Genomic DNA, 72,089 nt, shown 5'->3' with positions numbered 1-72,089 from the left:
GTAATCATGTCTCTGTATAAATGCACCTGCTCTGTGATAGTCTCAGGGTTCTGTTTGAAGCACAGAGAGCATCATGAAGACCAAGGAACACAACAAGCATGTCCATGATACTGTTGTGATGTAGAGTTGAGCGACTTTTACTTTTTTTGGATTGTGTCGGGTTTCGCGAAACCCGACTTTGTCAAAAGTCGGGTCAGGTGAAATCAGCCGATTATTGCGAAAAGTCGGGGGCCAACTGAAACACGAAACCCAATGCAAGTCAATGGGGAATCAAAGTCGGCAGTGAGTGGAGGGCAGGAAAACACCTACAGTGCCCATTTTAATGCCAAAAACATCAATTCTTATTACTTAAGCTTGTCAATCTTAATTTACTTTATAATAATAGTTAGGCATTGAACTCTGGGGGTCATTTCACTAAAGTTGTGGGGGAGTAGGGCTGGCTAAAGATTTTCATGGGCCCAGGAAACGCGGAATACGTCACGGCGGTGGAGCTGGGAGAGGTAAGTATTTCAACTTTGCAAGTGCTGTGATCCTGAGCAAGCAGGGGGGGGGCCTGCCCTGCCAGATTCTATGGTATAGAAAAAGTTGGCAAACCTCACAGAGTTGGAGATCCTAAATAAAATTATTAAACAGAGAAACATATTGGATGTTTATTTTAGATACCCGCGTCCCACATGGCCTAAACACCAGGCCCATAGAACTTGGATTGGTGAAACTAATTATATGCAAACAACAAACCAATGAAATGTTAACAGATCACTATTTATTTATTGGCAACATGCCAGAACTTCAGATCAAGACTAAGACTTCATGTCAAAATGCGTCGATCCACAGTGCCTTGCGAAAGTATTCGGCCCCCTGGAACTTTTCAACCTTTTACCACATATCATGCTTCAAAAATAAAGATACCAAATGAAAAGCATTGGTGAAGAATCAACAACAAGTGGAACACAATTGTGAACTTGATTGAAATTTATTGATTATTTTAAATTTTTGCGAAAATTCAAAAACTGAAAAGTGGGGCGTGCAATATTATTCGGCTCCTTTAACTTAATACTTTGTTGGGCCACCTTTTGCTTTGATTACAGCTGCAAGTCGCTTCGGGTATGTCTCTATCGGTTTTGTACATCGAGAGCTTGAAATTCTTGCCCATTCTTCCTTGGCAAACAGCTCAAGCTCAGTGAGGTTTGATGGAGATCGTTTGTGAACAGCAGTTTTCAGCTCTTTCCAACGATTCTTGATTGGATTGAGGTCTGGACTTTGATTTGGCCATTCTAACACCTGGATATGTTTATTTGTGAACTATTCCATTGTAGATTTTGCTTTATGTTTGGGATCATTGTCTTGTTGGAAGACAAATCTCTGTCCCAGTCTCAGGTCTTTTGCAGACTCCAACAGATTTTCTTCAATAATGGTCCTGTATTTGGCTCCATCCATCTTCCCATCAATTTTAACATTCTTCCCTGTCCCTGCCGAAGAAAAGCAGGCCCAAGCTATGATGCTGCCACCACCATGTTTGACAGTGAGGATGGTGTGTTCAGGGTGATGAGCTGTGTTGCCTTTACGCCAAACATATCATTTGGCATTGTTGACAAAAAGTTCGATTTTGGTTTCATCTGACCAGACCACCTTCTTCCACGTTTGGTGTGTCTCCCAGGTGGCTTGTTGCAAACTTTAAATGACACTTTTTATGGATAACTTTGAGAAATGGCTTTCTTCTTGCCACTCTTCCATAAAGGCCAGATTTGTGCAGTGTATCACTGATTGTTGTCCTATGGACAGACTGTCCCACGTCAGCTGTAGATCTCTACAGTTCATCCAGAGTGATCAGGGGCCTCTTGGCTGCATCTCTGATCAGTCTTCTCCTTGTTTGAGATGAAAGTTTAGAGGGATAGCCGGGTCTTGGTAGATTTTCAGTGGTATGATGCTCCTTCCATTTCAATATGATCGCTTGTGCAGTGCTCCTTGGGATGTTTAAAGTTTTTTAATTCATTTTTGTATCCAAATCCTGCTTTAAACGTCTCCACAATAGGGTTGAGCGAAACGGATCGGACAAATTCAAAAATTGCCGACTTTCAACAAAGTCGGGTTTCATGAAACCCGACCCGATCCTAGTTTGGGATCGGCCATGAGGTCGGCGATCAGCGTGCAAAAGTCACGTTTCATATGATGCTTTCAGCGCCATTTTTCAGCCAATGAAGGAGGACGCAGAGTGTAGGCAGCGTGATGACATAGGTCTCGGTCCCCACCATCTTAGAGAAGGGCATGACAGTGATTGGCTTGCTTTCTGCGGCGTCACAGGGGCTATAAAGGGGCGTGCACGCCGACCACCATCTTACTTCTGCCGATCTTAGCATAGGGAGAGGTTGCTGCAGCTTCATCAGAAGAAGGGATATAGTTAGGGAGGGAAGATTAACCCCCAAACTGCTTGTGCTGTAGCGATTTCCACTATCCAACACCACCTTTTTTTTGCAGGGACAGTGGAGGCTATATTTTTGTGCATCAGCTCTGTAGCTTATTAGGCTGCCTTATAAGGCTCCCTGATAGCTTCATTGCTGTTTGCACGCTGCTGTGCACACCAACTGCTTTTTTTAAAAGCAAAAATCCTGTTGCTCCTTTCTGCACAGTTATCTTGTTTATTTGTCCACACTTTTTTGTGCAGCAGTCCTTTTTATTGCTGCCATGCTTGTCCTGAGATCATTGTAGGGAGATTAAAATTGTGCTACAGTCCTTGTATTTTTTCATATATCTTCCAGCCACTTTCTGCCACTTACATTGTGTTGTTTTATACACTGGGCCTGAGTTTTGGTTCAGTCTCCAAAAATAAAAAGTGAGATTCAAATTCTCACAAAGTGGATATACTTCAGTCCAGAAAGGCCGTACTGGGGGGGCCCACGGCACTTAAGGGGAGGCTGCCATGACAGGGTTACGTGGGACCTGGGGAGCTGGAGCAGTTTAGCTGGGGTACAGAGGTAAGGGTTAATTGGAATATGGGAGGTGGCTTAATGGCATTTTTTGAATGTAGGGGGTGGAATTGTGGGACTGCGGGGAGGGGGCACATAAAAGGGGGCACGCTCCTCACGCAGGCATCCATTTTAGGTGCCTGCGTGACGAGTGAGGAATCTCCGTTACACTAACCGGCATGGATGTGGAAGCGATCCTCCAGCGTCTCCGGACGGCAGCCAGCTCTCAGGGGACCGACTGGCTGAATACTTCGGTGAACAGCCTCCTCCAGGGTACATCCGAAGCACCTTCCCAGGCACAGCAGGACGGGCGCCGGCCGCGGAGGTCCAGGCCTCCAGTGCGCCTAAGCCCCGAAGTGATCCCCAGGGCCCGGCGCCGAAATAGGAGCCCCTCCGGGGACCCTCCGGTAAGCAGCGCTGGCCCCTCCACCTCGCAGCGCAGCGCCGGGAGGAATCCTCCAGAGCGGCGGGGCCTACACCGGGGGGCGGATCCTTCCTCCCCTCCTTCTGTATCCAGGTGGCGAGGGACGACAGGAGCAGGAGCCGGAACTGCGGCCGCCAGCATGCCCGCTGGCGCCGCTCAGCGAGGGAGGCAGCGACAGCCAAGGAGACGGGGGTCAGGTGCGTTGGCCCCTCAGCGCCGGGGACAAGGCGAGCGGCAGTCGGATGGCTCTGTCAGCAGCGTGCGGCTCTCAGCAGCGCACAGCTCCGGAGTTTTCAGCGCAGCAGCTGGTGGTGGTGGCCAGGATTTTACAGGAGCTGCGCCCTCTGCTGGTGGTGGCCGGGATTTTCCTGGAGCTGCGCCCTCTGCTGGTGGTGGCCGGGATTTTCCTGGAGCTGCACCCTCTGGTGGTGGTGGCCGGGATTTTCCGGTTTCTGGCAGGCGACATTCCGTTGCTTCGGGAGGCAGTGCTAGGGACGTATCCGTGGTAAGGAGCCAAACATCTTCCAGCGGGCGGCAGGATGCCGGCTCGGCCTATTCCCCATCCACAGCGCCAGGGCAGTCGACGGCATCACCGGGTCGCCAGTACATGGATACGGCCGCCAGGAGTTCGGCGGTCAACATCGCGGATCAGGCCGGACTGGATTCAGGACACCTTCGGCTGGGAGCTGGATCTTCGGCTGCTGGGCTCACAGCACCCAGGCAGCTAGGTGAGAACATTTTTCCTATAATTAATATGCCAGGCATAGTTTCCCCTGAAGCTAGGAATACTGATACTACTTCGGGAGTCGCTAGCAGGGGTATGGGTTTAATTCTTAGAGGTTTAGGGGAACTAACGGGTTTGTGGGGGTCCGGGTTTAGCAGGGGTTCTTTGCCATCAGCAGCTTGGTTAGGGAATACAGGATCGTTTGAGGGGTCTAGAGAGTTGACCGAGATTACGGGTATGGCCAGCAGTGCGGGTCCTGCGTCAGACTCCGGAGGTTCATCAAGGGAGATTGGCGGAGCGGCATCGGCGTTATCTGTAGGGCCTGGGTCAGGGATTGATGCGTCAGGTGAAGGAGTTTCGCATGATAAGGAAAAGGTTGACATCCCGCAACTGGACGATGCGGCTAGGGGGGAGGTTTATGTCTGTTTTGAGGGCCTGTTAGGGGCACACTTAAAACAATAAGTTAAGGAAAAAATCTGGAAGGGGGAGTATATGGAGATATTTTCTCTTTTACCCCTAGAGAGATTTAATTTGGATAGACCTAGAAGGGAAGACTCTAAGAAAGAGGACGAGGAGAAACGGAGATACAGACTGATTCCTAGATCGTTTTCAAATTGGCTACAAGCTTTCGCTATTATGGCTAGCGTAATCGGGGAGAAGGCCCCGGAAAATTGCTCGGCATTATTCTGTTATTTAGATGCCATAGGTGAGGCTTACAGAACCTACGGGGGACAGGGTTGGCTACGCTATGACGAACAGTTTCGTCAGCGGAAGGCTTTTAGGCCAAATATCAGGTGGGATCACAAGGACATAGCATTGTGGATGAGAGTTATGGTCCCGTCTCGTTTAGGTCAGACCAGCCAGCCTTTTCACGGGGGCGCCAGGAGTTCGGGACAGTCAGGACACTTGGCGGCTTTGCAGAAGGGACTGTGTTTTGCCTTCAACGATGGGGTATGCAGATTCGGGAGTAAGTGTAAATTTAGGCACGAGTGTTCATCTTGCGGGGGGGTGCATAGCGCTTCAAAATGTTTCAGAGGTAACAGGCAAAAAGTTGGAGATTCAGCTGAAAAAAGGGGTGACTCCGGTGCAGTGGGTCGTGATGGAGGCCTTTCTAAGTAGATACCTTGATAGGTCAGCTGCGGTTTTATTGCGCGACGGTTTTAAGGAAGGTTTTACAATTCCTTATGTTGAGCAGGACGTTAGTTTAAAAAGAAAAAATTCAAAATCGTCGTTACAATTCCCGGAGGTCGTGTCAGATAAGTTGAATAAGGAAGTTACTCTGGGAAGAATGGCAGGTCCGTATGTTGCCCCCCCGTTTGCGAATCTGAGGGTGTCACCTCTTGGCATGGTCCCTAAGAAAGAACCTAATAAATTTAGGTTAATCCATCACCTGTCGTTTCCGAAGGGATCTTCGGTTAATGATGGTATTGATCCCAAGTTGAGTTCGGTGTCGTACTTATCATTCGATTCAGCGATGGAGTGGATTCGAAGATGTGGAAAGGGGGCTAAGCTGGCAAAGACCGACATCGAAGCGGCCTTTCGTTTGTTGCCAGTTCATCCCGACAGTTTACATTTATTAGGTTGTTTTTGGGATGGTGGCTTCTTTGTTGATCGGCGCCTTCCCACGGGTTGCTCAATTTCTTGCGCTTACTTTGAGGCCTTCAGCACGTTCCTAGAATGGGTGGTGAAAGATGTGTCTGGGATTCGCTCATGTTCGCACTATCTAGATGACTTTTTGTTTATAGTGCCAACGGATTCCGCAGATTGCTTGATTTTGTTGCACACAATGGAGAGTGTGGCGAAAAACTTTGGGGTGCCCTTAGCGGAGGATAAATCAGTTGGCCCGGTGACAGTGTTGAGTTTCCTAGGCATTGAAATTGACACGGTAGCAATGGAGTGTAGGCTACCTGCAGATAAGCTTATCGCGTTGCGTCAGGATGTGGTTAATGCGATTGGTTTGAAGAGGATGAATTTGCGTGGTTTGCAATCACTGTTAGGGAAGCTGAACTTTGCCTGTAGGATCATGCCGATGGGTCGAGCGTTCTGCCGCCGCCTATCCCTGGCAACAGTTGGGGTAAAGTCACCTTTGCATTTCATCAGATTAAAGAAAGAACTTCGGGACGATTTGAAGGTGTGGGCGGCTTTTCTTGACGAGTACAATGGCAGATCTCTGTGGATTCAACCTGTTGCAGATGCCGCCTCCTTGGGCATTTTGGTTCATGTCGTCGAAAAGAGTGGCTTTGGTCTTTTCTTTCGTGGTAGCTGGTCAGCAGCGGCTTGGCCAGAAGAGTGGAAGGAGGAAGGGTGGACAAACAACCGGATGCTGCTGCATTTGTTCCCCAGGGTAGTTGCGTTGGCCCTGTGGGGCGATAAATTGAGGAACTTGAAGATTTCTTTTCATAGTGAGCATGTAGGAACGGTGACGGCGGTAAACTCGTTGTCAGCAGATACGCCTGCAGTAGTGAAGGTCTTGCAGCACTTGGTTTTCCTGGGTCTTAAGTTTAATTTATGGATTGTATCTGAAGTAGGCTTGTCAGCGCCTGATCCAATAGTTGTTGCTCTTTCTCAATTTCAGTGGCAGCTTTTCCGGGATTTGGCACCCCAGGCGGAGAGCGTGGGTCTGGATTGTCCGGTGGAATTGTGGAACCTGCCGCGAGGGCCGTAACGGAGTTATTTACCAAATAGCTTGCGGATTCATCTTGTTCTCATTATAATCAGGCTTGGAGCCTGTGGGAATCCTGGATGTCAAGTTTGGATCAGGATATAGAGGAGGAATATGGTTTGTTGTTGTTCCTCGGTCATCATTGGGAGGCAGGTTGGTCGGTTACATGTTTGAATACGTTTTTGGCGGGGCTAGCCTTCAACCTTAAATGCAGGGGGTGTAAGGATATAACAAAATCCTTTTTGGTTCGGCAAGTTGTTCGGGGTTGGAAGAAAGGCTGGAAGGCCTCGGACGGTCGGCGACCCGTGTCTTATGAGGTGCTTTCAGCCATTGGTCGGAAGTTGCAGGAGGTGTGTTTTTCCGAATGGGAAGTGGTTTTGCTCCAGGCAGCCTTTTCTTTGGCCTTCTTCGGGGCATTTCAGTTAGGTGAGTTGGTGCCCGTTCGTTATTAAAAAAGGTACTTTGTTAAGAGAAAATGTTGATGTTGAAAGGAACAAGGTGGTGGTGTTTGTTAAGGCTTCAAAAACGGACATGTATGGGAAAGGGTGCTGTTCAATGTTGAAGGATCCCCGGTGTGCCCGGTGGCATCCGTGAAGAAGTACATGGCAAGGGGCGGTGTGTTAGACGAGCCATTCTTGGTGCACGAAAATGGGTCTTTCTTGTCCTGTTTTCAGTTTATTTCGGTATTTAGGAAATGTTTGGAGGCAGCGGGCTTACCTGCAACACAATATAGCGGTCATTCCTCCAGGATCGGGGCAGCGACTGAAGCCGCTAGGTTGGGCCTTGGTGAGGATGTGGTTCGGAGAATTGGGAGGTGGGAATCTTCAAGATTCTGGTCGTATGTTCGCCCAAGCCTATTGTGAATTAGGGGTTGTGGTAAGTTAATTGTTTGTTGACTTTCTTTCTTTGTTGCAGGGGCTGAGCCGGTGCACGTCTGGATCATGGGGCACTCGTATGTTGTGTGGGCTGCGTTGCGTGCTGCGGTTCGCCCGGACTGTGGTCAATTGGGTCTTTCTCGAGACACAGTGACATTACGATGGATCGGTAAAAGGGGGATGGTGTGGAAGGAATGGTTACCGGAATTCCATCGTTTCGTTAGACTGGATAGAGTACCGGAGATTGTGGTGATTCACCTAGGGGGGAATGATTTGGCTAAACGGTCTTGTTGGGAGCTGATTAAGGATATTAAATTTGATATCCTGAGGTTCTGGGTCATATTTCCAAAGGTGTTGTTGGTGTGGTCTGACATCATTCCGCGTAAAAGTCGGCGAGGTGCTAGATCCCTTGAAGGGGTGAATAGGGCCCGGATCAAAATAAACAGGGCTATATCTCGGTTCATGGTGAGGAATAGTGCGTTGGCCGTGAGACATGTGGACTTGGAATCGGGTCAAGGAGCTTACTGGCGAGCCGATGGCGTGCACCTGAACGCGGTGGGAAACGATATGTGTTGTTTGGCTATCCGCAGTGGCATCGAATTAAGCCTGAAGGTGTGGAGGGACATGAATGGCTAAGGTGTCAGGCCATTCGTGTTCTTGGCGGGGGTGGAGGTCCTCGAGGTCGGTGGAAATGGTAAATGGTGGTTCAATGGGGGGGGGATCTTGAGAGGTCCTGGACTGTTATGACCCCAATGGCGAGGGTCTCAGAGGAACGTGGAAGTCTGCAGAATACAAAAATCCAGCTCATAGGGCAGTGGTAACTGGGTTGACCATATATCTACTCCTAACGCCAACACTAGAAGTAGCCGGGGATCATTCCTACGTTGATTCTAGATGACACGCGCCAGCCGGAGAATCTAGCTACCCCTAGTAGAGGAAAACAAAGACCTTTCTTGCCTCCAGAGAAGGGGACCCCAAAGCTGGATAGAAGCCCCCCACAAATAATGACGGTGAGGTAAGAGGAAATGACAAACACAGAAATGAACCAGGTTTAGCACAGAGAGGCCCGCTTACTGATAGCAGAATAAAGAAAGGTAACTTATATGGTCAACAAAAACCCTATCAAAATCCACACTGGAAATTCAAGAACCCCCGAACCGTCTAACGGTCCGGGGGGAGAACACCAGTCCCCTAGAGCTTCCAGCAAAGGTCAGGACACAGATTTAGAACAAGCTGGACAAAAATACAAAACCAAAACAAATAGCAAAAAGCAAAAGGCAGACTTAGCTGATATAACTGGAACCAGGATCAGTAGACAAGAGCACAGCAGACTAGCTCTGATAACTACGTTGCCAGGCATTGAACTGAAGGTCCAGGGTGCTTATATAGCAACACCCCTAACTAACGACCCAGGTGCGGATAAAAGGAATGACAGAAAAACCAGAGTCAAAAAACTAGTAACCACTAGAGGGAGCAAAAAGCAAATTCACAACAGTACCCCCCCCTTAGTGAGGGGTCACCGAACCCTCACCACGACCACCAGGGCGATCAGGATGAGCGGCATGAAAGGCACGAACTAAATCGGCCGCATGAACATCAGAGGCGACCACCCAGGAATTATCCTCCTGACCATAGCCCTTCCACTTAACCAGGTACTGAAGCCTCCGCCTGGAGAGGCGAGAATCCAAGATCTTCTCCACCACGTACTCCAACTCGCCCTCAACCAACACCGGAGCAGGAGGCTCAGCAGAAGGAACTACAGGCACAATGTACCGCCGCAACAAGGACCTATGAAATACATTGTGAATAGCAAACGACACAGGAAGATCCAGACGAAAAGATACAGGATTAAGGATTTCCAATATCTTGTAAGGCCCAATAAAACGAGGTTTAAATTTGGGAGAGGAGACCTTCATAGGAACAAAGCGGGAAGAAAGCCACACCAAATCCCCAACGCGTAGTCGGGGACCCACACCGCGGCGGCGGTTGGCAAAGCGCTGAGCCTTCTCCTGTGACAACTTCAAGTTGTCCACCACATGATTCCAGATCTGCTGCAACCTATCCACCACAGAATCCACCCCAGGACAGTCAGAAGGCTCCAAATGACCCGAAGAAAAGCGAGGATGGAAACCAGAGTTGCAGAAAAAAGGCGAAACCAAGGTGGCGGAACTAGCCCGATTATTAAGGGCAAACTCAGCCAACGGCAAGAATGTCACCCAATCGTCCTGATCAGCAGAGACAAAACACCTCAAATAAGCCTCCAAAGTCTGATTGGTTCGCTCCGTCTGTCCATTAGTCTGAGGATGGAAAGCAGACGAAAACGACAAATCAATGCCCATCCTACTACAAAAGGATCGCCAGAACCTGGAAACGAACTGGGATCCTCTGTCTGACACAATATTCTCAGGGATGCCGTGCAAACGAACCACGTTCTGGAAAAACACAGGAACCAGATCGGAAGAGGAAGGCAGCTTAGGCAAAGGAACCAAATGGACCATCTTGGAGAAGCGATCACATATCACCCAGATAACGGACATGCCCTGAGATAGCGGAAGATCAGAAATGAAATCCATGGAGATATGTGTCCAAGGTCTCTTCGGGACAGGCAAGGGCAAGAGCAAACCGCTGGCACGAGAACAGCAAGGCTTAGCTCGAGCACAAGTCCCACAGGACTGCACAAATGACCGCACATCCCTTGACAAGGAAGGCCACCAAAAGGACCTGGCCACCAGATCTCTGGTGCCAAAAATTCCCGGGTGACCTGCCAACACCGAGGAATGAACCTCGGAAATGACTCTGCTGGTCCACTTATCCGGGACAAACAGTCTGTCAGGTGGACAAGACTCAGGCCTATCAGCCTGAAATCTCTGCAACACACGTCGCAGATCCGGAGAAATAGCTGACAAGATAACTCCATCTTTAAGAATACCAACAGGATCAGCGACTCCAGGAGCATCAGGCACAAAGCTCCTAGAAAGAGCATCGGCCTTCACATTCTTTGAACCTGGTAAATACGAGACAACAAAATCAAAGCGGGAGAAAAACAATGACCAGCGGGCCTGTCTCGGATTAAGGCGTTTAGCAGACTCGAGATACATCAGATTTTTGTGATCAGTCAAGACCACCACACGATGCTTAGCACCCTCGAGCCAATGACGCCACTCCTCAAATGCCCACTTCATGGCCAACAACTCCCGATTACCCACATCATAATTTCGCTCGGCAGGCGAAAACTTCCTAGAGAAAAAGGCACAAGGTTTCATAACAGAGCAACCAGGGCCTCTCTGCGACAAAACGGCCCCTGCCCCAATCTCCGAAGCATCCACCTCAACCTGAAAGGGAAGTGAGACGTCAGGCTGGCACAAAACAGGCGCCGAAGTAAACCGGCGTTTCAACTCCTGGAAAGCCTCCACGGCAGCAGGAGCCCAGTTAGCTACATCGGAGCCCTTCTTGGTCATATCCGTCAAAGGTTTCACAATGCTAGAAAAATTAGCGATAAAACGACGGTAGAAATTAGCGAAGCCCAAGAACTTCTGAAGACTCTTAACTGACGAGGGCTGAGTCCAATCAAGAATAGCTCGGACCTTGACTGGGTCCATCTCCACAGCAGAAGGGGAAAAAATGAACCCCAAAAAGGGAACCTTCTGAATACCAAAGAGACACTTTGAGCCCTTGACAAACAAAGAATTTTCACGCAAAATTTTAAAGACCAACCTGACCTGCTCCACATGCGAATCCCAATTATCAGAAAAAACCAAAATATCATCCAGATAAACAATCAAAAATTTATCCAGATACTTCCGGAAAATGTCATGCATAAAGGACTGAAAAACTGAAGGCGCATTGGAGAGCCCAAAAGGCATCACCAAGTACTCAAAATGACCTTCGGGCGTATTGAATGCGGTTTTCCATTCATCACCTTGCTTAATGCGCACAAGGTTGTACGCACCACGAAGGTCTATCTTGGTGAACCACTTGGCACCCTTAATCCGGGCAAACAAGTCAGACAACAGCGGTAAAGGATACTGAAATTTGACAGTGATCTTATTCAAAAGCCGATAATCAATACAAGGTCTCAAAGATCCGTCCTTTTTTGCCACAAAAAAGAATCCCGCACCAAGAGGGGAAGAAGACGGACGAATATGTCCTTTTTCCAGAGACTCCTTGATATATGAACGCATAGCGGTATGTTCAGGTACCGACAGATTAAACAGTCTTCCCTTAGGAAATTTACTGCCTGGGATCAAATCTATAGCACAGTCACAGTCCCTATGAGGAGGCAGTGCACTGGACTCAGACTCACTGAAGACATCCTGATAATCAGACAAATACTCCGGAACTTCCGAAGGCGTAGAAGAAGCAATAGACACAGGCAGGGAATCCTCATGAATACCACGACAGCCCCAACTTGAGACTGACATAGCCTTCCAGTCCAGGACTGGATTATGGGTCTGTAACCATGGCAGCCCTAAAACAACCAAATCATGCATTTTATGTAAAACCAGGAAACGTATCATCTCGCGGTGTTCAGGAGTCATGCACATGGTAACCTGAGTCCAATACTGCGGTTTATTTGCTGCCAATGGTGTAGCATCAATACCCCTAAGAGGAATAGGATTTTCTAATGGTTCAAGAGTAAATCCACAGCGCTTAGCAAATGAGAGATCCATAAGACTCAGGGCAGCACCCGAATCTACAAACGCCATGACAGGATAAGATGACAGTGAGCAAATCAAAGTTACAGACAGAATAAATTTAGGTTGCAAATTACCAACGGTGACAGGACTAACAACCTTAGCTATACGTTTAGAGCATGCTGAGATAACATGTGTAGAATCACCACAGTAGTAGCACAAGCCATTCCGGCGTCTATGAATTTTCCGCTCATTTCTAGTCAGGATTCTATCACATTGCATTAAATCAGGTGTCTGTTCAGACAACACCATGAGGGAATTTGCGGTTTTTCTATCACATTGCACCGAATTAGGTGTCTGTTCAGACAACACCATGAGGGAATTTGCGGTTTTGCGCTCCCGCAACCGCCGGTCAATTTGAATAGCCAGTGCCATAGTATCATTCAGACCTGTGGGAATGGGAAAACCCACCATAACATTCTTAATGGCTTCAGAAAGGCCATTTCTAAAATTAGCGGCCAGTGCACACTCGTTCCAATGTGTCAGCACGGACCATTTCTGAAATTTTTGGCAATACACTTCAGCCTCGTCCTGCCCCTGAGACATAGCCAGCAAGGACTTTTCTGCCTGAATCTCAAGATTGGGTTCCTCATAAAGTAAACCGAGCGCCAGAAAAAACGCATCAAGATCAGCCAATGCCGGATCTCCTGACGCCAGCGAAAAAGCCCAATCCTGAGGGTCGCCCCGTAAGAACGAAATCACAATTTTTACTTGCTGAGCAGAATCTCCAGATGAACAGGGTCTCAGGGACAAAAACAATTTACAATTATTCACGAAATTCCTAAACTTAAACCTGTCTCCGGAAAACAGTTCAGGAATCGGTATTTTAGGTTCTGACCTAGGATTTCTGATAACATAGTCTTGTATGCCCTGCACACGAGTAGCCAGCTGGTCCACACTTGTAATCAAGGTCTGGACATTCATGTCTGCAGCAAGCATAGCCACTCTGAGGTAAAGGGGAAGGAGAAAAAAAAAAAACTCAGAATCTTCTTTCTTATAATCCCTCTTCTGCAATGCATTAAACATTTAATACTGGCCTGGCAAACTGTTATGACCCCAATGGCGAGGGTCTCAGAGGAACGTGGAAGTCTGCAGAATACAAAAATCCAGCTCATAGGGCAGTGGTAACTGGGTTGACCATATATCTACTCCTAACGCCAACACTAGAAGTAGCCGGGGATCATTCCTACGTTGATTCTAGATGACACGCGCCAGCCGGAGAATCTAGCTACCCCTAGTAGAGGAAAACAAAGACCTTTCTTGCCTCCAGAGAAGGGGACCCCAAAGCTGGATAGAAGCCCCCCACAAATAATGACGGTGAGGTAAGAGGAAATGACAAACACAGAAATGAACCAGGTTTAGCACAGAGAGGCCCGCTTACTGATAGCAGAATAAAGAAAGGTAACTTATATGGTCAACAAAAACCCTATCAAAATCCACACTGGAAATTCAAGAACCCCCGAACCGTCTAACGGTCCGGGGGGAGAACACCAGCCCCCTAGAGCTTCCAGCAAAGGTCAGGACACAGATTTAGAACAAGCTGGACAAAAATACAAAACCAAAACAAATAGCAAAAAGCAAAAGGCAGACTTAGCTGATATAACTGGAACCAGGATCAGTAGACAAGAGCACAGCAGACTAGCTCTGATAACTACGTTGCCAGGCATTGAACTGAAGGTCCAGGGTGCTTATATAGCAACACCCCTAACTAACGACCCAGGTGCGGATAAAAGGAATGACAGAAAAACCAGAGTCAAAAAACTAGTAACCACTAGAGGGAGCAAAAAGCAAATTCACAACACTGGACCCCCCATGAGAGAATTTAACAAGGCGCGGTCCGTTATCCCGCGTGAGGCAGATTTATGGGCCCCTGGCATGGGGGTGGGTTCGGTGGACCAGGATTGGTTGTTATCTATCCCTGAGCTGGTGCTTTACGGCTGGGGGTAAGACTTATCCTGGGCTGAACATTGTGGAATTTGGGATGCTGAGGTTTATAACTCTGGAGCTTCGAGGACCTCCCATCCTATTCTGGGTTGTTATAAAAGTTCTGTTATCTTTTATTTTAATAAAATGGCTGCTGTGGCCAATTAAATCCAACGTATGTCTCAGTCTGTTACTTTGCGTACGATAGAAGTTTATTCTTTAGGTTGTTACGGGGCATGATTAAGGGGATTGGGGGAATTTTTCTTTTCGAGGTCAAGGAACTCACGTATACCCTATGTCATGTTAGTTTGTCGTATATCAGCCAGCCACTTTCTGCCACTTACATTGTGTTGTTTTATGCACAGGGCCTGAGTTTTGGTTCAGTCTCCCAAAAAAAAAGGGAGATTTAAATCCTCAACAAGTTTATATACACCTTCTACCTTGTTTTACAGTACCATATAACGGTTGTTATTTTGGTTAGATTTTCCAAAAAATGAGGAAGTCTGGTGGAAGTGCCCGTGGGCGGTGGTTGCCAGCTGGTACTGACGGTGGTGGTGCACAACCAACGTCAGACACACTGTCGTAATATGAGGGGCCCTGTGCCAGTACCGCCACCCACGAGAGAGTGTTCCCCCCCAGCTCGAACAGTGCTCTACCACTTGCAATACTTACCTCTCCCTGCTCCACCATTGTGTAGTATGTGCTGTTAAATCCTTCAATGGCACTGCCAATACAAATTTGTTGAAATGATAGATGATAGTTAAAATATACAGGGGCCCTGGCCTCCATTTAGACCAGTTAATACTTTGCGCCTACTACCACTGTCTGCTACTCAGCAGAGGAGCCCATCCCTGTACCTAGCTATGCCACCTGTTTATTTATGAACAATTTTTTGGCAGACATTTAGCCCACCTTATTATTTTGGCCTACTAACTTAGTCTGCTACTCATTTCAATTTTCCTACACTGAGCAAAGCAATGTCGCCTGTTTATTTATGAACAATTTTTTGGCAGACATTTAGCCCACTTTATTATTTGGGCCTACTAACTGTGTCTGCCACTCATTACAGTTTTCCTCCAAGAACAAAGCAATGCCGCCTGTTTAGTCCTGTTACCACATTTGAACTGCATTTAGCCTACTTTATTATTTGGGCCTACTAACTGTGTCTGCCACTCATTACAGTTTTCCTCCACTGAACAAAGCAATGCCGCCTGTTTAGTCCTGTTACCACATTTAAACTGCATTTAGCCTTCTTTGTTATTTGGGCCTATATCTGTGTTTCCTCCTCATCCTGCCCATTGCCCAGCCACTGCTAGATGAGTCTGCTGGTACCTTGACCCAGACCACTACATTCCCCTTGCACTCTACACAGCCAGAATCTGACCCTGCTGAAAGTCAGGTTCCCTTCCTGCATACTATACCACCTTACACGGCGACAAAGAGGAAGGTGCAGATGAAAGTGCAGGTTCCTTCATCAGGTGGGGGGGCATATTCGTTGGCAACGTCACTGGCGCAGGGCCCCTCATAGTACACAAAAGTGTCTCTGCCAGTGGGAGGCGCCACCCGCCGTCAAACACACAGCCGTACTATGAGGGGCCCTGTGCCAGTGCCAACGAGTGGGCCCCCCCTGCTTGCTCAGGATCACAGCACTTGCAAAGTTGAAATACTTACCTCTCCCTGCTCCACCGCCTTGACGTATTCCACGTTTCCTGGGCCCATGAAAATCTTTAGCCAGCCCTACCCCCCCACAACTTTAGCCAAATGACCCCCCGTGTTCAATGCCTAACTATTATTATAAAGTAAATTAAGATTGACAAGCTTAAGTAATAAGAATTGATGTTTTTGGCATTAAAGTGGGCACTGTAGGTGTTTTCCTGTCCTCCACTCACTGCCGACTTTGATTCCCCATTGACTTGCATTGGGTTTCGTGTTTCAGTCGGCCCCCGACTTTTCGCAATAATTGGCTGATTTCACCTGACCCGACTTTTGACAAAGTCGGGTTTCGCGAAACCCGACACAATCCAAAAAAAGTAAAAGTCGCTCAACTCTACATCACAACAGTATCATGGACATGCTTGTTGTGTTCCTTGGTCTTCATAATGCTCTCTGTGCTTCAAACAGAACCCTGAGACTATCACAGAGCAGGTGCATTTATACAGAGACATGATTACACACAGGTAGATTATATTTATCATCATTAGGCATTTAGGATAACATTGGATCTTTCAGAGATCCACAATGAACTATTGGAGCGAGTTTGCTGCACTGAAAGTAAAGGGGCCGAATAATATTGCACACCCCACTTTTCAGTTTTTGAATTTCCACAAAAATGTAAAATAACCAATAAATTTCGTTAAACTTCACAATTGTGTTCCACTTGTTGATTCTTCACCAAAAATTTACATTTGGTATCTTTAAGTTTGAAGCATGATATGTGGGAAAAGGTTGAAAAGTTCCAGGGGGGCGAATACTTTTGCAAGGCACTGTATCTAGGCTCTGAGCCAGTGTGTACTTTGTGCTGGATATCAATTGTATGGCTTTTTAATATTTTTAATTAAAAGTCAATTTTTACCCTCCACAATCTGCTGGACATTCTCTACATAATTAAACAGCGGTCGGAGAATTCCACCTCTACCACCAACCTGGCCTCCTCCTTTAAATAAAACCTATATATCCCAGATCTAATGAGACTTCCTCGAAAATATGTGAACCCCGCATTGCCTGGGTTGTTCCTGATGTGAATATCTACCAGGCGATCTTTGCTAGCTATGCTATTTAAAGCGACAATATCGTAAGCCAGCCAGTCTCTGGAACTTCCTCTATCCCGGAGCCTTGATACATTTTTGAAGTCCGTTCAAAAGCCCACCTGCAAGCTAGAAAACAGAAAGGGTTTATTCCTACTAAAAAAGGTTTTTCGGTCCCACTTGGACTGTGGGTCGCAGATGTTCATGAGCCGAACTCCTGTCCTTTCATGAGCACATTCAAGATCAAACATCTCCCCATTTCCAACTAAATTACCCATCGGCATTCAACATCTGTTGTTACCAAAAGAACCGCCACCCCGCTATACAACTCAGCTGCAAGAGACAAGTAGGAGGACCCATGCGTTCACTCGCGTCTTGCCTTCCGCAAAGATGTAAGATCTGATAACCTGGTCTCTGGAAAAAATAAAGTGGAAATCAAAGGCCGTAAACCTAGCCACATCTGACTTTATGCTAGCAACATTAATGGTTGCCAGCATCAGTAGGTGAGTGCCACCATCATGGGTGATTAATCTGGGCCACGCCCACTGCCTTTAAATAGTTCTTCTGAACATTGGGCGTCGACGATTATAGCTTCTGTCTAGTGCTTGGTTATCTCGGTCTGGAGTGGTGAGCTAGGAGTTGGAGTATCGTATCTGGTGGTGTATTTCCCTTTGTCTTATTTACTCCTTCCTATATTTGTATTTACTTTGCCCTGCGCATTTGTAGTGTATTCCTGAGTGACTGCAGCGTGGCATATATTTTCCGTTATCCTTGTCTGTGCTAACTGTGGGTATTGGTGTATTATCTTTTCACTGGGTGGTGGGCGGTGGTTTCAGCCTAGGGTTGAAACAGGAGACAGGGTGAGGGTCGAGGCCTAGACATGCACACCATCAGTGTAAACTCTAGGTAGAGGGTCAGTCAGGATTTCCCTAGTCTGAGAGAAATTGCAGGGGCCCGGGTTATTAGCTCTTGCCCACCTAGTCTTCCCGTGACACCGAGCCAGTGGTTTTGAACGGCTGGGAGTAAAATTGGTGTTATTTACGTGCACGGTATGGGTTGTCAATCACCAGATTCTAGGACTCCTTCTAGCCTTTAAAATGTTATTGTTTTGTTATCAATGTATTTATTGTTATATGTTTAATAAAAAAGGCTACTGTGGCCTATATCATTCCAAAGAATTAAATCTAGTTGTGTTTTTATTGGGTATAGGGGTGATAGTTGGTGGGCTACGGAGTATGAAAAAATGAAGAGGTGGGGGTGGTTTTACTGCCAGATAAACTACACCTTCGACAATACCAGGGTCATGTATATGGCACACTCAAACCATTTCAGCAAAATCTGAACTCCAATATGGCGTTTCTTACCTTTTGAGCTTTGCACTATGCCTCAAAAGTAGCTTAGACCACATATCACGTATCACGTTTCAGTGTACTCAGGAGAAATTGCACAAGAAATTGAATGGTCTATTTTGCTCCTGTAACACTTGTGAAAATAGAGCAAAACCAACTTTCTTGCAGGAAAAATGTATCTTTTCATTTTCACAGTTCAACATTATAAAGTTGTGTGAAGCACCAGGGGTTTTAAAGTGCTTTTCACGCATCTAGATGAATTCCTTGAGGGGTCTAGTTTCCAAAATGGCCTAACATCTGGGGAGTTTCCTTTGTTTAAGCACATCAGCGGCTTTCCAAACCTGACATGGCAACCGCTAACGATTCCAGCCAATTTTGCATTCGAAAAGTGAAATGGCACTCCTTCCCTTCTGAGCCCTGTTGTGTATCCAAACAGTAGTTTTGCCCCACATATGGAGTATGAGCACACTCAAGAGGAATTGTGAATAAAAAAAATTGGGGCTAAAAAATATTTTTGTGGGAAAAATGTAATTTTTTTTTCATTTTCACAGCTTAACATTAAAAAAATTATGTGAAGCATCCGTGACTTCAAGGTGCTCACCTTACATCTAGATACATTCTTTGAAGGGTCTACACCATGTTCCAAATTATTATGCAAATGATATTTTTCTCGGATTTTCCTAAATGGTCGGTGCAAATGACAGTCAGTCTAATAAGTCATCCCCCTTTAGAGTATACATCAAATGTTATTGAAGAAACCTACCAATGATAACAGTACAATCTCCAAAATGAATAAAAACTCAAAATGCACTGTTCCAAATTATTAGGCACAGCAGAATTTCAAAACATTTGATATGTTTTAACCCCTTTCTGTCATCGGACGTACTATTCCGTCCATGTGGGTTGGGCCCTACTTCCCAAGGACGGAATAGTACGTCCAGCGCGATCGGCCGCGCTCACGGGGGGAGCGCGGCCGATCGCGGCCGGGTGTCAGCTGACTATCGCAGCTGACATCCGGCACTATGTGCCAGGAGCGGTCACGGACCACCCCCGGCAAATTAACCCCCGGCACACTGCGATCAAACATGATCACAGGGTGCCGGCGGTATAGGGAAGCATCGCGCAGGGAGGGGGCTCCCTGCTTGCTTCCCTGAGACGATCGGTACAAGGCGATGTGCTCACCTTGTACCGAGCATCTCCTCCCTGCAGTCCCTGGATCCAAAATGGCCGCGGGGCTGCATCTGGGTCCTGCAGGGAGGTAGCTACACAGCGCCTGCTCAGAGCAGGCACCAGGAAGCCTCCCTGCTGTGCTGTGTGATCGCTGATCTGACACAGTGCACAGCAAAGTGTCAGATCGGCGATCTGTCACTTTACTGTGATGTTCCCCTCGGGCAAAGCAAAAATGTAAAAAAAAAAAAAATTATATGTGTAAAAAAAAAAAAAAAATTCCTAAATAAATAATAATAAAAAAAAAATATTGTTCCAATAAATATATTCCTTTAGCTAAATAAAAATAAAAAAACAATAAAAGTACACATATTTAGTATCACCGTGTCCGTAACAACCCGACCTATAAAACTGTCCCACTAGTTAACCCCTTCAGTGAACACCGTAAAAAAAAACGAGGCAAAAAACAACGCTTTATTATCATACCGCCGAACAAAAAGTGGAATAACATGCGATCAAAAAGACGGAAATAAATAACCATGGTACCGCTGAAAACATCATCTTGTCCCGCAAAAAACGAGCCACCATACAGCATCATAAGCAAAAAAATAAAAGTTACTTTCTTTACAATAAAGCGATGCAAAATTAATTATTTTTTCTATAAAATAGTTTTTATCGTATAAAAGCGCCAAAACATAAAAAATGATATAAATGAAGTATCGCTGTAATCGTACTGACCCGAAGAATAAAACTGCTTTATCCATTTTAATAAAAAACGGAACGGTATAAGCGCCCCCCCAAAAGAAATTCATAATTAGCTGGTTTTTGGTCATTCTGCCTCACAAAAAACGGAATAAAAAGCGATCAAAATATGTCACGTGCCCGAAAATGTTACCAATAAAAACATCAACTCGTCCCGCAAAAAACAAGACCTCACATGACTCTGTGGACCAAAATATGGAAAAATAATAGCACTCAAAATGTGGTAATGCAAAAAACATTTTTTGCAATAAAAAGCATCTTTTAGTGTGTGACGGCTGCCAATCATAAAAATCCGCTAGAAAACCCACTATAAATAGTAAACCAACGCCCCCTTCATCACCCCCTTAGTTACGAAAAATTAAAAAATTAAAAAAATGTATATTTATTTCCATTTTCCCATTAGGGTTAGGGCTAGGGTTAGGGCAAGGTTTAGAGCTAGGGTTAGGGCTAGGGTTAGGGTTAGGGCTAGGGTTAGGGTTAGGGCTAGGGTTAGGGTTAGGGCTAGGGTTAGGGCTAGGGCTAGGGTTAGGGTTAGGGCTGGGGTTAGGGTTAGGGTTAGGGTTGGGAGCTAGGGTTAGGGCTACAGTTAGGGTTAGGGTTGGGGCTAAAGTTAGGGTTGGGGCTAAAGTTAGGGTTGGGGCTAAAGTTAGGGTTAGGGTTTGGATTACATTTACAGTTGGGAATAGGGTTGGGATTAGGGTTAGTGGTGTGTCAGGGTTAGGGGTGTGGTTAGGGTTACAATTAAGATTAGGGTTAGGGGTGTGTTTGGATTAGGGTTTCAGTTATAATTGGGGGTTTCCACTGTTTAGGCACATCAGGGGCTCTCCAAATGCGACATTGCGTCCGATTTCAATTGCAGCCAATTCTGCGTTGAAAAAGTAAAACAGTGCTCCTTCCCTTCTGAGCTCTCCCGTGCGCACAAACAGGGGTTTACCCCAACATATGGGGTATCGGCGTACTCAGGACACATTGGACAACAACTTTTGGGGTCCAATTTCTGCTGTTACTCTTGGGAAAATACAAAACTGGGGGCTAAAAAATCATTTTTGTGTAAAAAAGAATATTTTTTATTTTCACGGCTCTGCGTTATAAACTGCAGTGAAACACTTGTTGGTTCAAAGTTCTCACAACACATCTAGATAAGTTCTTTGGGGGGTCTAGTTTCCAATATGGGGTCACTTGTGGGGGTTTCTACGGTTTAGGTACATTAGGGGCTCTGCAAATGTAACGTGATGCCTGCAGACCATTCCATCTAAGTCTGCATTCCAAATGGCGCTCCTTCCCTTCCTAGCTCTCCCATGCGCCCAAACGGTGGTTTCCCCCCACATATGGGGTATCAACATACTCAGGACAAATTGGACAACAACTTTTGGGGTCCAATTTCTCCTGTTACCTTTGAGAAAATACAAAACTGGGGGCTAAAAAATCATTTTTGTGGGGAAAAAAAAAAGAATTTTTATTTTCACGGCTCTGCATTATAAACTTATGTGAAGCACTTGGTGGGTCAAAGTGCTCAACACACATCTAGATAAGTTCCCTAGGGGGTCTACTTTCCAAAATGGTGTCACTTGTGGGGGGTTTCAATGTTTAGGCACATCAGGGGCTCTCCAAACACAACATGGCGTCCCATCTCAATTCCAGTCAATTTTGCATTGAAAAGTCAAACGGCGCTCCTTCCCTTCCGAGCTCTCCCTTGCGCCCAAACAGTGGTTTTCCCCCACATATGGGGTATCAGGGTACTCAGGACAAATTGTACAACAACTTTTGGAGTCCAATTTCTTCTCTTCCCTTTGGGAAAATAAAAAAATTGGGGGCGAAAAGATCATTTTTGTGAAAAAATATGTTTTTTTTATTTTTACGGCTCTGCATTATAAACTTCTGTGAATCACTTAATGGGTCAAAGTGCTCACCACACATCTAGATAAGTTCCTTAGGGGGTCTACTTTCCAAAATGGTGTCACTTGTGGGGGGTTTCAATGTTTACGCACATCAGGGGCTCTCCAAACGCAACATGGCGTCCCATCTGAATTTCAGTCAATTTTGCATTGAAAAGTCAAATGGCGCTCCTTCGCTTCCGAGCTCTGCCAGTCGCCAAAACAGTGGTTTACCCCCACATATGGGGTATCAGCGTACTCAGGACAAATTATACAACAACTTTTGGGGTCCATTTTCTCCTGTTACCCTTTGTAAAATAGAACAAATTGGAGCTGAAGTAAATTTTTTGTATAAAAAAGTTAAATGTTCATTTTTATTTAAACATTCCAAAAATTCCTGTGAAACACCTGAAGGGTTAATAAACTTCTTGAATGTGGTTTTGAGCACCTTGAGGGGTGCAGTTTTTAGAATGGTGTCACACTTGGGTATTTTCCATCATATAGACCCCTCAAAATGACTTCAAATGAGATGTGGTCCCTAAAAAAAAATGGTGTTGTAAAAATGAGAAATTGCTGGTCAGATTTTAACCCTTATAACTCCCTAACCAAAAAAAATGTTGGTTCCAAAATTGTGCTGATGTAAAGTAGATATGTGGAAAATGTTACTTATTAAGTATTTTGTGTGACATATCTCTGTGATTTAATTGTATAAAAATTCAAAGTTGGAAAATTGTTAAATTTTCAAAATTTTCACCAAATTTCCATTTTTTTCACAAATAAACGCAGGTAATATCAAAGAAATGTTACCACTGTAATGAAGTACAATATGTCTCGAGAAAACAAAGTCAGAATTACCAGGATCCGTTGAAGCGTTCCAGAGTTATAACCTCATAAAGGGACAGTGGTCAGAATAGTAAAATTTGGCCGGGTCATTAACGTGCAAACAATCCTTGGGGGTAAAGGGGTTAAAGAACTGAAAATGCTCTTTAGTGGAATTTGCAGCATTAGAAGGTCACATTCACTGAAAACAAAAGCTATTTAACTCCAAAACATCCTAACAGGCCAAGTTACATGTTAACATAGGACCCCTTCTTTGATACCACCTTCACAATTCTAGTATCCATTGAACTTGCGAGTTTTTGGAGAGTTTCTGCTTGTATTTGTTTGCATGAAGTCAGAATAGCCTCCCAGAGCTGCTGTTTTGATGTGAACTGCCTCCCACCCTCATAGATCTTTTGCTTGATGATACTCCAAAGGTTCTCTATAGGGCTGAGGTCAGGTGAAGATGGTGGCCACACCATGAGCTTATCTCCTTTTATGCCCATAGCAGCCAATGACTCAGAGGTATTCTTTGCAGCATGAGATGGTGCATTGTCATGCATGAAGATGATTTTGCTCCTGAAGGCACGTTTCTGCTTTTAATACCATGGAAGAAAGTTGTCAGTCAGAAACTCTATATACTTGCAGAGGTCATTTTCACGCCTTCAGGAACCTTAAAGGGCCCTACCAGCTGTTGCCCTACGATTACGGACCAAAACATGACTCCTCCACCTCCTTGCTGACGTCGCAGCCTTGTTGGGACATGGTGGCCATCCACCAACCATCCACTACTCCATCCATCTGGACCATCCAGGGTTGCTTGACACTCATCAGTAAACAAGACTGTTTGGAAATTAGTCTTCATGTATGTCTGGGCCCACTGCAACCGTTTCTGCTTGTGAACACTGTTTAGGGGTGGCCAAATAGTAGGTTTATGCACCACAGCAATCCTTTGAAGGATTCTAGACATTGAGGTTCGAGGGACTCCAGAGGCACCAGCAGCTTCAAATAACTGTTTACTGCTTTGTAATGGTATTTTAGCTGCTGCTCTCCTAATCCAATGAATTTGTCTGGCAGAAACTTTCCTCATTATGCCTTTATCTGCATGATCTCTGTCTGTGCTCTGTTTCAGTCACAAATCTCTTCACAGTATGATGATCACTCTTAAGTTTTCGTGAAATATCTATTGTTTTCATACCTTGTCCAAGGCTTTGCACTATTTAACGCTTTTCAGGAGCAGAGAGATCCTTTTTATTTTCCATATTGCTTGAAACCTGTGGCCTGCTTAATAATGTGGAACATCATTTTTAAGTAGTTTTCCTTTAATTAGAATCACCTGGAAAACTAATTATCACATGTGTTTAAGATTGATTTCAGTGATCCATTGAGCCCTGAGACACAATACCATCCACGAGTTTATTTGAAAAACAAAAAAATTGAATCATTATGACACTTAAATCCAATTTGCATAATAATTTGGAACACAGTGTAGTTTCCAAATTTGGGTTACTTGTGGGGTATGTCTAATGGCTCTTCAAATGCGACATGGCATCTGCTACTGATTCCAGCAAATTTTGCGCTCAAAAAGTGAAATGATGGTCCTTCACTTTTGAGCACTGCTGGTGCCAAAACAGTAGTTTTATCCCACATATGGGGTATGGCCATGCTCTGAAGAAATTTAAAGGGAACCTGTCACCCCCAAAATCGACGATGAACTAAGCCCACCGGCATCAGGGGCTTATGATTATGTAATGCTGTAGATAAGCCCCCGATGTATCCTGAAAGATGAGAAAAAGAGGTTATATTATACTGACCTGGGTGGGTGGTCCGATCCGATGGGCGTCGCGGTCTCGGGCCTCCCATCTTCATAGGATGACATCCTCTTCTTGTCTTCACGCTGCGGCTTCGGTGCAGGCGTACTTTGTCTGCCTATTGAGGGCAGAGCAAAGTACTGCAGTGCGTAGGCGCCGGGAAAGGTCAGAGAGGCCTGGCGCCTGCGCACTGCAGTACTTTGCACTGCCCTCAACAGGGCAGACAAAGTACCCCTACGCCGGAGCCGCAGCATGAAGACAAGAAGAGGACGTCATCTGATGAAGATGGGAGGTGCAGGACCGTACCGCGACACCCATTGGACCGGACCGGGACCGCCCCTGGGTGAGTATAATCTAACCTCTTTTTCTCATCTTTTAGGATACATCGGGGGCTTATCTACAGCATTCCAGAACCTCAAGCCATAGTGTACCGTATTTTTCGAACTATAGGACGCACCGGACTATAAGGCGCACCCAGGTTTTAGAGGTGGAAAATAGGGAAAAAAATATTTGAAGCAAAAAAAATGTGGTAAAATATTTAATATTATAAATAACATACTATTATATGTGGTGTTATTATATATAATAGTATGTTATTATGTTGGAAGCTGCGGGACCAGTGTGGTGTCTGTGAAGTACGATATGAAGATGCTGGAGGGTGAGTATAAGGGCTCATTTCCACATGCGAGGCACACGTCCGTATCTCGCATGTGGAAACCAAGCTCTGGCGCGGGCACTTTGGAGCGGAGCTGTGCAGCTCCATGTGTTCCTATACGGCCACTAGCTCCGCTCTGGAGTGCCGGCTCCACAGCTTGGTTTCCAAATGTGAGATACGGACGTGTGCCTCGTATGTGGAAATGAGCCCTAAGAATGGGTGCACAGGGCTTATAATGAAAGCACCACTCCAGCACTGCAAAATAACACTGGAGTGCTGCTTTAAAATCCCATGGGAGAACTATAACTCCCAGCATGTCCTGCAGATCCTATGACATGCTGGGCGTTATAGTTCACCAAAGGAGTGGCAGAGTGCTTTATTGTGTTTTGTAAAGACTGACCTCTTAATTGTGGCAGCCAGCCACACTGTGGTGAGGTAAAAGCTGGAGCATCCCATGGCTGCACACACAGAGCCCTCCCTGTTGTTGTTGCCTTTCCACAGTGCAGGACATAAGAGGAAGCTGCAGATTCTAGGTGGGAGTCTGAAGGACCTGTGATGATGTCAGAAGAGTGAGGGTTCTGAGCTGCCATGTGATGCTTCAGCCCGCCCACTTCTGACATCACACAGGTCCTCCCTGTGCACCATGGACAGCTCAGCGTCCAGCACAGGCAGGTATGCAGCGATCTCCTGGCCCCTGCTGCTGCCTCCTCCTCCCCCGGACACACAGATTCTCCCTGGAATCAGTGCTGGGGAAACTGTGTGTCGCTGCTTAAGTGCAGTATTCATTTGCTGCTCCCCGCTCACCGCTCAGCTGAACGGTGGGCGGGGAGCAGCTAATAAATATTCACTGCACTTAATCAGCGGGGCCATGTGTTTTCCACAGCAGCTGATTCCGGGCAGCGGGGACATCCTGAAGTGGGATAACAGTGTGATCCCACTCACTGCTGCCCCCCTCCCCACATGCTACATCCGTACTATAAGACGCACCCACACTTTCCTCCCAAATTCGGAAATATACGGCATGTAGTTTCTAAAGGTTAAAGGTGGGGGGGTGACCCCACCCACCTGGAATTGACGATGCCACTGTCATGTAAACACAGCAAGGGGACTCCAAAAAGAGTCTCCATTTTTTCAAAAAATTGGGCCACAGACACCACTTAAGTGGCATCAATTTTGCCAGAGTTTTTTAAAATGGTTGGTGAGGTGATTTTCAAAAATCATCAAGCTTTTAGTCTCCCCAGGATGACACAGGGGTAGAAAACTCCTTGCGGATCCAGGATTTGTTCATCTTGATGAACGTTAGTCTGTCTACATTGTCACTGGACAGCCGCATGCGCTTATCTGTCAGCACACAACCAGCAGTGCTGAACACATGTTCAGAGAGAACGCTGGCTGCGGGGCACGATAAAATCTCCAAGGCGTGATTGGCGAGCTCAGGTCATTTTTCCAGATTGGAAGCCCAAAATGAACAAGGGTCCAGTTCCACAGTCATGGCATCGATGTTAACTTGGAGATCCTCCTGTACCATCCTCTCTAGGCGTTGGCTATGCGTCAGACTTCTTGTCTCCTGTGGCCTTGCTAAGAATGGTCAAAAAAATTCTTGAAACGATTGGAAAAAATTGCTGTTACCACCAGATACGATGTTACTGTTACGGTTTGAGTGATGACTCGACAGTCCCACGGTGGGCAAATTAGAACTTAGAGATTCACTACATGCACCACTGGTGTTTTGTGGAAAAGCAGATGTAAGATTCTGTAACAGTCTCTGTAACAGTAGTCGGCATTACTACTTCAGATTCTGACAATCCGAGGGTTGCAGGTAGTGCAGCAAGAAGGCACTCATGTGTCTTGCGCATCCAGGAGGACCAAGTCCTTGTCTTGGTGGCGGCGAGGTGAGAATCATGCTTCCTTCCTCTGCCCTCTCCCCCCAACCTCGCACAACAGAAATTTGATCAAGGTCTCCATCATCTGATGAGTCTTTAATGCCCAGCGCCAGTTCGTCCTCCACTTTTTCCTCGGCCCCTGCACCTTCCTCAACAGTTTGGCTGCTACCATGCGCCCCCGTAATCTCTCTCCCGCACCCTCCAATGCCATCCGCCTTGGTGCTGCCAACCGTCTGGACCTTGGAGATATTATCCCTTCCGCATATGACTCCTCCTGTTCCTCCTCCTCCTCCTCTTGTTCCACCACCTGACTCCGAATACTGTTTAAGGTGTGCTCCAGCATGTATAGTTATGCTGATAATGGCATCGTCAGCACTAAACATCTTCGTCGCTACTTCAAAACTGTGCAAAAGGGTGCATAGGTCCCTGATCTGAGACCACTCCTGCAGCGTGATATGCCCCACCTCTGGATCTCGTTGGCCCAGGCTATACGTCATAACGTATTGCACCAGGGCTCGACGGTGCTGCCACAGTCGCTGCAACATGTGCAGAGTTGAATTCCACTGTGTGGGCACATCACATTTCAGCCGGTGAACTGGCAGGCCCAATGACTTCTGTAGAGATGTAAGTCGTTGAGCTTCGGGATGCGAACGGCGGAAGTGAGCACACAGCAACCGTGCTCTCTGCAGAAACCCATCTAGTCCGGGATAGTGGGATAAAAATTGCTGGACAACCAGGTTCAAAATGTGAGCCATACAAGGCACGTGTGTGACATTGCCAAGGGCCGCACCCAGGTTTGCAGCATTGTCGCACACGGCGTTCCCTGGCTGCAGGTTCAGTGGAGACAACCATTGATGGAACTTGGTCTCCAGAGCTGGCCACAACTCCTCAGCTGTGTGACTCACATTTCCCAGACATTTCAAGGTAAACTCCACCTGATGCCGTTGAGTCCTGATGACACCATAGTAAGGAGGTGTGCAGGATTCCTTCTGCGCAGTTAGAATGTGGGTGGCATTACCAGACAGGCTTTGGGTGCAGGTGGAGGACTGAGAGGAGGTGGAGGAGGCAGAAGCAGTGGAGGAACTTAGAGATACAGAGGATCGACGCGCAACTCGTGGGGACAGCAAGACTTGGACAGCAGCCCCTTCTACTGATGTCACCATAGTTACCCAGTGCCCAATCACCGACATGTAATGCCCCAGTCCATGTCTACTCGTCCAAGTGTCTGTGGTGAAATGCACCCTGTCACGCACAAATTTTCTGAAGGAAGCGGTGATGTTGTGTGTGACATGCTGGTGTAGCGCAGGCACAGCTGTCTTTGAGAAGTAGTGTTGACTGGGCACTGCGACGGACATAAAGTCTCGAAAATCCTCTGTGTCCACCAGGCGGAAAGGCAGCATTTCTGTAGCCAACAGCTTTCAGATGGTGAAATTCAACCTCTTAGCTTTGTCATGGCTAGGAGGAAATGGCCTTTTACTTGTCCACATCTGAGGGACCGAGGGCTGGCTGCCGTGCTTAGACGGGGTTGAGTAGGGTGTCCCCGGCAAACTGCTGGTCTGTGAAGAAGGTGCAGGTGAAGATATTTTGTTGCCTTGATCAAAATGTGGTGGTCTTGATGTCAGAGAGCGCTCAATACCAGCAGGTGTTTCCACTTGCAAATGGCCTGACGGCCTGCCAATCACACTGGCTGTTGCGGATAAAGAGGTGGAAGGTCTGCGTCTAAAACCATGTGCGACTGCTGTCCCCACAGTCACAGAGGATGAAGAGGCCGCGGATGCACTTGATGGGGCAGACGGTGGTTGGCCCAGCCCACTAGGCCACATTGTAGCACAATGAGCTTCCCACTGCAACCATTTACTGGGTTAGATGCAGTAAAAATTTAGATACACAGGTGGTGTAGCTTCACAGGCGGGCTACTCCGCTGACGTGCAGACACTGCTACTATGCCCAAAATGATTTACTGAGTTAGATGCAGTAAAAATTTAGATACACAGGCGGTGTAGCTTCACAGGCGAGCTACTCCGCCGACATGCAGACACTGCTACTAAGCCCAAAACGATTTACTGGGTTAGATGCAGTAAAAATTTAGATTCACAGGCGGTGTAGCTAGCTTCACAGGCGGGCTATTCAGATGACTGCCAGACAATGCTACTAGCCCAAATGGATTGGCTGAGCTAGATTACACCAAATGCTGTGACAAACACTTGCACAGCACTGGCACAGACCTGCCTGCAAAAAGTGCTATGAACTACTGTAACCTACCCTGAAAAGGGCTGATATTACAACTAGTCCCGACTCCTGACTCCATAAACCTATCTCTCAGAAAATTCACTCACAAAAAAGACTCTTAGACTGTATAGCGCCCACAGCAGCAGTGGTGCCGTCTAAGACTAAGCTGCAGCAGTGAGGAAATGGTGGCGACGGGGAAAATGGCTGGTTCTTATAGGGCAAGGACATGTGACATACACAGCCAATGACACATGCCCTTGCTTGTGTGCATCACATGCACATTGCTGTGTGTGTGTGCACTGCTGATAGGCTGAGAGACTGCACTGCCCCACTGTAAATGCAGGAAAGAAAAAAAAAAAGGAGATTGGCATTATTTCAGCACAGATCTATCCCCCACCCCTCCCCCCGCCCACTATACACTGAAACAGTCTATTAACAATGATAAACAGTTTTAATGTGAAAATCAAGTTAGGCTTTTGGTGAACGAACAGTTATCGAACTGAAACTCGAACAGCCGAATTTTAAGCAAATTGTTCGAGTTCGTCGAACGACTCGAGCACCGCCTAAAACAGCTTGAATTTGAAATTAACGAACAGTTCGACTTGAACACCGCTCATCTCTAACTACTAGACAAACATTCGGTACGTTCTCTCTATCTCTGTCATACTGAAGCACTATGCTGCTATTATGTCACTATATGGAACGTTTCTGTATGCACAACCTGCTGCACTCTTGGTGGTTGCTTATTTTACCTCCCCCTTATTCTGAGTCTTTCCTTTTTTACATAGGTACAATCCTTGAAGGGTACTTTCTATTATATAACTAATGATTACTCACCTCCCAGTATGAGTTTAGTAACTCAAATACTTCTAGTGCCCAATGGAATATTTGTATTGAGTTGCATCCAATTTAATTTCTGTGTGCTAAAGTCACCTTATGGCCCAAAATACAAAAGAGTCAGTGTTACACTGTAGGTAACTTTTCTTTATCTTTGATATCAGTTGTAGAGCGCGTGTCTGGGACAAAGTGGAGGTGACAGATATCTATATAAGAGAGCTACTCCTGTCAATGGATTTATTTCAGGAATCAAGATGAACAAATTCCTGCTTTTCACCTGTGAGTTTCTTTCAATTTTACTCTGTCACTGAGTACAGTAAAAGTGGCTTATGTTATTCTCTTAATCTTGCCCCATTAATTTTCTGCAGGTTTCACCTTCCTACTGCATGCGCAGTTAGGTAAGTCCATGTTATTCCACAGATTTTCTTCTCTATTATCAGATTACTCTGAGTTCTAGTCTTTTTATTGCGAAATCTACTACATTTTCTGTATGGCTGATTCCCATCAAAATGAACGAGCTTTAGCAACTGAGCGATCACACACTTCAGCCATGATGGAGTAAGGTTCTAATGCTCTCATAGCAGGATCTCAGTACTAGTCTTCAGAGAGACAAATACCATACATTGGTGTACATTCATACAAATACAGATATATATGTTTGGGTATTAATGTGTTTTTTATATAGTATTTTATTGTTTTTGTTGTACTAATTTATTTAATTGATTATTGTAATGTTCTCCTTGCCAGGCTCGTCTGTCAAGTTGGTTTGTTACTTTACCAACTGGGCTCAGTACTACCCTAGTCCCGCCACATATATGCCTGATAATGTTGATCCTTGCATGTGTACTCATGTGATTTATGCTTTTGCCACAATGACCAACAACCAGATCCAGACATTTGAGTGGAATGATCCGCAACTCTATGCTTCCTTAAATTCCCTCAAGAAGTAGTGAGTACCTTTCTTCTGTAATTGCTTTCATTTCCCGAGTCCCATTTGGAGGTATATATTTATTTAGGAAACACTGATGATTACTTTGTTATATGATTATGTCATTTAATCAGTCAGGATATGGGGGTTTCCAATAAATTGGTGCCTATGAGTATATAAAGAGTTGATCAGTCCTAGGATTATCCATGACAGCTGCTCATTAGCCGTGTGTTAACGCTGGGTCACACATAACAATATCGTTAACGATATCATTGCAACATCACGCTTTTGGTGACGTAGCAACGATCCTGCTAACGATCTCGTTATGTGTGACAGCGACCAACGATCAGGCCCCTGCTTGGAGATCGTTGGTCGATAGGAATGATCAGTACCATTTTTTGGTCGCTGATCACCCGCTGTCATCGCTGGATCGGCGTGTGTGACTCCGATCCAGCGATGTGTTCACTTGTAACCAGGGTAAATATCGGGTTACTAAAGCTGGAGTTACACTAAATGACTTACCAACGATCACGACCAGTGATATGACCTGGCCGTGATCGTTGGTAAGTCGTTGTGTGGTCGCTGGGGAGCTGTCACACAGACAGCTCTCTCCAGCGACCAACGATCAGGGGAACGACTTCGGCATCGTTGAAACTGTCTTCAACGATGCCGAAGTCCCCCTGCAGCACCCGGGTAACCAGGGTAAACATCGGGTTACTAAGTGCAGGGCCGCGCTTAGTAACCTGATATTTACCCTGGTTACCATGTAAAAGTAAAGAAAAAAAAACACTACATACTCACACTCTGATGTCTGTCACGTCCCCCACCGGCGTCCACAGGGTTAAAACTGCTTTCGGCAAGAGCGCTGCTAATGCACGCGCTTCCCTGCACTGAATGTGTCAGCGCCGGCAGTAACAGCGGTGACGTGACCGCTGCGCTCTGCTTTACGGCCGGCGCTGTCACAGACATCAGAATGTGAGTATGTACTGTTTTTTTTTTTACTTTTACAATGGTAACCAGGGTAAATATCGGGTTACTAAGCACGGCGCTGCGCTTAGTAACCCGATATTTACCCTGGTTACAAGTGAACACATCGCTGGATCGGCGTCACACACGCCGATCCAGCGATGACAGCGGGTGATCAGCGACCAAAAAATGGTCCTGATCATTCCCATCGACCAACGATCTCCCAGCACGGGCCTGATCGTTGGTCGCTGTCACACATAACGAGATCGTTAACGGGATCGTTGCTACGTCACCAAAAGCGTGACGTTGCAACGATATAGTTAACGATATCGTTATGTGTGACTCAGCCTTAAGCGCAGGGCCGCGCTTAATAACCCGATATTTACCCTGGTTACCATTGTAAAAGTTAAAAAAACAGTACATACTCACATTCTGATGTCTGTCACGTCCCCCGGCATCCACAGGGTTAAAACTGCTTTCGGCAAGAGTGCTGCTAATGCACGCGCTTCCCTGCACTGACTGTGTCAGCGCCGGCCGTAAAGCAGAGCACAGTGACGTCACCGCTGTTACTGCTGGCGCTGACTCATTCAGTGCAGGGAAGCGCATGCATTAGCAGCCGAAAGCAGTTTTAACCCTGTGGATGCCGGCGGGGGACGTGACAGACATCAGAATGTGAGTATGTAGTGGTTTTTTTTTTACTTTTACAATGGTAACCAGGGTAATTATCGGGTTACTAAGCGCGGCCCTGCACTTAGTAACCCGATGTTTACCCTGGTTATCCGGGTGCTGCAGGGGGACTTCGGCATCGTTGAAGACAGTTTCAACTATGCCGAAGTCGTTCCCCTGATCGTTGGTCGCTGGAGAGAGCTGACTGTGTGACAGCTCCCCAGCGACCACACAACGACTTACCAACGATCACGGCCAGGTCGTATCGCTGGTCGTGATCGTTGGTAAGTTGTTTAGTGTAACTCCAGCTTTAGCCATATCATACAATAAGAGCCAAGAGCTCTTTAGTTATCTTTCTTGTTTTATTCAGTTCTCCTGGCTATAAAAACAGGCCAGGACCAGAAAAGACAATGTTTTATTACTCCAGAGAGTGAAAAAAGAAAACAAATCGTATTGTGTCGAAAGAATGCAAAGCATGTCTGTGTATTTGCATATGGCTATCCGGTGCTGCAAATCTGGGCCCCATACAATGGGTGTGTGTCTGGGAAAGGGGTGCATAATGGAAATGAAAATGGTCTCAGAGGAGTATGTGGGAGACTATTGGGTGCTTGCACCGTAGGGAACCAAAAGGGATAATCTGTGAAGTGTAGGAAAATGTTTTAAAAAAACATTGCACTAAAGTTGCTGCTTATACAGTGCACCAAAACAGTGTGCGTGCTGCTGCTTCTGGCCCTGCAGGCTCTATTATCTCTCACACATGGCAGACCTCAATGGACCCTTTCTCCTCATAAGCAGCACACATGTCATCTCTCAATTCAGATTCCAGTCCACAAACTGAATCCAGACTTCTAACCAGATCCCAAAATGATTTGAGTCCCCAGACCGACCCCTGCCTAGACAAATACACTGATACTTGTTGCTCCTTGCTCCCGAGTCTTCAAAACTTCCAGCCCCATTGCACTAAATATTGCAATCCATATAGGCATATACTGTATACAAAAAATGCTTACTTAAAATAATAATAAATAAAACCTTTAAGGTGTCTTGGTAAACTCCGGTAATTATGGGAGTAATTCAATCTGTCTTTAACATGTTCTTATTACTCCAATCTCCAGACTAACAAATATTATTAATTATTACCAGTCCTATAAATGAGATATTTATGGGACTCTTGCACGTATGCACCTGGGTATATATAATAGTAATGCAATTTGCCTTAGAAATGTCTCTTTAGTTCCAATGTGTAGTCTAACAAGTGTTATCAATAATGTCTATTTCACTATATATAGCCATTTGTGTAGTTGGTTTATTGATGCTATAGCTAAGGGGCGCATTGACCTGAAAGGTGTAATAGTGTCAGCTCCTTCTTTTATGGTGCTTTAATGATCCTTGTAGTTTTAGTAATATCTTTAATAAAAATCTATGGATTTTACCACATACGGATGCTGGCTCCTCTACTTTTTCTGTCAGACAGCCTCCTTCCCTTTTGACTGCAAATAAAGGGTGGCGGTGGTTGGAGGGAAGAGGCAATATGGCCAGGCCACATAAAGACAAATGGGCACAGTGGCAGGGGGAACATAAATGAGATGGCACACAGTAGGTGACAGGGTGTGGTCGGAGAAAATGTCAGGTGAGGAAAAACATCTTAGGTTTGTAGCAGTGATAGTGATTACATGACTAATAATTATTGCAGTACAGCGTCAGCAAAAAAACAGGCCAAAAACAGGTTCAGGAGCTTGAGCTGGCCTGCTCCTTATCACTGTTCCAAAGTGACTGCCTATAAGAGCATCGTCATCCACAGTGTCCTCCATCACGCTTCCCTGCACCTGCCGAGGGCAGAGCAAAGTACTGTAATGCACATGCATGGTGAAGGGCCAAAGTGCGCCGCTGCATGCAGTACTTTGCTCTGACCTCGGCAGGGCAGAGAGAAGTGCGATGGAGAACACTGTTTAGATGATGTAGGACATTTCATCCTCATGGAGCAAGAAGGAGAACATTGATTGCATGAATTGCCATATCAAAACCAGTGACGCCTATCGGACTAGACTGCCCCGTAGATGAATATAATAAAAGCAATTTTTTGTGTGTTAGGTACAGCTAACTGGGGACATACTGTATATACAGTATATATATATATATATATATATATATATATATATATATATATACAATTCTAGTATGCTGAAACAGAGAGCTTACAGGTGCTGGTCCTACGTTATATTGTGAAAAACCTGGTGATAGGTTCCCTGTAAGTAAAACAATGTTGGCTTCCCATTTTCCAAATCATTGTGAAGGGGTTGGGAAACTGTTTACTACAGGGCCCAATTCATCAAAGTTGTTTTGAAAACTGTTGTAAAATACTTTTAAAAAGTCATCAAAATGTTATGCAATATGTAGTTGCACAAAAATGTTGTGACTTTTGGTGTCTTCATGCCACTTTGAAGCAATTTAATAAAAATGGGTGGAGTTGGGGAAGAGATGGGACAGAATAGGGAGTGGCTATGTTCGCTTGTCTAATTCAGTAAAGGTGTCGACATTTCCTATGCCAGAAATGCTACTAGTCATTGACTGGAGTAGATTTTTTGGTGAGGAGCATTGTTATGATCCTAGTGGCTGAGGATCACAAAACAGACTAGCTAAGTTTATGAACATAGACACGAGCTCTAGGGAGGTGGTAACTGGACTGACCGCAAACCTGATCCTAACCAACACACTAAAGGTAGCCGGTGAACGTGCCTAAAATCCTGGACGTCCCGACGCAGCCTGAGAAACTATCTACTCCTGGAGGGAAAGTAAGACCTCACTTGCCTCAAGAGAAATCACCCCAAAGATATAGGAAGCCCCCAACAAATAATAACGGTGAGGTAAGGGGAAAACACAAACGTAGAAATGAAAACAGATACAGCAAATGAGGCCCGCTAATACTAGATAGCAGAAGACAGATAGGGAACTGTGCGGTCAGTAAAAAACCCTATGCAAAATATCCACGCTGAGAATACAAGAACCACCACACCAACTAACGGTGTGAGGGGAGAAACTCAGCCCCCTAGAGCTACCAGCAAGCAAGGAAATCACATATTAGCAAGCTGGACAAGAAACAAAAAAAACAAGAAACATATGACCACTAATGGTCAAAAAATTAACCAAGCAAAACTTAGCTTCTCTTGAAGAGACTGATAACGAAGGACTGCAGGAGAGCTCCAAAATAGCACTGAAGACATTGACAGCAGGCAACAACTGAGAGTCCAGGTGAACTAAATAGGAAACCAGCTAACAGATAACGAGACAGCTGATCAAGCCTCAGACCTGCAGAATGACACAAAGAGCCACCAGAGGGAGCTCAAAGACAGCACTCACACAGTTCCAGTTGTGACCACAAGAGGGAGCCCAAAAACAGAGTTCACAACAGTACCCCCCCCCCTTGAGGAGGGGTCACCAAACCCTCATCAAAACCCCCAGGGCGATCAGGATGAGCCACATGGAAGGCATGAACCAAATCGGCCGCATGAACATCAGAGGCGACAACCCAGGAATTATCCTCCTGACCATAGCCCTTCCACTTAACCAAATACTGAAGCCTCCGTCTAGAAATACGAGAATCCAAGATCTTCTCCACCACGTACTCCAATTCGCCCTCAACCAGCACCGGGGCAGGGGGTTCAACAGAAGGAACCACAGGCACCACATACCTCCGCAACAAAGACCTATGGAACACGTTATGAATGGCAAACGACGCTGGGAGGTCCAAACGAAATGACACCGGGTTAAGGATTTCCAAAATCTTATAAGGACCGATGAAGCGAGGCTTGAATTTAGGAGAGGAAACCTTCATAGGAACATACCGAGAAGACAGCCATACCAAATCCCCAACAAGAAGTCGGGGACCCACACCGCGACAGCGATTGGCAAAGCGCTGAGCCTTCTCCTGTGACAACTTCAAATTGTCCACCACATGGTTCCAAATCTGTTGCAACCTATCCACCACAGAATCCACCCCAGGACAGTCAGAAGGCTCAACCTGACCCGAGGAAAAACGAGGATGAAAACCAGAATTGCAGAAAAAAGGCGAAACCAAAGTAGCAGAACTAGCCCGATTATTAAGGGCAAACTCGGCCAATGGCAAAAAAGTCACCCAATCATCCTGTTCAGCAGAAACAAAACATCTTAAATAAGTTTCCAAGGTCTGATTAGTTCGCTCGGTTTGGCCATTCGTCTGAGGATGGAAGGCCGACGAAAAAGACAAATCAATGCCCATCTTAGCACAAAAGATCCGCCAAAATCTGGACACAAACTGGGATCCTCTGTCAGACACAATATTTTCAGGGATGCCGTGCAAGCGAACCACATTCTGAAAAAATAGAGGAACCAAATCGGAGGAGGAAGGCAACTTAGGCAAGGGCACCAAATGGACCATTTTGGAAAAACGATCACACACCACCCAGATGACAGACATTCTCTGAGAGACTGGAAGATCCGAAATAAAATCCATGGAAATGTGCGTCCAAGGCCTCTTCGGGACAGGCAAAGGCAAAAGCAAACCGCTGGCACGAGAACAGCAAGGCTTAGCCCGAGCACAAATCCCACAGGACTGCACAAATGAACGCACATCCCGTGACAAGGAAGGCCACCAGAAGGACCTAGCCACCAAATCTCTGGTACCAAAAATCCCAGGATGTCCTGCCAACACCGAAGAATGAACCTCGGAAATAACTCTGCTGGTCCATCTATCTGGGACAAACAGTCTCTCTGGTGGGCAACGGTCAGGTCTATCCGCCTGAAATTTCTGCAGCACTTTTTGCAAATCTGGGGAAATGGCAGACAAAATCACTCCCTCTCTGAGGATACCAGCCGGCTCTGAAACTCCCGGAGAGTCAGGCATAAAACTCCTAGAAAGAGCATCAGCCTTCACTGTTGTGAACTGTGTTTCTGGGCTCCCTCTGGTGGTCACTAACGGTATTGTGTTAGGTATGTCTTGTTGCAGGCCTGAGCTCCAGCTGTGTCGTTAAGCAGCCGGTGTTTCCTATTTGAGTCTCCTCTGGACTCAATCTCTTGCCTGGCATCGTTGTATCCAGACCTATTTGGTCTCCTCCGGATTCCTTTCAGTCTGCCTCATGCAAGAAAAGCTAAGTCTGTTTTGTACAATTTGGATCGTTTGCATTATTCAGTGTTTTTGTCCAGCTTGCTTTACATTTGATTTTTGACTCGCTGGAAGCTCTAGGGGGATGATATTCTCCCTCCACACCGTCAGTCGGTGTGGGGGTTCTTGAATGTTCAGCATGGATGTTTTGTAGGGTTTTCTGCTAACCGCATAGTCCACTATCTATTTTCTGTTATCTAGACTATTGGGCCTCACTTTGCTGAATCTAGTTCATCTCTACGTTTGTGTTTTCCTCTTGCCTCACCATTATTATTTGTTGGGGGCTTTCTATATCTTTGGGGTTCAATTTCTCTGGAGGCAAGCGAGGTCTTATTTTTTCCCTCTAGGGGTAGTCAGTTCTCCGTCTGGCTCGAGACGTCTAGAACCAACGTAGGCACGTTCACCGGCTACTTTTAGTTGTTTGTGTCAGGATCAGGTATGCGGTTAGCCCAGTTTCCACCTCCCTAGAGCAGTATTTATATTTTTGCTATCTTGCCGGAATATCAGAGATCCTCTGCCATTGGGATCATAACAGAATGCCAGACCAAAAGAAAATGTTTAATGCATCGCAGAAGCGGGATTAAAAAGAAGTTCTGAGGTTTTTTTTTTGTTTTTTTTTTGCTGCAGCTTGCCTAGCTTCTTCCATCCCCTTTTTCTCTGAGTGGCTGAAACTCTGCTGCAGATATGAATGTCCAGACTTTGACTTCTAGTGTGGATCAGCTTGCTGCTAGGGTGCAAAGCATTCAGGATTTTGTTATCCATAGCCCTATGTCTGAACCAAAAATACCTATTCCTGAGCCATTTTTTGGAGATAGATCTAAATTCCTGAATTTTAGGAATAATTGTAAATTGTTTCTGTCTCTGAAACCTCGTTCCTCTGGTGATTCCGCTCAGCAAGCTAAGATTGTTATTTCCTTCTTGCGCGGCGACCCTCAGGATTGGGTCTTCTCTCTGGCGCCAGGAGATCCTGCATTGGTGAATGTTGATGCGTTTTTTCTGGCACTTGGTTTGCTTTATGAGGAGCCTAATCTTGAAAATCAGGCTGAAAAAATGTTGCTGGTTATCTCTCAGGGTCAGGACGAAGCTGAGGTATATTGCCAAAAATTTCGGAAATGGTCCGTGCTTACTCAATGGAAATGGTCTTTCTGAAGCCATTAAAGATGTGATGGTGGGGTTTCCTATCCCTACAGGTCTAAATGATTCAATGGCTCTAGCCATTCAAATTGATCGATGTTTGCGGGAGCGCAAATCTGATAATCCTTTGGCGGTGCTGTCTGAACGGTCACCTGATTCTATGCAATGTGACAGAATTCTGACCAGAGCCGAGCGACAAAATCATAGATGTCAAAATGGGTTGTGTTTCTACTGTGGTGATTCAACACATGTTATCTCAGCATGCTCTAAACGTTTAAAGAAAAAAGTTAATCCTGTCGCCATTGGTACTTTTCAGCCTAAGTTTATTTTGTCTGTGACTTTAATTTGTTCATTATCTTCTTACTCAGTTATGGCTTTTGTGGATTCTGGTGCTGCTTTAAGTCTGATGGATTTGTCGATTGCCAAGCGCTGCGGTTTTGTCCTGGAGCCTTTGGAAAATCCTATTCCTCTTAGAGGAATTGATTCTACGCCATTGGCAGAGAATAAACCTCAGTATTGGACGCAGGTGACCATGTGCATGACTCCTGTACATCAGGAGGTGATTCGTTTTTTGGTACTGCATAAAATGCATGATGTTGTCGTTTTGGGTCTGCCATGGTTACAGGCCCATAATCCAGTTTTAGATTGGAAAGCTATGACTGTGTCTAGTTGGGGGTGTCAGGGGATTCATGGCGATTCTCCATTGGTGTCTATTGCTTCTTCTACTCCTTCTGAGATCCCTGAGTTTTTGTCAGACTTTCAGGATGTATTTAATGAGGCCAGGTCCAGTGCCCTTCCTCCTCATAGGGACTGTGATTGTGCTATAGATTTGATTCCTGGTAGTAAGTTTCCTAAGGGACGACTCTTTAATTTATCTGTGCCAGAGCATGCCGCGATGCGGAGTTATATAAAAGGAGTCTTTGGAGAAGGGACATATTCGCCCATCCTCGTCCCCTCTTGGTGCAGGATTCTTTTTTGTGGGCAAGAAAGACGGGTCTCTGAGACCTTGTATTGATTATCATCCTCTGAATAAGATCACTGTTAAATTTCAGTATCCTTTGCCATTGTTGTCTGATTTGTTTGCTCGGATTAAGGGATCCAGTTGGTTCACCAAGATAGATCTTCGTGGTGCGTATAACCTTGTGCGCATAAAGCAGGGAGATGAATGGAAAACGGCATTTAATACGCCTGAGGGTCATTTTGAGTACCTGGTGATGCCTTTCGGATTATCTAATGCTCCTTCTGTGTTTCAGTCCTTCATGCATGACATCTTCCGGAAATATCTGGATAAATTTATGATTATTTATCTGGACGATATTTTGTTTTTTTCTGATGATTGGGAGTCCCATGTGAACCAGGTCAGGATGGTGTTTCAGGTTTTGCGGGAGAATGCTCTATTTGTGAAGGGCTCAAAATGTATCTTTGGGGTACAGAAGGTTTCTTTTTTGGGTTTTATTTTTTCCCCTTCTACTGTGGAGATGGACCCAGTTAAGGTCCGTGCCATTCATGACTGGACTCAGCCCACGTCTGTTAAGAGCCTGCAGAAGTTCTTGGGCTTTGCTAATTTTTACTGTAGTTTTATCGCTAATTTCTCCAGCGTGGTTAAACCTTTGACGGATATGACCAAGAAGGGTTCTGATGTTGCGAATTGGTCTCCTGCGGCCGTGGAGGCCTTTCGGGAGCTGAAGCGTCGGTTTACTTCAGCGCCAGTCTTGTGCCAGCCGGATGTCTCTCTTCCCTTCCAGGTTGAAGTTGATGCTTCTGAAATTGGTGCAGGGGCTGTTTTGTCGCAAAAAAGTTCTGATGGCTCTGTGATGAAGCCATGCGCCTTCTTTTCAAGGAAATTTTCGCCTGCTGAGCGGAACTACGATGTTGGTAATCGGGAGTTGTTGGCCATGAAGTGGGCATTTGAGGAGTGGCGACATTGGCTCGAGGGAGCTAGACATCGTGTGGTGGTCTTGACTGATCATAAAAATCTGATTTACCTCGAGTCTGCCAAGCGCCTGAATCCTAGACAGGCCCGTTGGTCGTTGTTTTTCTCCCGTTTTGACTTTGTGGTCTCGTACCTGCCTGGTTCGAAGAACGTGAAGGCTGATGCACTTTCTAGGAGTTTTGTGCCTGATTCTCCGGGAGTCTCTGAGCCGGCTGGTATTCTCAAAGAGGGAGTAATTTTGTCTGCCATTTCCCCAGATTTGCGACGAGGGCTGCAAAAATTTCAGGCAGATAGGCCTGATCATTGTCCACCAGAGAGATTGTTTGTCCCTGATGGATGGACCAACAGAGTTATTTCTGAGGTTCATTCTTCGGTGTTGGCGGGACATCCTGGGATTTTCGGTACCAGAGATTTGGTGGCCAGGTCCTTTTGGTGGCCTTCCTTGTCGCGGGATGTGCATTCTTTTGTGCAGTCCTGTGGGATTTGTGCTCGGGCTAAGCCTTGCTGTTCTCGTGCCAGCGGGTTGCTTTTGCCCTTGCCTATCCCAAGGAGGCCTTGGACGCACATTTCCATGGATTTCATTTCGGATCTTCCGGTGTCTCGGAAAATGTCTGTCATCTGGGTGGTGTGCGATCGTTTTTCTAAAATGGTCCATTTGGTGCCCTTGCCTAAGTTGCCTTCCTCCTCTGATTTGGTTCCTTTGTTCTTTCAGAATGTGGTTCGTTTGCATGGCATCCCTGAGAATATTGTATCTGACAGAGGATCCCAGTTTGTGTCCAGATTCTGGCGATCCTTTTGTGCTAAGATGGGTATTGATTTGTCTTTTTCGTCGGCTTTTCATCCTCAGACTAATGGCCAGACCGAGCGAACTAATCATACGTTAGAGACTTATTTGAGATGTTTTGTTTCTGCTGATCAGGATGACTGGGTTACCTTTTTGCCACTGGCCGAGTTTGCCCTTAATAATCGGGCTAGTTCTGCCACCTTGGTTTCACCCTTTTTCTGCAACTCTGGTTTTCATCCTCGTTTCTCCTCGGGTCAGGTTGAACCTTCTGACTGTCCTGGGGTTGATTCTGTGGTGGATAGGTTGCAGCGGATTTGGAACCATGTGGTGGACAATTTGAAATTGTCACAAGACAAGGCCCAGCGGTTTGCCAACCGCCGCCGCGGTGTGGGTCCCCGACTTCGTGTTGGGGATTTGGTTTGGTTGTCTTCTCGGCATGTTCCTTTGAAAGTCTCCTCTCCTAAGTTCAAGCCTCGCTTTATCGGTCCTTATAAGATTTTGGAAATCCTTAACCCGGTGTCTTTTTGCTTGGACCTTCCAGCGTCTTTTGCTATTCATAATGTGTTCCATAGGTCCTTGTTGCGGCGGTACGTGGTGCCTATGGTTCCTGCTGTTGAGCCTCCTGCCCCGGTTTTGGTTGAGGGCGAGTTGGAGTACGTGGTGGAGAAGATTCTGGATTCTCGTATCTCTAGACAGAAACTCCAGTATTTAGTTAAGTGGAAAGGCTATGGTCAGGAGGATAATACCTGGGTTGTCGCCTCTGATGTTCATGCGGCTGATTTGGTTCATGCCTTTCACGCTGCTCATCCTGATCGCCCTGGGGGTCTTGGTGAGGGTTCGGTGACCCCTCCTCAAGGGGGGGGTACTGTTGTGAACTGTGTTTCTGGGCTCCCTCTTGTGGTCACTAACGGTATTGTGTTAGGTATGTCTTGTTGCAGGCCTGAGCTCCAGCTGTGTCGATAAGCAGCGGGTGTTTCCTATTTGAGTCTCCTCTGGACTCAGTCTCTTGCCTGGCATCGTTGTATCCAGACCTATTTGGTCTCCTCCGGATTCCTTTCAGTCTGCCTCATGCAAGAAAAGCTAAGTCTGTTTTGTACAATTTGGATCGTTTGCATTATTCAGTGTTTTTGTCCAGCTTGCTTTACATTTGATTTTTGACTCGCTGGAAGCTCTAGGGGGCTGATATTCTCCCTCCACACCGTCAGTCGGTGTGGGGGTTCTTGAATGTTCAGCGTGGATGTTTTGTAGGGTTTTCTGCTAACCGCATAGTCCACTATCTATTTTCTGTTATCTAGACTATTGGGCCTCACTTTGCTGAATCTAGTTCATCTCTACGTTTGTGTTTTCCTCTTGCCTCACCGTTATTATTTGTTGGGGGCTTTCTATATCTTTGGGGTTCAATTTCTCTGGAGGCAAGCGAGGTCTTATTTTTTCCCTCTAGGGGTAGTCAGTTCTCCGGCTGGCTCGAGACGTCTAGAACCAACGTAGGCACGTTCACCGGCTACTTTTAGTTGTTTGTGTCAGGATCAGGTATGCGGTTAGCCCAGTTTCCACCTCTCTAGAGCAGTATTTATATTTTTGCTATCTTGCCGGAATATCAGAGATCCTCTGCCATTGGGATCATAACACTTCACGTTCTTCGAACCAGGCAGGTACGAGACCACGAAATCGAAACGGGAGAAAAACAACGACCAACGAGCCTGTCTAGGATTCAGCCACTTGGCAGACTCGAGATAAATCAGATTTTTGTGATCAGTTAAGACCACTACACGATGCTTAGCTCCCTCGAGCCAATGTCGCCACTCCTCAAATGCCCACTTCATAGCCAACAACTCCCGATTACCAACATCATAATTCCGCTCGGCAGGTGAAAACTTTCTTGAAAAGAAAGCACAAGGCTTTATCACAGAGCAATCAGAGCTTCTCTGCGACAAAACAGCCCCTGCTCCAATCTCAGAAGCATCAACCTCGACCTGAAAAGGAAGAGAGACATCAGGCTGACACAAAACTGGAGCCGAAGAAAACCGGCGCTTCAGCTCCCGAAAGGCTTCCACGGCCGCAGGAGACCAATTAGTCACATCAGAACCCTTCTTGGTCAAATCCGTCAAGGGTTTAACCACGCCAAAAAAATTAGCAATGAAGCGACGGTAAAAATTAGCAAAACCCAAGAACTTCTGAAGACTCTTAACAGATGTAGGCTGAGTCCAGTCATGAATAGCCTGGACCTTGACTGGGTCCATCTCAATAGTAGAAGGAGAAAAAATAAAACCCAAAAAGGAAACCTTCTGTACTCCGAAGAGACATTTTGAGCCCTTCACAAATAAGGCATTAGCACGCAGGACTAGTGTTGAGCGATACCGTCCGATACTTGAAAGTATCGGTATCGGAAAGTATCGGCCGATACCGGCAAAGTATCGGATCTAATCTGATACCGATACCCGATACCAATACAAGTCAATGGGACTCAAGTATCGGACGGTATCCCTGATGGTTCCCAGGGTCTGAAGGAGAGGAAACTCTCCTTCAGGCCCTGGGAACCATATTAATGTGTAAAAGAAAGAATTAAAATAAAAAATATTGCTATACTCACCTCTCCGACGCAGCCTGGACCTTACCGCGGGAACCGGCAGCGTTCTTTGCTTAAAATGCGCGCTTTTCCTTCCTTCCGTGACATCACGGCTTGTGATTGGTCGCGTGCCGCCCATGTGGCCGCGACGCGACCAATCACAGCAAGCCGTGACGTAATTTTCAGGTCCTTCTAGGCATTCAGTATTTTAAAATTACGTTCCGGCTTTGTGATTGGTCGCGTCGCGGTCACATGGGCGACGCGACCAATCACAAGCCGTGACGTCACGGGAGGCAGGAAACGCGCGCATTTTTAAAATTATGTCACGGCTTGTGATTGGTTGCGTGCCGCCCATGTGACCGCGACGCGACCAATCACAGCAAGCCGTGACGTAATTTCAGGTCCTGATGCCTATTTCTGCATTCAGGACCTGAAATTACATCACGGCTTGCTGTGATTGGTCGCGTCGCGGTCACATGGGCGGCACGCAACCAATCACAAGCCGCGACGTAATTTTAAAAATGCGCGCGTTTCCTGCCTCCCGTGACGTCACGGCTTGTGATTGGTCGCGTCGCCCATGTGACCGCGACGTGACCAATCACAAAGCCGGAACGTAATTTTAAAATACTGAATGCCTAGAAGGACCTGAAAATTACATAACGGCTTGCTGTGATTGGTCGCGTCGCGGCCACATGGGCGGCACGTGACCAATCAGAAGCCGTGACGTCACGGAAGGAAGGAAAAGCGCGCATTTTAAGCAAAGAACGCTGCAGGTTCCCTCGGTAAGGTCCAGGCTGCGTCGGAGATGTGAGTATAGCAATATTTTTTATTTTAATTCTTTATTTTACACATTAATGTTGTTTTGATACCGATACCACAAAAGTATCGGATCTCGGTATCGGAATTCCGATACCCGCAAGTATCGGCCGATACCCGATACTTGCGGTATCGGAATGCTCAACACTACGCAGGACCTGAAATACCATCCTGACCTGCTTCACATGGGACTCCCAGTCCTCAGAAAAGACCAAAATGTCATCCAGATACACAATCATAAATTTATCCAGATATTCTCGGAAGATGTCATGCATGAAGGACTGAAACACAGAAGGAGCATTAGAGAGTCCAAAAGGCATCACCAAGTACTCAAAATGGCCTTCGGGCGTATTAAATGCTGTTTTCCATACATCCCCCTGCTTAATGCGCACAAGGTTATACGCACCACGAAGATCTATCTTGGTGAACCAACTGGACCCCTTAATCCGAGCAAACAGATCAGACAACAATGGCAAAGGATACTGAAATTTGACCGTGATTTTATTTAGAAGACGATAATCTATACAAGGTCTCAGAGAACCATCCTTCTTGGCCACAAAAAAGAATCCTGCACCAAGAGGGGAGGAGGACGGGCGAATATGTCCCTTCTCTAAAGACTCCTTTATATAGCTCCGCATTGCGGCATGTTCTGGTACAGACAAATTAAAAAGTCGTTCCTTAGGGAACTTACTACCAGGAATCAAATTTATAGCACAATCACAATCCCTGTGAGGAGGCAGGGCACCGGATCTGGGCTCATCAAATACATCCTGGTAGTCCGACAAAAACTCAGGGACCTCAGAAGGAGTGGAAGAAGCAATTGATACCAAAGGAGCATCGCCATGAATCCCCTGGCAACCCCAACTTGACACAGACATAGCTTTCCAATCCAGAACTGGATTATGGGCCTGCAGCCATGGCAGACCCAACACGACAACATCATGCAAATTATGCAGCACAAGAAAGCGAATCACCTCCTGATGCACAGGAGTCATGCACATGGTCACTTGAGTCCAATATTGAGGCTTATTCTCAGCCAATGGTGTAGCATCAATTCCCCTCAGTGGAATAGGGAATTCCAAAGGCTCCAGGACAAAACCACAGCGCCTGGCAAACGACAAATCCATCAGATTCAGGGCAGCACCTGAATCCACAAAAGCCATAACCGAGTAGGATGACAAAGAACAAACTAAAGTAACAGACAAAATGAATTTAGGCTGTATAGTACCAATGGTGACAGGTTTAGCGATTTTTTTAACGCGCTTAGAGCATGCTGAGATAACATGAGTTGAATCACCACAGTAAAAGCACAACCCATTTTGACGTCTATGATTTTGCCGCTCAATTCTGGTCAGAACTCGGTCACATTGCATAGACTCAGGTCTCTGTTCAGAAAACACCGCCAGATGGTGCGCAGATTTGCGCTCCCGCAAACGCCGATCAATCTGAATGGCCAAAGCCATTGAGTCATTCAGACTTGCAGGCGTGGGGAACCCCACCATAACATTCTTAATGGCTTCAGAAAGACCTTCTCTGAAATTTGCAGCCAGGGCACACTCATTCCATTGAGTAAGCACCGACCATTTCCGAAATTTTTGACAATACACCTCAGCTTCATCCTGGCCCTGAGAAAGAGCCAGCAAGGCCTTTTCTGCCTGGTTCTCAAGATTAGGTTCCTCATAAAGCAGTCCAAGCGCCAGAAAAAACGCATCCACATTCAGCAATGCAGGATCTCCTGGCACCAGAGAGAAAGCCCAATCTTGAGGGTCGCCACGTAACAAGGAGATAACAATCTTAACTTGCTGAGCGGAATCACCAGAGGAACGAGGTCTCAAATATAGAAATAATTTACAATTATTCTTAAAATTCAGAAACCTAGATCTATCTCCAGAAAACAACTCAGGAATAGGTATTTTAGGCTCTGACATAGGGCTATGAACAACAAAATCCTGAATGCTTTGCACCCTTGCAGCAAGATGATCCACACTAGAAGTCAGACTCTGAAGATCCATGTCTGCAGCTGAACACAAAACCACCCAGAGATTAAGGTGATGAGAGAAGCTGGACAGACTGCAGCAAAGATAGAGAGGAAAGAAAAAAAATTGTACTCAGGGCTTCTCTTATCCCACTTCTGCGATGCATTAAACACTTTTAGGCCTGCTGTACTGTTATGATCCTAGTGGCTGAGGATCACAAAACGGACTAGCTAAGTTTATGAACATAGACACGAGCTCTAGGGAGGTGGTAACTGGACTGACCGCAAACCTGATCCTAACCAACACACTAAAGGTAGCCGGTGAACGTGCCTAAAATCCTGGACGTCCCGACGCAGCCTGAGAAACTATCTACTCCTGGAGGGAAAGTAAGACCTCACTTGCCTCAAGAGAAATCACCCCAAAGATATAGGAAGCCCCCAACAAATAATAACGGTGAGGTAAGGGGAAAACACAAACGTAGAAATGAAAACAGATACAGCAAATGAGGCCCGCTAATACTAGATAGCAGAAGACAGATAGGGAACTGTGCGGTCAGTAAAAAACCCTATGCAAAATATCCACGCTGAGAATACAAGAACCACCACACCAACTAACGGTGTGAGGGGAGAAACTCAGCCCCCTAGAGCTACCAGCAAGCAAGGAAATCACATATTAGCAAGCTGGACAAGAAACAAAAATAAACCAAGAAACATATGACCACTGATGGTCAAAAAATGAACCAAGCAAAACTTAGCTTCTCTTGAAGAGACTGATAACGAAGGACTGCAGGAGAGCTCCAAAATAGCACTGAAGACATTGACAGCAGGCAACAACTGAGAGTCCAGGTGAACTAAATAGGAAACCAGCTAACAGATAACGAGACAGCTGATCAAGCCTCAGACCTGCAGAATGACACAAAGAGCCACCAGAGGGAGCCCAAAGACAGCACTCACACAGTACCAGTTGTGACCACAAGAGGGAGCCCAAAAACAGAGTTCACAACAGAGCATGGAGGCGCCTACCACAAAGAAGATGTGCTAAATTCATTAAGTGGCTTGGGTCTCTTAATGAATTCAGCACATCATTCACCAGCGAGACCTATTTTAAGACGGGCATGGGCAATGCCAGTCTTAATAAATCTGCCCCAAAGATTTTATTATAGAGTTTAACTTGTGCAGAAACCTCATAATCTCTTCCATGTGCTGGCAGCACTATTTGGAGCTTTTTATCAGAAAAATTCAGCTCCAATACTTTTTTTAAGTAAAAGAGAATTGTTCTAAAAAAAGATCTTTTTATATTAGAAAAACAAAATTGTGTTTAAATGGGTTTTCCAAACCTTTGATATTAATGACCTATCTCTAGGATAAGTTATCAATAAGCGATTATTGGGTGTTCAAGACTTGGCATACCCACCGATCGTTGTTACTGGAGACACCACGGTTTACCATATGCTTCTGGGTACCGCAGATCAGCTGTTACTCAAATACATTTAGACACATTTGGTGTCATGTACTATTGCAATTTAAATATTGCCAGATATCATATATATTAAGTTCCAACACTTTTGGACAAAATGAGCATGATCTTCCAAAACTTCTCTACATTGAGCAAACAGTGGGGTACAACTATGTAGTCATCTGGGTTACAGCCAGCACTTAGGCTCTGCTGATATAACTATAGCATTTAGTACAAACAATACATTTAGTGTAGCAGGCTAGCAGCCTTTTGTTCACAGACTTGTATAGTCCTATATTATTATTAACTTTATGTAACTTGCATTATTTTTCTTGTTTGTAGCAACAGTGAACTGAAAACTCTTCTCTCTGTTGGTGGCTGGAACTATGGAACTTCTGGGTAATAGTAAAACACAATTATTTTCTCAATGTCTATTCTATTGTATATTCAGTCCTTCCCCAAAGGTGCATCATAGGTGCCTTATTCAGGCAGTCAGACCCTGCTTTACATTGATGAGGGGCAAGCATCCCAAAATGTCTGTTTATGAGTTTCATGGCTTGGGATTCATCCCTGGCCATGATTACATCTTGTTATAAAGGTTCTTACATTGACTTATAGATAGCTAGTTCCAATAAGGCTACGTTCACATTAGCGTTAAGCTAATGTGCGTCGGGTTTGCGTCGGCGACGCAGCGGCGACGCATGCGTCATGCGTCCCTATACTTAACATGGGGGACGCATGCATTTTTTTTTGTTGCGTTGTGCAACACATGCGTCTTTTTTGCCGCAAGCGTCGGACCAAGAAAACGCAACAAGTTGCATTTTTCTTGCGTCCGATTTTCGGCAAAAACCGACGCATGCGTCGCAAAATGCAGCGTTTTTGCGTGCGTTTTGACGCGTTTTTGCGTGCGTTGTGCGTTGCGTCGCCGACGCAACGGCGCACAACGCTAGTGTGAACGTAGCCTAAGTGGTAGTTTTCTTTCATTCTCTGAGAGACATAGTTTGCATTGCTTTTCCAGTGGAGCAAGACTCAATACAACTGAGATAAATAAGGAGAGCCAATGCCTCCCCAAAGCTGTATATTCAGCCAAAGCAATCATACCTCATTATGCCCTTCAGTGATGGGCACATGGCATCTTTTAGATGCTTCTGTTCCACCATTGTTTTTGAAGCAAATAACACTTCAAGAAAATGTCTTTTCCCTCAAGATTGTCTTTTCTGATGTCTTTTGCTCCTGTTGTGTTTTTTCAATTATATTTATCATAGTAATAGCTTCCAAGCAAAAAGGAGCCTGAACAATGGACCGGTCACTTCCTTTATCCGCTTCACATCTTCTGAAGCCTGAAGTGGTTAAAACAACTAGAGTTGAGCGAATTTGTTCAGGTTCCCTTTTATTCGGCAAGCTATAGCGCTTACTGAATAAGCTGCAGAGGGAACCCGGCTTCCTGGATGGCACCAGCTGATCGGCACTGCAGCTGCATGTGTCACGGCTGTGTGACAGTCACAACACATGCATGGAAAGCCCAACGCACAGGCCCTCCAAGCATGTGCAGTGACCATCAGACAGTTGTGACACATGCAGCTGCAGCGCCGGACTGCTGATCGGCTGCCACGCTCCAGGTATCCGGGTTCCCTCTGCAGCTTACTCAGTAAGCACTACAGCTTGCAGAAGAAGCAGGGACACAAGCAAATTTGCTAAACTCTAAAAACAAGTTACAAAAGATGTAGCTTACACACATTAAGCCTTTTTGACATTGCTGTACATTATGTTCATTCTTTTTTACATTTTTAGTGCGTTATAGGCCGGTTCCTGGCTGATTTAGCTGGAAAAAGACTTTGTGCACACATACCCTTAATTATGTGTACTAGTCTTTACAACCAATGTGATACATGGATATGTTATTTATTATTATTTTTACAGCATTGATATACCAAATTAAATGTACTGAAACCAATATAATATACTAATAATTTTAATACATATAACACTTCAATATCGCAGCTCACAGTGCTGTCAGCTCTCACCATTCCCCCACACTGCGGAGAGATGAGATCTGGAAGAGTATGGATCCAGTTGCATGAACATGTAGGTGGGTAGTGCTGCTGGAGTAAATCAATTCTCAGAGATGATAATAAAAAAAAGGCTTCACAACACGTCTCAATGCAATCTTTTTCAAGTGAAAAAAACAAATGACATTGGTTTTTATCACTTGAAAAAGCAGTGCAGCCCACCTATGTGTTCATCTAAATGGATCCAATATCTCCAGGAGGATTTATCCCCCGCCACGGGATAGCAGCAGCTGTTTTTCTTCATGCCTACATAGGAATTGTGCCTGTCACAACTCCATCAGGTGAGCGTAACCAGTACTTTCCTGCTTCTAGATTTACACATCTAGAAGGTTTTGTAATGATACATAACTTAGCTCTGCTGTGCCTCTATACAATAGCTGCAGAGATTAATGAGGCAGACAAACATGTTCTTTTTTTCCTCTGTGTGTTTCTACCTGCTTATGATTGGTCAACGTCATGCAGGGGTAGAAGTAAACGTCCTCTGAGACAAATCTCTGGTAATACCCAGTTGGGCTTTTCATAAATTATAACCTAAATTTTGCAAGCTAATATATCCTCATAGGAGAGGAGAAATTGTAAAATAAAAACTTTACTTAGCTCTCCAGCAATTACTCCATCAATGTGGCTAGTTTAACATGCTCAAAGTGGTGAAAGGTTATCTTTTTATTTTTTAAATGAAATAGAAAAATATCTCACTTTTGTGTTCTAATATGTGTGCTATGTTCTGAATAAAATATGACATTAAGAGATTTTGAAATTGTTTATTTTAATTATTACATTTTTCAAATTGTCCCAACTATTTTGGAATTGTTATGGTAGATATACAGACCTAAATTTGAAAACTCCAAAGACGTGTAGTAACACACACTGGCCTTTGTAGATTGACGTATTGGTTGTAGATCTCTGCTCTGACTGATAGGTGGGACACCCTGCTTGGAAATATGATGACATTACCAAAATAATCACTTTAAACAATGTTGTGTGTATGTCGTGCTTTATCGTTACACGTAGAAATAAGCAAATGTTTTTTAAATATAATCGTTTCACTCATCTCTAATTTTAAGGATTTCTTTCTTCCTACAGGTTTAATGCCATGGTATCCAGTTCAGCGAACCGTCAGACATTCATCACCTCTGTCATTAAATTTCTAAGACAGTATGGGTTTGATGGATTGGACATTGACTGGGAGTATCCTGGTGACTCAGACAGAGGCAGCCCACCACAAACTCAGCAACAGTTTTCTGTTTTGCTACAGGTAAAATTATTTGTTGTCTACACCTATGGGATTCGCACTTGTGTTCCACTTACATTAAGTATTTTGACACAAAATGTATTGTAATGGAAAAGTAAACAATAGGAGTATTGTTCCTTATATTTCTGCATTTTAGGAAATGAATGCGGCATTTGTGCAGGAAGGTAGTCAAACCAATAGACCTCGTCTGCTCATGTCTGCTGCTGTGTCTGCTGGCAAGTCCACCATTGCAAATGGATATCAAATTCCACAACTATCTCAGTATGTTTTTTTCCCCCAAAATAAGTCACTAATCAGGTTCTGTGCAAATGTGGTCAATGTATATTCATACAAAAACGGCACCATACTTGTTTATTGTCTGTGTTATTCCACCTCAGCCCTATTCTTGAGAATCAGCCAATACTTAGCACAATCATCTATTTTGCTGAATGCATGCAAATTCCGTAGTCTGAGAATGAATTCAATGTTATAGAATATCTGCTGTTAATGTGGCCAGTTTTTGTCCTTATTCCCCGCTGCTCCCCTGAATATTTAATTGTTTCTTTATCTGCCATATGGTCCTAGTTATATGGTCCCTTTTATTTAGGACTAATGTTTATGGTCTTTACCAGAGGGGTTTTGTTCACAGTGTAAAAATTAGCCTAAAGACACCCCCAGAAAATCTTGTGAGCCACTCCCCCCCCTCGCAGGATTCTCTGGGGGGCATGTCTTTTGTAGAGATGAGCAACACATGCATGGAGAACCCAATAAACAGGCGCTCCATGCATGTGTTGTGACTGTCACACAGCCGTGACACATGCAGCTGCGGACACCTGATTATCGGAGCACTCCAGTTAGCCGGGTTCCCGATGCAGCTTATTTGGTAAGGCTACATTCACACTAGCATCGGTACGGGGCTGTCGCGCTGCGTCGGCCCGACGTACCGACGCACACTGTGCAAGCGCCGCACAACGGGGGCAGCGGATGCTGTTTTTCCACGCATCCGCTGCCCGATTGGGAGGTGCGGGGAGGTGGGGGCGGACCGTCGGCACAAAAAACGTTACATGTAACGTTTTTTGCTGCTGGCGGTCCGCCACAACACGATGCAACCGTCGCACGACGGTTGCGACGTGTGTCAATACGTCGCAATGCGTCACTAATGTTAGTCTATGGGGAAAAAAACGCATCCTGCAGACGACTTTGCAGGATGCGTTTTTTCGCCAAAACGACGCATTGCGACTTATGCAAAAAAACGCTAGTGTGAAAGTAGCCTAAGCCGAAGATCTTCACTCGTCTCTAGTCTTTTGGCTACTCTGTTATTATGCTTTATTACCCTGCGAGCAATGCCCCTTTGGTAAAGACCATATCTATGAATACTACATAGAAATGCTGTATCTGTGAAGCTGTATGGGTGGATTTAAAAAAAAAAAAAAAGAAAAAAAAAGGAAAACAGCATATTCAGGGGAGCAGCGAAGATAAAATAATAGCAAAAACCAGCCAAAATAAAAACTAGTGAAAGGTCCTCTTTAAATTAACAATAACACATGCTATAATGTTAGCATAATGCACATCATAAAACAACAACTCAGAAACAGGCATTAGGATGTGTCTTTTCATTCCTTTCTTTCTATTTAATCCTACATTTTTAGTAGCCCAATAGTTGCACTATTCTGAATAACAAAACATACAGCAGTGTATTACGGCTGAATCACAATGTATTTAATCAGAAAACCTTAATTACTTTTGGGGTAGGTAATTGTGTGCAATTGTGTTCATTGTTCCATTTTATCTCCAGGTACTTGGATCTTATTAATGTAATGACATATGATTTGCGAGGATCATGGGAAGGATTTACAGGAGAGAATAGCCCGCTTTACCAGGGCCCAGCTGATCAGGGTGGTTATATCTATTTCAATGTGGTATGTTATTTTTATGTATCTCTTTATCTTTTAAGTATAATAATAATATTTTTTTATTTATATAGTGCCAAAATATTCCGCAGCACTTTACATTATAGAGGAGATTTGTACGGACAATAGACATTACAGCATAACAATAAACACAGATTAAACCAGATACCAAGAGGAATGAGGGCCCTGCTCGCAAGCTTACAATCTATAAGGAAAAGGGAGACACGAGAGGTGGATGGTAACAATTGCTTTAGTTGTTTGGACCAACCATAATGTAAGAATCGGGTGTTCATGTAAAGCTGCATGAACCAGTTAACAGCCTAAGTATGTAACAGTACAGACACAGAGGGCTATTAAATAAATAAAGTGTATGGGAACATGATGCGAGGAACATGATTATGGTTTAAGTTTTTTGAATGGGCCACACAGGGATAGTTAGGTTAATGAATTGAGGCGGTAGGCCAGTCTGAACGAATGCGTTTTTTGGGGCACGCTTAAAACTGTGGGGATTGGGTATTAATCGTATTAACCTGGGTAGTGCATTCCAAAGAATTGGCGCAGCAGGTGAAAAGTCTTGGAGACGGGAGTGGAAGGTTCTGATTATTGAGGATGTTAACCTCAGGTCATTAGCAGAACAGAGAGCACAGGTAGGGTGGTAGGCTGAGACCAGGGAGGAGATGTAGGGTGGTGCTGAGCCATGGAGCGCTTTGTGGATAAGGGTAATAAGTTTGTACTGGATTCTGGAGTGGATGGGTAACCAGTGTATTGACTGGCACAAGGTAGATGTATCGGAATAACGGTTGGTGAGAAATATGATCCTGGCAGCAGCATTCAGGACAAATTGGAATGGGGAGAGTTTGGTAAGAGGGAGGCCGATTAGTAGAGAGTTACAATAGTCCAGACGAGAATGAATAAGAAAAACAGTAAGAGTTTTTGCAGAGTCGAAAGTAAGAAATGGTCAAATTCTACAAATGTTTTTGAGGTGCAGATAACAAGAGCGAGCCAGTGATCGGATGTGGGGGGTGAATGAAAGCTCAGAATCAAGTATGACCCCAAGGCAGCGGGCATGTTGCTTGGGGGTAATGGTGGAACCACACACGGAGATGGCAATGTCAGGCAAAGGTAGGTTAGTAGAGGGAGAAAACACGAGTTCAGTTTTTGACAGGATCAGTTTCAGCTAAAGGGAGGACATGATGTTGAAGACAGAGGTAAGACAATCTCTGGTGTTTTCTAAAAAGGCAGGTGAGATATCTGGAGCAGAAGTATATAATTGGGTGTCATCAGCATAGAGATGGTACTGGAACCCAAATCTACTGATTGTTTGTCCAATAGGGGTGGTATACAAAGAGAAAAAGAGGGGGCCTAGGACTGATCCTTGAGGAACCCCAAGAGTAAGGGGAAGGTGAGAGGAGGAGGAACCAGCAAAAGATTCAGTGAAAGAGCGGTCAGAGAGATAGGAGGAGAACCAGAAGAGAACGGTGTCCTTAAGGCATAGGGAGGAGGAGCTGATGATCCACAGTGTCGTATGTGCTCATTCATTAAGAATCTATAAACTGAATTGTCACATTTTCATCTGTTCTGATATGTTAGGATTATGCCCTAAATTATTGGAAAAATAATGGCGCTGCACCTGAAAAGCTCATGGTCGGATTTCCAGCCTATGGACGAACTTTTACACTCTCTAACCCCTCTAACAATGGATTGGGTGCTCCAACATCCGGTGGCGCTCCCGCTGCACCATATACACAGCAGGCTGGATTTATGGCATATTTTGAGGTAACCCCTTTTATCACTATTTTTGGGATACTGATTTTCCTTTTAGGTTAAGTTTAATTAGAAGTATAAATGGAGGCGTCTAATTTCACAGAATTTTTTGATCTGCATAATCTTCCTTTAGAAACACTAATATGTCTGAATAAACTATGAATGACACTTCATCTTGAATTTGAAGTGTTTCATATACCAGTTCAAGTGATGAAAAATAAAACAAGAATGTTTTTTCTACACCAATAAAACCACTAATAGGTGAAGTTAAGAACAATAAAGGGGTTGTTCAATAAAAGAAAGTCGGCCATAGGTAGCTAATGCATGACAATGTATTACGTATTACTTACCCATTAAAGCCCCTGCCACTTTAAAAGGTAAGTTCTTTGACTGTGCTGCAGTGGTGATGCCCTGCCTACAACACATGATTGCTTCTGCCACTCATTGGCCTTTGTGGTCATGTGAGCAGGGAACACTGAAGAGCTACAGTGAAGCACCACTAAAGCGGCAGGGGCTTCTTTGGGTAAGTAATAGTTTATCACTTATTATTTTCAAGCATGAATTTGTTGGATGGACAGCCCCTTTATTTATTTTGTGGTGCTGGCACATGTCAACAAGTAGGTTATGTTAGAAAGTAATCATCCCCTTACATATTAGACTAAAGTTGTCTTAACCAGCTGATATCAATGGGTAATGGTCTAATGTTTCTAGGGGCGCTGGCCAACTGGTAGTCAGGAGAAATATGAATTGCTCATGTCTGATTTTGGACTGTCAATAGCATAGTTCTCCCTGAGATGTGCCGCCAGCCAACGTGTCAGTTTGTGGCTTTCTCATTGATAACACAGGAGTGGTCAGCCAAACTATTGCCCCTGTGTATGGGAGGGACGGCTGACCACCACTGGCCAAAACATTGTTTGGCTGACAGCTATCTAATGTATATGGCCAACTTTAAAGATGATGTATTGGATATAGACAAGCATAAATATCTGAGAGCTGTTATGATAACTAATTATGATTGTTAGACCACTGCATTAGGGCATCTCCCAAACAGCAGGTCTTGTATGGTGTTCCCAGTATGCTGTGGTAAGTAGCTACCAAATGTGATCCAAGGAATGATGATAAGCTATCAGCATATTGAATTGAGGCACTGGAGAACTGAAGGATAAATTGTCTGGTCCAATCCCACTGAACTTAACTGTTGAAGCATAAATTGGTAAAAAATGTCATGCTCGCTATGATAAATCAGCATATAATCATTAGAATGTACCATAAAATAACAGGTGGAGGCAGTCTGCTGTGATGAAACACTATCTTTTGTATCATGTAAACAGTCAGGTTCTTGTGCATCACTTACCTGGAGAAGAGATGGTACCAGGATGCTCTATGGAAAGAAGTCTAGCTGGCAGAGGCAGTGTGATGCTCTGGACAATTCTTAGCTAAGGAACATTGGGTCCTAAAATTCATGCAGATGTTAATTTGAAATGCACCACCTTCCAAAATATTGTTACAGACCCACTGCATCTCATCAGTGATTGGCCCTTTTTAGCTGGGTAGGTTGCACTGCAACAATGCAAAACTGGTTTTCAGTAGTTTGAGAAATGAGACAAATAGTTTAATGTGTTGACTTGGGCATCTTTTGGGATGAGCTGGAAAACAGGTTCAATCTGTTGAGATCTCAGATGGCAAATTACAGGATTTGAAAGATCTCCTGCTAACATGTTGGTACCAGATACCACAGAACACCTGGGTTTCAGGCTTCCGCTTTGCTAGAAAATTAGGACACAGGGAATTCTACTGCACTCCTGCTTTGCAGTTGCAGTGTGTGAAGATTTAAAGAAATGCTGTTATTATGGTGCTGTGCTGTTACTGCAGATCAACGTATTCACAGACACATAACTATGCAGGTGCACCAGCTTCCTATATCACTTGAATCTTTGGTTTAGTATTACAGACTACCACTTTGATTTTCAATGTGCTACAATCCAATCCAATTTTGATTATGCCTTGATGTGGAGTGAGCGCTCTGACCTCCATTCCCTACACTATAAAAGCATAACATGGTGCTAGTTGGCTGGCCCTCCTCTTTTATCCAGGCTGTGGTAGTTTCCCCTGATTAGCTGCTCTAGACTATGTGATGTGAAAGCGGCAGGACATTACGAGGAAGCCCACCTGACAATGGGAATGTGCCAATTTCATGAACTTTGACTGAAAATCGATTCTCTGCTGGTCGCTTCTATCATCTCTATTTGCCTGTCATATACTAATGCATGAGCTGGTCATGTATCCTAGCATAGATAAGAAGATTCAAGAACATGGACAATTTATATGGCAACCTCTGCTGAAACAGAAATGGTGGCTATTTGCTGTTACACAAACAGGGATAAAACTAATATTACTAAGAAATGGTTAGTACAGTAGATTTGCATTAATTTGTTAGGTTGATTATTCAGTTTTAAATGTTTATTTTTAGTTTGAAATTCTCTGGGTTTTTTTCATTATTTTTGCTCATGTAGAATGTTAGCATCTTCATACACAATACATTTACAAGCTAAAATGAGCCAAGTTAATAAAAGGTGATCTTATTTTCCTTTCCATTCATTTTCAGATCTGTAGTTTTCTGGAAGGTGCCACAGAGGTTTGGAATAGTCCACAAGCCGTCCCCTATGCCTACAAAGGAAGTGAATGGATTGGGTATGACAACCAAAAGAGTTTCCAGATCAAGGTATGAAAACAAACTGCAAGAGAACAAAGGTGATGTCTTAAACTCACATAAAAAGGGCAGAAATCATGATTTGTGTGGTTCCTTTTTGTTCATAGGCCGAGTGGCTTCTGCAGAATAACTTTGGAGGCGCTATGGTGTGGGCCCTTCCTTTGGATGACTTTAGCGGACATTTCTGTGGTCAAGGCAGATATCCCCTAATGAATGCACTGAAATCTGCTCTGGGAATCTCTTTTCCAAGTAAGTGCTTAAGCCTACCCTGATTGCAGACTTACCAAGACTATAGAAACTATAGAAAAAACTGGCTCATTTGGTCTAGGACATTTTATACAAGTCCTGGAAAATCTAGTAAGGTTGTTTTCATATGGACCACATTACATGTAATCCATGAAGAGCAAGTCTCACTAGTAAACGTCATAGTATATCTTAGTAATATTGTTACATTTATTTATTATGCAGATTGTAAAACTTCAATAGTACCAGAAGCACCGAACACCGCAGCACCAAACACCGCAGCACCAAGCACGCCAGCCGCGCCAGCCACAGCTGCAAAAGCTCAACAAGGTAGCAGCAGTTTCTGTGTTGGAAAATCAAATGGTCTGTATCCCAGCCCAACAAGTAAAAGTCAGTTCTATAATTGCCTAAATGGAAACACCTACCAGCAAGCCTGCCAATCCAGCTTAGTGTTTGACACCAGCTGCTCTTGCTGTAACTGGCCATAAAGTAATGTGTGCAAACTGTAAAGCGCTGCGGAATATGTTAGCGCTATATGAAATAAAAAGATTATTATTATAAAGCAAAAAATGGGTTTGTCAATAAGAAAATTACTAATTAAGGGCAAATAAACATATTGTACATGTCAAACATATTGTGTCCTTTCTGTTCGTTTTTGTATTTGGGATAATACAGTATGTGATTTGTTTGATTAAAGTATCATTAGCTTCTTTATAAAAAGATCCTGTAAGCTGCTTTACTTGGTACTAGTAATTTGTCCAGAGCGAATTGCAGAATTTATACTAAAAAAAAAACACAATACAAGCAAAGTGATCATAGTATCCTGGTAAACAATTAGAAGGAATATCATAGTTTAATTGTACAGTAAGAAGAAAAAATATTATTTGTGCCATGTTCCATGAGATGCTGTATATTAGAGATACAAACAAGACCTTTATCACATGGCATGATGCAGTGCCACCATACAGGTATATGGTGTACCTACAGGGTCGGACTGGCCTGGTGGGGAATTGGGGAAATCCCCGGTGGGCCCTTGCAGTGATGGCAGTGGGAAGAAGGTGAAGAGAGAAGAAGAATACGAAAAAAAAAGTCTGTGGTTTTTAAGGGTATAGACCCTTTAAAAGCGCAGGCAGAGCATGTGCAGGGCCGCACACATGCAGCATTCATTACCCAAACCGCTACGGCGCAAGTCCCGATGAGCACTGATTAGTGTGCGCCTGATGTCAGTGTCATGCGCTGCATGCGACAGGTGCACACAAGTTAGCTGTCGGCCTCTACTAGGTCATCTGACATCTTAATATGAGTGCGCCAGACCTGCAGAGGATGAGGACGCCACCCGGTGCTGGGAGCGCAGGCAGGTATGATGAATCATTTTTTTATCTGTCCATGCATCCAGGACAAGGGAGCAGCACATGGGCCCATGATTGATATATATGGGAGCAGCACAAGGACCAGGATGGATATATGGGAGGGGAGTAGCACAAGGGACCAGGATAGATATATAGGGGGAGCAGAACAAGGGACCAGGATGGATATATGGGGGGGAGTAGTGTAGGGGACGGGGACCTGGTAAGCCATACAGATGGGCGGAACCCTTGTTGCCGGGAGTCGGGGTTCCGGGGGACGGATTTGAAGGGTGTACGGGAAGCCAGGCGAATGTGACAGGAGACGGAGTGACGCAGAAAAAGGGGAGGATAAAAAGAAAAGCGCGCGAGAGCAGGGGCAGAGAAGCGCGGGAGAACTCTGAGGAGAGGGAACTGCAGCGCCGTTGTTGTGTATGTGCAGGCCGCAGTGAGACTTGCTGGAAGCAGGGGGAGAACGTGCAGCAGACGCTGCGGGCAATTACCAGAGCCCCCAGAAAGCGGCGCATCCGTCGTCAGCGACCCCCAAAGCAGAGGGGTAGCGCTGATCGTCTCAGGGACAGTATTACCGCGCTCCCCGGGAGTATCTTGCCAGAGAGTGCTCCGGTCCCTCCTGGGTTTGTCTCAGCGGTCACTGATACGGATTACTCCGCTAATTCTCCCCGTAAAGACTCCTCTGTGGACTTGGAAACTGTTATCCCGGATCAACGTCCGCCTGCAGGAGGTGACGCAGCACCGCAACAGACATTCTGGTCTCGAATTTACACCTGGGCCCGTCGACGGAGGACACCTCCTTCCCCCGCCATCAGGACTACGTTGCTGACGGAGCCTCACCATCAGGACTGCATCGCTGAAACAGCGCTGATAAGTGAACTTTGTTGACTTTTTCTTGTTAGGGGGTCACTAGTGAGGCGCTGTCGTGTTCCGCGGGTATAAGTCAGGGCGCCTATATAATAGATAGGATTTACTGTGAAATTGTGATCTTGTACTTAAGTTCCCTGCGTGGAAAACTGTTGTTATCTTTGTTGGGTTGGAAGTTAAAAGGAAAGTTAAAAACGTTATTTGCTTTCTGGCTCCTTTTTGTCCATGCATCCTTCTTTACCTGCGGCCTCTTCATTTGGCGTAGTCGGCAGGATGCAGGATCCAAAGAGGGAGCCAGAAGATACGGAGGATGGGGCTGGGCCGAGAGCGTCTCTCTCATTGGGGGCCATGTTAAATAATCTGCCCAAGTTTAATGGGAGCAACATGTTGTTGTGGAGCTGGACTGAAAAGATGCGGGGGCTGCTGAGAATGCATCCTATGACCCCGGCCCTGGAAACAGAGGTGGCCATTATGGCCTTAGACGGAGAGGCCCGGGATTCAGTGATGTTGAGACCCCCCACAGAGCGGAATACTTTTACCCGGGTGTTAAATGTGTTAGAGGGGACGCACGGGGATCCCACCGACGTGGGAGAGCTGAGGGCCCGGTTGTTTAGACGGCGACAAAAAGAGGGCGAGACTGTCACTCAGTACATGAATGCTCTGCAAGAGCTACACATTGCAATCGTGCGGAAAGATGGTATGGGGATGGGACATGTTGACGTGACCCTGCGCGACCAGCTGGTGACGGGACTGCGAGATGAGTTGACCAAACAGGCTCTACGTGAACGAGTGCGGGTCGACCCGCGCCTGACTTTCTCCGACATAGGCAATGAGGCCCGCACCCAGGAACAAGAGAGGGGGGTGACGGTCCCGACAGGAGAGATTCGGGTTATCCAGACCGCTGCCGCAGAAGGGGGTGAGCCGTCGTGGGTTCAGGAGGTGCGGCAGGAGCTCAAACAAATCAGAGACGAACTGGCTGAAGTTAAAAAGAATGCGCGGAGCCCAAGGGAGTTACCCCGGGGTCAAGGGTCTGGGAGTCCAGCTCGTGGCGCTCGTCCAGGATATTATCCGGTCCCCGGTGTTTGCTATGGTTGCGGGGAGGCCGGACATTTCGCACGGGAGTGCCCCCGGAGAGGGAGGGCCTCGTCTCGTCGGGCGTTAAACTAGAGGGCTCCGAGCTAAGGGGACGACGCTCGGAGTCAGAGTCCCCGCGGATGGGTGGTGAAAGTCCCGGAAATTTGGTTGCCAGCTGCCCCCTGGTTTGGGCAGAGTTTGAAGGGCGGGCTGTACGTTGTCTGGTGGACACCGGGTCCCAGGTCACGACTATGCCCGAGGCTTATTTTAGAAAACACTTCCCTTTGTCAGTCAGACCCCAATGGGGCCCCGTAATTCGGTTACAGGCCGCCAATCAGCTGCCCATCCCAGTGGAGGGGGTCACCTGGATGCAAATATCTTTATGTGGGAAAGACCTGGGCCGCCGGGGGGTTGTGTTAACACGGGGAGATCCCAGCCCACAACATACCGTGACCTTGGGGATGAACGTATTGAAAGATTTTGGCAGTTTTCTGTTAGGGGAGACTACGCAAGAGACACTCAATCAGTGGGGGACCAGTACACCTCAGGGCTCCGTGTTCAGACAGTTAGTGAGGGAAGTCCGGGTACAAGAGACCTGTCAGGAGGGAGACATACTAGGGAGAGTAATTACTTCCCCGACAGCAAAGGTGACGTTCCCCCCAGGACAGACTGTTATATCCCTGCCCATACGAGCTCGCATTCCTCTAGAAGGAGTGCAAGTGCAGATTGAGCCCACCTTTACATCCCCTTTGCCCACAGGACTGCTGGTGGCCCGATCTCTGGCTACTGTTAAAAATGGGGCCATACCAGTGCGATGTGTGAATGTGGACGAACACGATGTCGTGCTACGGGTCCGAAGTGAGATGGCCAAAGTGTTACGACCTTTAGAAGTGATGCCTCCTCCAGATACTTTGCAGTTAAAGGTGGATTCCCCTGATCCCTGGATGGTCACTGTCCGGTCTACGCAGGATCCTGAGCCGGTAGCGTTCCGAAAGGGTCAAACTATTCTGGAGCACATGCGGACAGGATTACCGGGCCTGGATCCATCACAGGTCTCGCGAGTGCAGCGACTCCTTGGACACTATGCTGAAGTGTTCGAGCAACATGAAGATGATTTTGGCTGTACCACGGCCATCGAACATGGAATTCCTACCGGGGATACAGTGCCCATCAGGGAGCGGTACAGACAGATTCCCCCGCAGATGTACCAGGAAGTAAAGACGTTGTTAGGCCAGATGCTGCAAAAAGGAGTGATCCGCGAGAGTCAGAGCCCGTGGGCTGCCCCGATCGTGCTGGTGCGGAAAAAGGACGGCACGCTACGGTTCTGTGTGGACTACCGTAAGCTAAATGCGTGCACCGTCCGAGACTCTTATCCACTTCCCCGTATTGAGGAATCTCTCTCCGTGCTGGGTCGGGCCAAATATTTTTCCACCTTAGACCTAGCCAGCGGATACTGGCAGGTCCCGATGTCAGAAGCAGATCGTCCCAAGACAGCGTTTATCCTGCCCATGGGATTATTCGAGTTCAATCGAATGCCGTTTGGACTGGCCAACGCTCCCGGCACCTTTCAACGATTAATGGAGCGGTGTCTGGGGGATTTGAACTTCGAGGCCACTCTCATTTATCTGGATGACATCATCATCTATGCCCCAACATTCGAGGAACATCTGTGCCGACTGGAGCAGGTGCTGGACCGGTTACTGAAATACGGGCTTAAGGTGAAGCCCCAGAAATGCCACTTGTTCCGGGAACAGATCGAGTACCTGGGGCATGTGGTGTCCGCCGAAGGAGTCCGGCCATCACAGGAGAAGATTGCCGCCATCCAGGAATGGCCCACACCGGAGACCGCCAAGGATGTACGGGCGTTCTTGGGCCTCGCTGGGTACTACCGGCGCTTTGTGAAGAACTTTGCTCGCCGCTCTTACAATCTACAAGTCTTGCTGAAAGGAAGCTCCCCCAAGGAACGGGGGAAGAAGATACAATGGCAGGAGCCACAAGAGGCAGCGTTCCAGGACTTGAAGACAGCTCTCATGGAGCCGCCTGTGTTGGCTTATGCGGACTTTTCGCAACCGTTCATCCTGCACACCGACGGCAGCTCTCAGGGATTGGGGGCTGTGTTGTCTCAGGTTCAGGATGGGCGGGAGAGAGTGATCGCCTATGCGAGTCGGTCTCTTCATGACTCTGAGTTGAACCCGGACAATTACAGTTCTTTCAAGGTGGAGTTGCTAGCCGTGGTGTGGGCTATGATGGAGCGATTCGCTGAGTACCTGGCCGGTTCTGAGGTGCTGGTACGCACGGATAACAACCCATTGGCACATCTGGAAAATGCGAAATTGGGTGCCCTGGAACAGCGCTGGGTAGCCCGGATGGCCAAGTACAGATACCGTATCCTCTATAAGCGAGGAGCGGAGAATGTTCATGCTGACGCATTATCTCGTCTTCGGAGGATCACCCCAAGAACTAACCGAGATGAGGAGCTGGAGGGAGAAGAAATCCCCTACGCCATCGGGGGCGCTGCTCGGACGGCTGTGAGCCGGGAGCAGACCGGGAACGGAACGGCTACAGGGCTGTTGGTTCAGAGTCGGGACGAATGGATACGGTTGCAACAAGAAGACCAGGAACTAGCTCCATTGCGACAGTGGGTAACGAATGGTCTATTGCCCGTGAGAACTCCTGGACAAACCCTCCCGTCAGACCTGAACCTTCTTCTGCGGCAATGGGAGCGCCTAACTCTTCAGGAAGGGCTCTTATGCCACTTAACCATGGCTCAGGCAGATTCCGGGCCGACATGGCGGATGGTCTTACCAGGGCCCGTGGTGGCCGCAGTTGCTAAAGAAGCTCATGAGTCCGGGGCACACTTCGGAGTGAAGAGGATGTTTAAGTGGCTGCAAACTCGGTTCTATCATCCTCGACTGCTCGCGGAAGTACAAACTGCCTGTAGGCAGTCGACAATGTGAGTTAACCAAGTCACCGGAGGAAAGGGCGCCTGTGCAGAGCATCACGACGTCTGCCCCTTTTGAAGTATTGATGATAGACTACATCACCATTGGAGCAGCGCATCAAGGCTACGAACACTGCCTCGTTATGGTGGATCATTTTTCAAAGTTCGCAGTAGTCACCCCTACCCGCGATCAGACAGCTGAGTCTGCGGCAAGCGCTGTCTGTAAGAACTTTATTCAAGTTTACGGCTGTCCGAGGCGAAAACATTCGGATCAAGGAGCCTGTTTCTTGGGCAAAGTCATGGATGAGCTGCATCGCCTCTACGGCATTGATAAGTCACGCACCACACCGTATCACCCCCAGGGAAATGGGGCTTGTGAGCGGTTTAACCGGACTTTGCTTCAAATGTTGCGGGCGCTTGAACAAGATCAGAAGACCCGCTGGCCGGAGTATGTGTCTGACCTAGTGTGGGTCTACAACAATAGAGTTCATCAAGTCACAGGATGCACCCCGTATGAAGTGGTCTTTGGGCGCCCAGGGAAAGGTGTGACAGATCTGGAACTGTCTTCGGAGGAAGAAGGCCCCCGAACAGGGATGGCTTCGTGGGTGCGTGATCATCGACATCGGCTGCAGACCTTACACCGGATGGTGCACACTCGAATTCGGGAAGTGGAGCATCGGAGCACCCCTACAGCAAAACCCCCAGAGTTCCGGCCAGGTGATCGAGTACTCGTTCGAGAGCAAAGACCACAAAACAAGTTAGACCATCGCTGGGAAAAAACACCCTAGCGGGTGCTTCGCCGTATAGACCCGCATGGACCTGTATATGAAGTGCGGTCTGAGGTCCCCGGAAGTACAGGTACTCGCATTCTCCATCGCAACATGCTCCGTTTGTGTCGCTCTGTTGACTCGGACACCCCGGAATCCGCAATCAGGGAAGAGCCACCTACGATGGAGTCCCCCAACAACCATTGGTGGGATGGAGAGGATGATGAAGAAGAGGAACGGCGTCAAAATACTCCCCCTATCTCGACTACTACACTACCCCTGACCAGTCACCCCTCCGTTGACTGCATTCCCCCGACGCTCCCTACACAAGGACCCGAGCTACGACGTTCTGAACGTTCCACTGCAGGTAGACCCCCTACTCGCTACAGTCCTGACTTACACGCTAGACAGACCCAAGTGTGGAACAATCCGTCAGGTGGGCGACCTGTCAGTTCAAAGGCCTCGCCCAGGGACTGGCGAGCATACAGGGTGGGGGAATGTAGGGGCCCAGGGACCTGGTAAGCCGTACAGACGGGCGGAACCCTTGTTGCCGGGAGTCGGGGTTCCGGGGGACGGATTTGAAGGGTGTACGGGAAGCCAGGCGAATGTGACAGGAGACGGAGTGACGCAGAAAAAGGGGAGGATAAAAAGAAAAGCGCGCGAGAGCAGGGGCAGAGAAGCGCGGGAGAACTCTGAGGAGAGGGAACTGCAGCGCCGTTGTTGTGTATGTGCAGGCCGCAGTGAGACTTGCTGGAAGCAGGGGGAGAACGTGCAGCAGACGCTGCGGGCAATTACCAGAGCCCCCAGAAAGCGGCACATCCGTCGTCAGCGACCCCCAAAGCAGAGGGGTAGCGCTGATCGTCTCAGGGACAGTATTACGGCGCTCCCCGGGAGTATCTTGCCAGAGAGTGCTCCGGTCCCTCCTGGGTTTGTCTCAGCGGTCACTGATACGGATTACTCCGCTAATTCTCCCCGTAAAGACTCCTCTGTGGACTTGGAAACTGTTATCCCGGATCAACGTCCGCCTGCAGGAGGTGACGCAGCACCGCAACAGACATTCTGGTCTCGAATTTACACCTGGGCCCGTCGACGGAGGACACCTCCTTCCCCCGCCATCAGGACTACGTCGCTGACGGAGCCTCACCATCAGGACTGCATCGCTGAAACAGCGCTGATAAGTGAACTTTGTTGACTTTTTCTTGTTAGGGGGTCACTAGTGAGGCGCTGTCGTGTTCCGCGGGTATAAGTCAGGGCGCCTATATAATCGATAGGATTTACTGTGAAATTGTGATCTTGTACTTAAGTTCCCTGCGTGGAAAACTGTTGTTATCTTTGTTGGGTTGGAAGTTAAAAGGAAAGTTAAAAACGTTATTTGCTTTCTGGCTCCTTTTTGTCCCTGCATCCTTCTTTACCTGCGGCCTCTTCAGTAGCATAAGGGACCAGGATGAATATATTTGGGGAGCAGCACAAGGGACCAGGATGGATATATGGGGGGAGCAGCACATGAGGCCATAAGTGATATATGGGGGGGGGGAGTAGCACAAGGGACCAGGATGGTTATATGGGATGGAGTAGCACAAGGGACCAGGATGGATATATGGGGGGTAGCAGCACATGGGGCCATGAATGATATATGGGAGGGAAGTAGCACAAGGGACCAGGATGGATATATGGGGGGAGCAGTACAAGGGGCTAGGATGGATATGTGGGATTGAGCAGCTTATGGGGTCATGATTGATATATGGGGAGGAGCAGCACATGGGCCCATGATTGATATATGGGGGAGCAGTACAAGGGACCATGATGGATATAGGGGGGGGGGAGCAGCACAAGGGACCAGGATGGATATATGGGAGGGGAGCAGCATAAGGGGTCAGGATGGATATATGGGCGAGCCAGGATGGATATATGGGGGGGTCAGGATGGATATATAGGGGGTCATAATGGTTTTATGAAGGGGCCAGGATGGATATATGGAGGGACCAGGATGGATATATGGGGGGAGCCAGGATGGATATATGGGGGGGGGGGTGCAAGGACAAGGGACCAGGATGGATATATGGAGGGGGCGGGATGGATATATGGGGGGCAGTACAAGGGATATATGAGGGCCAGAATGGGTATATGTAAGCCAGGACATAGGACCAGGTTGGATAAATTGGGAATCCAGGATGGATATATGGGGGGACAGGATGAAAATATTGGGGGAGCAGCACAAGGGACCAGGATGGATATATGGGGGAGCAGCACATGGGGCCATGAGTGATATATGGGGGGAGTAGCACAAGGGACCAGGATGATTATATGGGGTGGAGTAGCACAAGGAACCAGGATGGATATATGGGGGAGTGGCAGCACATGGGGCCATGAATGATATATGGAAGGGGAGTAGCACAAGGGACCAGGATGGATATATGGGGGGGGGGGCAGTACAAGGGACCAGGATGGATATGTGGACTTGAGCAGCATATGGGGTAATGATTGATATATGGGGGAGCGGTACAAGGGACCATGATGGATATATGGGAGGGGAGCAGCATAAGGGGTCAGGATGGATATATGGGCGAGCCAGGATGGATATATGGTGGGGTCAGGATGGATATAGAGGGGGTCATAATGGTTTTATGAAGGGGCCAGGATAGATATATGGAGGGACCAGGATGGATATATGGGGGGAGCCAGGATGGATATATGGGGGGGTGCAAGGACAAGGGACCAGGATGGAAATATAGAGGGGGCAGGACGGATATATGGGGGGCAGTACAAGGGATATATGAGGGTCAGAATGGGTATTGTTGTGTATCCGCTTTTTGGGCTCCCCTGGTGGTTGCTGGTGGTACTGGTGACTTGTTTGCACTTTGCTGCTTCTGTTCACCTGCTTCCATCAGTGTTTGGGAGTTTCCTATTTAGCCTTGCTCTCCAGTCATTTCCTTGCCGGTCATCATTGTAACCAGAGCCTTCGGTTGCATGTTCCTGCTACTAGTCTGCTGATCAGCTAAGTGGACTTTGTCCTTTTGTTTTGTACCTTTTGTCCAGTTTGCAGTTTTTGTAATTCTCTGTAGCTGGAAGCTCTTGCGGGCTGAAATTGCCACTCCTGTGTCATGAGTTGACACAGGAGTCTTAAAGTAATTTCAGGATGGTTTTTGAAAGGGTTTTCAGTTGACCGTGAAGTCCTCTTTTGTATCCTTCTGCTATCTAGTAAGTGGACCTCTCTTTGCTAAATCTACTTTCATACTGTGTATGTCTTTTCCTCTTAATTCACCGTTATTACATGTGGGGGGCTGCTATCATCTTTTGGGGTATTTCCCTAGAGGTAAGCCAGGTCTGTTTCTTCCTCTACCAGGCGTAGTTAGTCCTCCGGCTGGCGCGTGGCATATAGGAAGCCGTAGGTATGCTCCCTGGCTACTGTTAGTTGTGTGGTAGATTTAGCTCACGGTCAACTCGAGTTTCCATCACCCGAGAGCTCGTTCGTTACTTATATGTTTCTTACGTTCCCTTGCCATTGGGAACCATGACAGTATGACCGGACAGTGTTAAACTTATTGGCAGAAGAAAGGAGAGAAAAAAGAAGTCTGTAAATTTTTTTTTTTTTTTCCTATGCTTGCTCCATAGTTGGATTAGTTGTATTTCAGCTCTAACTACAGCCTTTGCCTTTCTCTCCTTATAATCCTTGAATGGCTCTGAGCTCACCTGTTTAAAGATGGATCCTCAGAGTTTGGCTGCAGGTTTAAATAATCTGGCTACGAAGGTTCAAAATTTACAAGATTTTGTTATACATGCTCCTATTTCTGAACCTAAAATCCCTACACCAGAGGTGTTTTCCGGAGATAGATCTCAGTTTTTGAATTTCAAATATAATTGTAAATTATTCCTTTCTCTCAGACCTCACTCCTCAGGAGATCCTGTCCAGCAGGTTAAGATTGTAATCTCTTTGCTGCGAGGTGACCCTCAAAATTGGGCATTTTCATTGGCACCAGGGGATCCTGCGTTGCTCAATGTGGATGCGTTTTTCCTGGCTTTAGGGTTGCTTTATGAGGAACCTAATTTGGAGATTCAAGCTGAAAAAGCTTTGATAGCCCTATCTCAAGGGCAAGATGAAGCGGAGATATACTGCCAAAAATTTCGTAAATGGTCTGTGCTTACTCAGTGGAATGAGTGCGCCTTAGCGGCAAATTTCAGAGAGGGCCTTTCTGATGCCGTTAAAGATGTTATGGTCGGGTTCCCTGCGCCTACAGTTCTGGACGCAAGTGACTATGCGTATGACTCCAGACCATCAGGAGGTGATTCGCTTCCTTGTGTTGTACAATTTACATGATGTTTTGGTGCTTGGATTACCATGGTTACAGTCTCATAACCCAGTCCTTGACTGGAAGGCTATGTCTGTGTTAAGCTGGGGATGTCGGGGGGCTCATGGGGACACTCCTATGGTGTCCATTTCGTCATCTATTCCATCTGAGATTCCGGCATTTTTGTCTGATTATCGTGATATTTTTGAAGAGCCTAAGATTGGTTCACTCCCTCCTCACAGGGATTGTGATTGCGCCATAGATCTGATTCCTGGCAGTAAATTTCCAAAGGGTCGTTTGTTTAACCTATCTGTACCTGAACATGCTGCTATGCGCGAGTATATTAAGGAGTCCCTGGAAAAGGGACATATTCGTCCTTCTTCATCACCTTTAGGAGCCGGTTTTTTCTTTGTCTCTAAAAAGGATGGCTCTCTGAGGCCTTGTATTGATTATCGTCTCCTGAATAAAATTACAGTCAAATATCAGTATCCGTTGCCTTTGCTGACTGATTTGTTTGCTCGCATAAGGGGGGCCAAGTGGTTCTCTAAGATTGATCTTCGTGGGGCGTATAATTTGGTGCGAATTAAGCAGGGGGATGAGTGGAAGACCGCATTTAATACGCCTGAGGGCCATTTTGAGTATTTGGTAATGCCTTTCGGCCTTTCTAATGCACCTTCTGTCTTTCAGTCCTTAATGCATGATATTTTCCGTGAATATTTGGATAAATTTATGATTGTGTACTTGGATGATATTTTGATTTTTTCTGATGACTGGGAGTCTCATGTTCAGCAGGTCAGGAGGGTTTTTCAGGTTTTGCGGGAGAATTCTTTGTGTGTAAAGGGTTCAAAGTGTGTTTTTGGGGTTCAAAAAATTTCATTTTTGGGGTATATTTTTTCCCCTTCTTCTATTGAGATGGACCCTGTCAAGGTTCGGGCTATTTACGACTGGACGCAGCCTACTTCTCTGAAGAGTCTCCAGAAATTCTTGGGCTTTGCTAATTTTTATCGTCGATTTATAGCTGGTTTTTCTGGCGTTGCTAAACCTCTGACGGATTTGACTAAAAAGGGTGCTGATGTTGCCAATTGGTCCCCTGCTGCCGTGGAGGCCTTTCGGGAGCTTAAGCGCCGCTTTTTGTCAGCCCCTGTGTTGTGCCAGCCTGATGTTTCTCTTCCCTTTCAGGTTGAGGTCGATGCTTCCGAGATCGGAGCGGGGGCGGTTTTGTCGCAGAAAAGTTCCGACTGCTCAGTGATGAGACCTTGTGCGTTCTTTTCGCGAAAATTTTCGGCCGCCGAGCGAAACTATGATGTTGGTAATCGGGAGCTTTTGGCCATGAAGTGGGCATTTGAGGAGTGGCGTCATTGGCTTGAGGGTGCCAGACATCAGGTGGTAGTTTTGACTGATCACAAGAATTTAATTTATTTGGAGTCTGCCAGGCGCCTGAATCCTAGACAGGCACGTTGGTCGTTGTTCTTTTCCCGGTTTAATTTTGTGGTCTCGTACTTACCGGGTTCTAGGAATGTGAAAGCAGATGCTCTTTCTAGGAGTTTTGAGCCTGACTCTCCTGGGAATTCTGAACCTGCTGGTGTCCTTAAGGATGGAGTGGTTTTGTCTGCTGTCTCTCCAGATTTGCGACGTGCTTTGCAAGAATTTCAGGCGGATAGACCTGATCGTTGTCCGTCTGGTAGACTGTTTGTTCCTGACGAGTGGTCCACTAGAGTCATCTCGGAAGTTCATTCTTCTACTCTGGCAGGTCATCCGGGAATTTTTGGCACCAGAGATTTGGTGGCTAGATCCTTCTGGTGGCCTTCCCTGTTTCGAGATGTGCGTGTTTTTGTGCAGTCTTGCGATGTGTGTGCTCGGGCCAAGCCTTGTTGTTCTAGGGCTAGTGGGTTGTTGTTGCCCTTGCCTATTCCGAAGAGGCCTTGGACGCACATCTCTATGGACTTTATCTCGGATCTCCCTGTTTCTCAGAAGATGTCTGTCATCTGGGTGGTGTGTGACCGTTTTTCTAAAATGGTTCATTTGGTGCCATTGCCTAAGTTGCCTTCCTCATCTGAGTTGGTCCCTCTGTTTTTTCAAAATGTGGTTCGCTTGCATGGTATTCCGGAAAACATCG

The 72,089-nt window shown here is 46.2% G+C and overlaps 1 protein-coding gene across 1 annotated transcript; it reads left to right on the top strand.

Annotated features, from left to right (window-relative positions):
* Positions 1 to 30,640: 30,640 nt before the first annotated feature.
* On the top strand, positions 30,641 to 59,398 carry LOC143818152 (acidic mammalian chitinase-like). The gene is made up of 11 exons (XM_077299557.1): positions 30,641 to 30,674; positions 30,764 to 30,793; positions 31,143 to 31,344; positions 49,099 to 49,155; positions 51,909 to 52,080; positions 52,214 to 52,338; positions 53,852 to 53,975; positions 55,557 to 55,742; positions 58,336 to 58,452; positions 58,548 to 58,689; positions 58,909 to 59,398. Exons 1-11 carry the CDS (start codon positions 30,650 to 30,652, stop codon positions 59,169 to 59,171), a joined length of 1,443 nt encoding a protein of 480 aa, XP_077155672.1. The 5' UTR covers positions 30,641 to 30,649; the 3' UTR covers positions 59,172 to 59,398.
* Positions 59,399 to 72,089: the final 12,691 nt, after the last annotated feature.

The sequence above is a fragment of the Ranitomeya variabilis genome, chromosome 3 (genome assembly GCF_051348905.1).
Source record: "Ranitomeya variabilis isolate aRanVar5 chromosome 3, aRanVar5.hap1, whole genome shotgun sequence".
Lineage (NCBI taxonomy): Eukaryota > Metazoa > Chordata > Amphibia > Anura > Dendrobatidae > Ranitomeya > Ranitomeya variabilis.
This window is presented reverse-complemented; position numbering and strand designations above follow the sequence as displayed.

Excerpts from the sequence above, each read along its gene's own strand:
- LOC143818152 (XM_077299557.1), top strand. The coding sequence starts at position 30,650 with ATGAACAAATTCCTGCTTTTCACCT. Across the intron at positions 52,081-52,213 it reads AGTTTTCTGTTTTGCTACAG|GAAATGAATGCGGCATTTGT; the intron begins GTAAAATTATTT and ends TCTGCATTTTAG. Across the intron at positions 52,339-53,851 it reads CAAATTCCACAACTATCTCA|GTACTTGGATCTTATTAATG; the intron begins GTATGTTTTTTT and ends TTTTATCTCCAG.